The sequence below is a fragment of the Zingiber officinale genome, chromosome 2B (assembly GCF_018446385.1).
Source record: "Zingiber officinale cultivar Zhangliang chromosome 2B, Zo_v1.1, whole genome shotgun sequence".
Classification (NCBI taxonomy): Eukaryota; Viridiplantae; Streptophyta; class Magnoliopsida; order Zingiberales; family Zingiberaceae; genus Zingiber; species Zingiber officinale.
In genome coordinates, this window is record NC_055989.1 from 11,456,665 (window position 1) to 11,528,753 (window position 72,089).

At 38.7% G+C, this 72,089-nt stretch overlaps 3 protein-coding genes and 1 non-coding gene across 6 annotated transcripts; all 4 read right to left on the minus strand.

The window, feature by feature from the left end:
• Positions 1 to 3,547: 3,547 nt before the first annotated feature.
• Positions 3,548 to 10,248, minus strand: LOC122045289 (auxilin-related protein 2-like). 2 transcript variants are annotated; one of them, XM_042605439.1, is made up of 8 exons: positions 9,528 to 10,248; positions 6,733 to 8,539; positions 6,521 to 6,659; positions 6,013 to 6,110; positions 5,865 to 5,930; positions 5,608 to 5,697; positions 4,462 to 4,638; positions 3,548 to 4,070 (listed from the first exon to the last, which is right to left on the minus strand). In XM_042605439.1, the coding sequence occupies exons 1-8, from the start codon at positions 10,112 to 10,114 to the stop codon at positions 4,032 to 4,034; spliced, it is 3,003 nt and encodes a 1,000-aa protein (XP_042461373.1). In that variant the 5' UTR covers positions 10,115 to 10,248; the 3' UTR covers positions 3,548 to 4,031. The 2 variants fall into 2 exon arrangements, 1 of the variants encoding a protein (XP_042461373.1); XR_006129962.1 differs by lacking the exon at positions 3,548 to 4,070 and having other exon boundaries at positions 4,582 to 4,638; positions 5,857 to 5,930.
• A 1,090-nt stretch (positions 10,249 to 11,338) lies between these two features.
• TRNAG-UCC lies at positions 11,339 to 11,410 on the minus strand. Its single transcript has one exon. It is a non-coding gene; the product is annotated as a tRNA-Gly (tRNA).
• A 385-nt stretch (positions 11,411 to 11,795) lies between these two features.
• On the minus strand, positions 11,796 to 19,527 carry LOC122045290 (biotin carboxyl carrier protein of acetyl-CoA carboxylase-like). The gene is made up of 9 exons (XM_042605441.1): positions 19,306 to 19,527; positions 17,522 to 17,713; positions 16,651 to 16,727; positions 15,001 to 15,054; positions 12,819 to 13,091; positions 12,677 to 12,739; positions 12,501 to 12,569; positions 12,226 to 12,271; positions 11,796 to 12,100 (listed from the first exon to the last, which is right to left on the minus strand). Exons 1-9 carry the CDS (start codon positions 19,325 to 19,327, stop codon positions 12,039 to 12,041), a joined length of 858 nt encoding a protein of 285 aa, XP_042461375.1. The 5' UTR covers positions 19,328 to 19,527; the 3' UTR covers positions 11,796 to 12,038.
• Positions 19,528 to 56,567: 37,040 nt separating this feature from the next.
• On the minus strand, positions 56,568 to 58,677 carry LOC122045291 (myb family transcription factor IPN2-like). Of its 2 annotated transcripts, none has more exons than XM_042605443.1 (6): positions 58,109 to 58,677; positions 57,954 to 58,030; positions 57,821 to 57,881; positions 57,660 to 57,720; positions 57,520 to 57,589; positions 56,568 to 57,324 (listed from the first exon to the last, which is right to left on the minus strand). In XM_042605443.1, exons 1-6 carry the CDS (start codon positions 58,296 to 58,298, stop codon positions 56,776 to 56,778), a joined length of 1,008 nt encoding a protein of 335 aa, XP_042461377.1. In that variant the 5' UTR covers positions 58,299 to 58,677; the 3' UTR covers positions 56,568 to 56,775. The 2 variants fall into 2 exon arrangements, with proteins under 2 accessions (XP_042461377.1, XP_042461376.1); XM_042605442.1 differs by having other exon boundaries at positions 57,660 to 57,723.
• Positions 58,678 to 72,089: the final 13,412 nt, after the last annotated feature.

Genomic DNA, 72,089 nt, shown 5'->3' on the forward strand with positions numbered 1-72,089 from the left:
AAAGAAATTAGAGAATCACTTGACAAAATTAAAGCATCTAAAAGCAAACAAACCGAATTGTTACGAGAGATTGGTGAAGGTCCCCGGAGATGACTATGAGTATGTAATCATCAAAAATTGGAAGTGTAGGGGGAAATTCAATTAGATGTTCTGGTAGTGGTGAATCAAAAGGTAAAGGTACCCTTCATGGGTTTGTTAGTTCCGAACCTCGACAAACAACCCTAAATTCGACATACAAAAAAGATTTGCTGGTTGATGTGAAGCGTAGAGTTGGTCATTTTATTTACTCTGTCGCACTTCCGTTTAATGTTGTGAATGATCCTTATTGGTTGCCTATGGTTGAGGGCATTGCGGAATATGGAAGAGGGTTCAAGCCTCCTTCAATGCATGAGTTAAGAACTTGGATACTTAAAGCTGAGGTTGATGGCATCAACATAATATATGAGGAGCATAAAAAGGCAAGGAAAAAATATGGATGCACTATTATGTTCGATGGTTGGACGGATGGAAAGAATAGAAGTTTGATCAATTTTTTGGTAAATAGTACCGTCGGCACTTTCTTTTTGAAATCTATTGATGTATCAACTTCTATTAAAATTGGGAAATTGCTCTCTAAATATCTTGATGATGTTGTTGATGAGGTGGGAGAGGAAAATGTAATTCAAATTGTCACGGATAATGTTTCGAATTACATTAAGCCGGGGAAAAAATAATGGATACTAGACATAGAATTTGGTGGACACCTTGTGCGGCGCATTACATTGATCTAATGTTAGAGGATATTGCAAAGTTGAAGATTTTTTCTGACACAATTGAGCATGCTAAGATGGTTGTGAAGTTCCTTTATGGTCATGGACTATACTTTCTTTGATGAGAAAGTATACAAACGGTAAAAAAATTCTCCGTCCTGCTGTTACTCACTTTGCTATTTCATTTCTCACTTTTCAGAGTATGTATAAGGTTAAAAGGTCACTTGAACAAATGTTTGCTTCCAAAGATTGGGTTAGTTCACCACTATCTCAAACAACTCAGGGGAAGGTCATGAAGAGAATTATTATTAATGATCCCAACTTTTGGCCACATGTTGCATTTTGTGTTAAGAGTGTTGTTCCTCTTGTAAGTGTGTTAAGGGAAGTTGATTCGGAGGAGAGATCGGCTATGAGATATATTTATGAACTTATGGATAAGGCAAAAGAGATAATAAAATTTAATTATGGGAGAGTTGATAGAAAATACAAGCTCATTTGGGAAAAAATTGATTCATGATGGACTCCATAACTCCATCATCCTCTACATGCGGCTGGGTACAATTTGAACCCGCAATTACGTTATGAAGAAAGATTTTCTTATTGTGATGAAATTAGAGATGGATTGTATACTTGCATGGATAGGATGTTGTCTTCTGATGATCGTCTTAAAGCAGACATCCAATTGGACTTGTATAATAAAGCTGAAGGAGAATTTGGAACTCCAATAGCAAAACGAACAAGAATGTTGCGAACACCGGGTAAAGTTTTCTTCTTGTAACCGTTCTTGTAAAATTATACTAGCATTCATATTTTAAAATTATATACATTCTTGTAATTTTTTTTAATGTTATTATTTATTAGTCTCGTAGTGGGAACGTTTTCAAAGTAAGATACCCGAACTTACTACATTTGCAATTCGAGTGCTTAGTCTCACTTGTAGTACTTCGGGATGTAAAAGAAATTGGAGCACTTTTGAATCGGTGAGTATTCTAAGTTTCTAACTCTACTTGAATTTTAATTGTTTTATAATTTTCATATCATTATTTATTTTTAATTTATATATATAATTTTTCTTCTTTGTAATTTTATATTCATACAAAAAAAGAGAAATATGTTTGAACATGTAAAATTGAATGCGTTGGTGTTTGTGAAATATAACTTCAAGCTTAGGGAGAGAAGCATTAGGAGGAAAGACAAGATTGATCCCATTGTAGTTGATGAAATTAATTCGGATGATGAATGGATAACTAAGAAAGAAGGTCCAGTTCTCCCCGTAACTACTAAATGGCTTGAAGATGATGAATTATTTGAAAATGATCCTATTGTGAGTGTGCCGTCGGCTACCTTTGAAAGTCTTTTCGACTCAGATAAGCGAGTCAAAGATGTTGAGGATATAATTGAAGTTCCTCCTACGGATTCAAAAAAAAAAAAAAGTTGTTGAAAATTTAAGTAAGCACTAAGCATATGCACATTATTTATTTATATCCACTTCACCTATAATTGATTCTTAAATGTAGTATCTCTTATATAATATGTGGAAGCAAAGACAAACAAGCAAGGTTGAGTCTTGTTGATGTGGAAAATAATCATCTTGATGCTGAAAATTATGGAGGAGTAATTCCAATAACTTTTGATAGTGGAAATTTTCCAACCATAGACACTATTGATGATGATAGTGATATAGAGTTGAATGATACTGATTATTTTTAGGTTATGTTGTTTTAATTATAAGACTTTTTAAATTAGTGTTATGAGATATTTTGACATATAATGAATTATTATGATTAATTTTAGATTATGTTATTTTTATTTTACTTATATAAGTATATTTTGTTTTTTCAAATTTAAACATTAACGTGCACGAAAAACTTGCACTATACGCTTCGCTATTTACGCTATGCGATGACAAGACAAAAACGCTATGAACCAACGCAAAAACACTGATTGCGCACCTCCACCGATGTTTGGACCCCCCTTTATATAGAACTTCTATAGCGCATGTGCACACTCCCCAAGGTGAGCATGCTTCCCTAAGTTTTTTCTAAAAAGACTTGTTAGTAAAATGTTTCTGACACAGTACCTTAACAGGTCGAGCATATCTCTAAAGTGACAGTGGAAGCTTCCGTCGTACGATCTTCTGGTTGTTCATGCCCGGAGTCGGCGACACTAACTCTCAAAGAGATGTCAATGGATACCAGAGAGAATATGCTGCTAGGCTGAGTGGGTTGGACGCTCGGCCGGAACTTCGATGTTCGTGTGTCTCGTCTGCTCGACCGGAACTCCACTGTGTATGTGTCCTGTCCGCTCGGCCAAAACTCTACTATGTTTGTATCGCATCCGCTCGGCCAGAGTTCCACTTTGCCTGTCAAATCTCGCTGCTTGGCTGAGCGAGATCGTCGCTCGACCGAAGTTCCGCTCCACCAATGTCGAGACCTATTGCCCGACCAAACGGGGTAACCACTCGGCCGAAGTTCCGCTCTGCCAATGCCAAACTGGTCGTTTGAGCGTTGGTCATTTGACAACTTCTCGTGTCGAAAGCGGGATCAGACCGGGGCCTTCTCCCCTCGGTCAAGGCATGCTCGCCTGATCGGCTGATGCTATCTGCGCGTTGACCGTCTTGACTTTGACCTCCACCGTGATGACTATCCTCCGTGAGATAGGGCCCTCATCACCGCATCAGATTATTTTGGAAGGATCCTATAAAAAATTAAGCGGTAAATATTTTTTATAAATGTAAAATACATTACTTATTCTAATAATAACACATTAACAGCTAAAGACACCTGATAAATGATAATAAATATAATGAATAATCATAATTTCTCATTCCTTTCAAGAAAACTGTCATACAATGTAAATGGAAACTTTAGTCATTCTTCTTCAAACAATACTAGACACTGTAGGAAGAGACAAGTGAAGGGTGGTAAAATAAACAAAACACTATCGAGAAAACAGAATCTGGGACGCACTGCACAAATAGAAGAAAAAAAAAACACTTTCTGGATATGCAAGATGGCTAGAAGGCAAGCTGTGGCGTAATACTGCAGAGTGATAACTCAATCACATTCTCATATTTACTCTGATGACTTACTCTGATGACTGGTGGTAAATTGTCGTGGAACCGGACCGATTACTTTCAGAATTAAAAAAAAAAAAAGACTAGAAGGTAGCAATGATCAACTCAAGCTAGAATGAACGACTAAACATTAAAATAGAAAGAAGAAACAAACTGTTAACACTTCAATATGCAGCCAGCAAGTCATGCTTCACCTTGAGGACTGGTTAAAAGAGCTCTTCCGAGTTGAACTTGTTCCAAGCCTCCTGTTTCACAGCACTAACCATTGAGAAAGGAAAGGCCAAAGAAATTATTGCTAATGTAGGTTTTTTCAGTCACTTTTCTTTCACCAAAACAGGGAGGAAAAAAAAATTGAAACAAAATAAATTTTTTGTACTTTAACAATGTCCAGCTAACAAGATAATTGGACTATAGGTAGCATGCTATGATCGACTCTTCAAGTTCAATATTAATGTTTAAAATTATCAAAAGACACTTGAACTATGATGTTTTGACTAGTGACTACCAATTTTCATTGTGTAGCATCTGAAGTCATATTTGTAGCGTGATTATGGAGAACAAACCATACACAGTGAAAGATGACCATGATTTCAAATAAAAGTGCTCAAACAAGGATTAAATGCATGGAATACCGACCTTGAGGAGATCAAAAACCTTCTCAGCTATGTACTTCTGTTGAAGAGTAGCACCTTTTTGTTGCACTTTATCAGGATGGATGGACAGAGTTGCTTTCCTATAAGCTTTTTTCACCGCCGCGCCAATAATAAGATCTGTTAAAGATACAGGTTGCCAGCCACACTCGGGCCAAAGAACCTATGTGCATATTTCAAAATAAGAAGATTGGTAAAAAAAAAAAAGAACTAAATTTTTTTCAACTGTACTACTTCCATCTGTTTCAAAACGCATGTGTTAAGCAGTTTATGTTGAAGGATTACTTCTGCCCTCGCTTCAACAAATTTAGCATACCAAAACATTGAAATCTACCTCAATCTGCTAATTACAAGCCAATGTTAGTTGAAATGAGGCAACGCTTTGACATGGATTTTGATGAGAAGCCACTTGATATAATAGTAGGTTTGGTCAAAGTTGTAGGGCAACATATTTAACAAACTAGTAGAGATAGATGGCAAGAGTTATAGATTCAACAAAGACTATGATGATGCAAGTTTTTTGTTTCAGGAGGATGATGATCATATTATCTAGATTTCAAGGTCATGATTGTCAAAATCGGAAATGATATAAGGATTGCATAATCCGAAAGTCCAAATATTAGTGATATTTTATTGGTAGGATATGAGAAATAAAAATAGTTAAGAAAAAAAAAAAGAACCATAGAAGAGATTCATACATATCATGTCCAATGATATCCAATTATAAAAATATTTATATTATTTTAGGCAAAAAGATCAAAAAGGTTCCCTGAAAGGCATCCCTGTTTTGATTATTAATAGAGGGGCTACTCCATTCATTAGTTGAATAATCAAGCGAGGACAACATATTAAAACCACAATCACTACCTGCTATACACCGAATAGAGGAGCTGCTTATTCTTTTCAAGAATTTACTAGTGTTCATCAAGAACATATGGGAGGCATATGTCTATATTTTGTTCTTTGTCCATATGGTTCATTAGCTTCTAGTTTCTTTAAAAACATTGACCACAACATATGGGAGAACAGAAACACTTATAATCACTCCACAGAATAGCTTTACAACTTTTCATGCAGCATTCTATCTGAGCAACGTAGGCAAGAAATTCAACCACAGAGAATGAAAACTCACATAGTGTAGCGTTGAGAGTAATGCCCGTAAATTGCCTTCTTTTCCAGCAGCCCAACGTTTTATCTCCATATCTAGTGATTCAGAAATCCTCTGAAATAATCATGTAGTATATATTATCATACAATAAATATGCAACATGGACCTGTAAAAGGCTTCCAAAAAATTGATAATAAAACCAAGGTCTAGTGAGAATAAAAAAAGGTAGAAAAGTTTCCAACCAAGTTTAGTTTGGTGAACTTGGTAGCTTACTAGCTTACATGTCTTTCTGCCTGCTCTCTCAGGACTTGCAAATCACGCTCATTTTTCTCAGCCAGAGCTTTCGCCTGTGAATGAATTCCAATAAGACTAACTGCCTAAATTTAGATTAATTCAATTTTATTGGCATAACAAAGTCATAAACATTACTGCACGCTCTTGTGTTCTTTGATGGCGCTCGAGTCTGGCTCTTCTTCGTTCTTCACTCTCACCTTCAATATCTTGAAATTCTCCCGATGATGCTGGCACTTTTAGAGTAAAAATATTATTAGTTGAAATATGCTATTTAGATCACTAGCTTCGAACAATTACAAGAACTAAGGGTATCCACAGTGGGGATATTTGGAGGAGACATTTCTCCAAATATCCCCCAATCTCAAATATCAAGTTATGTCAAGTGATTTATCTTTCTCTTTGTTTTTTAAAGAAAAAAAATTTATATACATATATATATATATATATAATGGTGGAATTTGAGATATTTGAGGGTGAGATATTTGATAGGTAGGCCCCATAAATATTTGATTTGTGAGATAATTGATTGTGAGATTTAAAATATTTAATTGATAATGTGGATGTAGATACCACAATTATTTAGAAGAAATATTCAATCTTATTTGGATGCTCTAAAAGAAAACTGCAATAGAAATAACACTACCTCCAAAAATGGAACTAAGGTCATCCACAATATTAGCATTAGAAGGTGCCTTTCTAGAGGTAGATGAAGAACTTGAGGACGTTCTCCGTGATCCATCAGCACTCTTTGTACTCTGAACTTTAACTTCAAACATCGTTTCCTGAAAACATAAACAAAGCGTTAACATGCACAAATGACATGGCATTGAACCCATAATGAATTTTGTTTCTTACTGAAGAGGTGGCTCTTTTTGTCTCTGCACTACTTGCTCGAGAGCCCATGCCAAAAATTGACTCAAGATCATTTTCTTCCTTCTTCTGTTCTTCTCTTGCAGCAGCAGCAGCAGCTGCTGCCTTTTCTCGAGCTGCAGCAGCAGCCCTTTCCCGAGCTTCTGCAGTTGCTCTTTCTACTGCAGCTCTCTGGGCTCTTTGTCGTGCTTCTGCTGCAGCTCTCTCCACAGAAGCCCTTTCTCTAGCTGCATTCGCCTTTTCCCTTGATTCTACATTTGCCTGTTCAGCTCTTTCTCTTGCCTCTGTTGCAGCTCTTTCTCTTGCGTCCAGGGCAGCCTTCTCCCTTGCCTTCTCCCTTGCTTCTGCGGCAGCTCTCTCCACAGCAGCCCTCTCCCTAGCTGCATTCTCCTTTTCCCTTGCTTCTGCAGCTGCCTTTTCAGCTCTTTCTCTTGCCTCTGCTGCGTCTCTTTCTCTTGCGTCCAGGGCGGCTTTTTCCCTTGCCTTCTCCCTTGCCTCTGCTGCAGCTCTCTCCACGGCAGCCCTTTCCCTAGCTGCATTCGCCTTCTCCCTTGCTTCTGCTGCTGCCTTTTCTCTTGCATATGCTGCGGCTCTTTCTCTTGCGTCAAGGGCAGCCTTTTCCCTTGCCTCTATAGCAGCCTTCTCCCTTGCCTCTGCAGTTGCCTTTTCAGCTCTATCTCTTGCCAATGCTGCAGCTCTTTCGCGTGCCTCAGCCGCCGCCCTCTGAACTGCTGCTCTCTCAGCCCGTCGGCGTGCTTCAGCAACAGCCCTATCTGCTTTTTGTCGAGCTTCAGCAGCTGCTCTGTCCCTTGCCTCTCTCATAGCTCTCTCTGCAATTTGTCTGGCCTTTTCTATTTCCTTCTTTATTTCATCCTCTCTCTCATTTTGTAATCTATTTGCCTCCTCTCTATCCTCTCTTTCCTTTAGCAATCGTTCCTGTTCTAATCTTTCTGCTCCCTCTAAATCTTCCAAATTCTTTCCTTCGAAATTTAGTTTTTCATTTCTTTCTTGCGGCACATATTCATTGTTCCTAAAAATTGAGTCATATTCTCTCTTCCTTACTTCCTCATCGAGTTTGAACTTTGCCTCACCTCCATCCTCCATAGCAGCTGCTGCAGGAAATTTTTTATTCAATTTTTCACTATTGAAAATGTCTTCATTATGCATAACATGTGCTTTAGATTTGCTCATAGCAAAATCTTCAAGGTCATCTAATGGAACACTCTTTATCGAACTTTTATTGGTGAACTGTTGAAGACGCTCATTGTCATTTGCTTTTACATCGACAAGTGGAGGTGGTAGCCTTGAAGGAGGTGGAGCGTTTGTAGGTTGAGTGAGAAGGGGAACTTCTGAAACAGTTAGCCAGATATCATCTCTGGTTTCGGCATGTTCGTAGAATGTGGGAGATTGATTTCCTGTTGTATTTCTTCCATGTGACATGCTGTCGTCAAATACAAAAATGGAAGAATGGTGAAGTGATTCCTTTCCTAATTCATCATAACTAGAGTTTTTAGTCTGGAAATCATCTGAAAAACTCTTCTTGCGACTCTGATCCATTTCTTCCGCAGATGAAGTTACTGAATTTGAGATTCCATCAAAAGCATTGCTATCAGCAAAGACCCTCTTGCTAGAAGAATGCATGCTCATCGAATTTATAGGCCTCCCAATGTTTTCTAAAGGGTCAGAAGATAGATCAGACGAAGAAAAAACAGCAAATGGATCTTCTGCCTTATTTGCAGTTGGTTCAGCTGCTGAGACATTTGGCTTCGGGTGTATAGCCTCTGGAGCTTCCCTGCAACAGAAGAATATATTATGAAAATATGATGATAGCAAGAATGAAAAATTGAGATAAATAGAAAACTCAACGAAAAAGTAAAAAAGACTATATAATCAATAGAGACTTGGCATAAAAGCAAAAAAGACTCAGAGAGGACATACTTCCAGAAATTCAATAATGTGGTAGAATCTTAGGAACAGCTTCCAATTTGTTTTCTAATAGAGAGCCATCATCTTATCCCTGTGATTTCTGTATATGGACACTATGGAGCACCACAACAGGTCGTACTAGACAAGATGTAGACACACTCATTCAAATGTCAATTTTTGTATCTCAGGCAAGTCCATTTGGTTGCTAGTAGCTTCACCTCATCCTAAAGAATGCCACAGGGCACCTTAATCTAATATTGTCAATGGCTGGAAAGAATTTCTTAGGCCCTTCCAATCACCATGAGGACAACAAAGTTCAAGCCCACTGATTTCCTAGCCAAATGAGCTCACTAGAATACCTTTATTTGAGAAGCAATAAGCACCTGATTCAATTGACAAGGAAAATTCATATCCCACTAGTGTGTGTAGCAAGTTAACTCAGTTGGCTCCATGAACATCTCCTCATATAGCCAACTTTAAAAACAAAACCAGAGCACGTCAATGGAGCACATATATCAAAGCAAAGGTCAACAAGAAGGGGAACCTAAAGAGAATCCTTCTCCTAATTTCCGTAAAGAGAATCCTTCTCCTTTCTTTTGGATAATCAAGTTTATCTTTAAGGACACGAAGGTAGCATATAAGATGGATAATTTTTTCTTTCTGATAGACCGATAACATCTTTGTCTCCATTTTCAACTAGAAGATATGACTCACAAAATTCAGTTATAGTGGTGTATCACAGATCTAAAAGGAAATAAAAAATAAGAAAATTGAACACACACAACACATTACCATCCTGAATTTCTGTTGATTCAAGCAAAAAATCAAGATCACCTATTGATCAGACACCATACCTGTCTTTCAACGAGCTGCTGCTACCGAATCCTGGAATCAGCTCATCGAACTCTGATATGTTTTTCTCCTCCTCCTCCAAAGACCTCCCATCACTCCCACCCTTCGATTCTGGTATTTGCTTCCGAAAGTTATCAAGAAGGTCCTCAAACGGTGGTGCGGAAACATGATTGGATCCTGAAAAAACGGAAGGAAAAGCATCCTCATACTTCACCGATGGCATGCCGGGAACCCTGTCGAATACATCGTCATCATATATCGGCCTATCATACACAGGCAAAGCCGACGAGGTTTTTGTAGTGGAATCCGCAAGGACATCAAACATGGTGTCCAAAGATGACGGATTCGATAATTCCGAGGCACCGACGAAGACATAATCATCGGAGATGCCAACTCCGCGGTCGCTGACGAAGGGGTCGTTCGTCGAGGTTGGATGCCGGCCGGATCTTTCCGTGATCCAGGAGGAGGTCGAAGAGTAGGATCCTTTTCGAGGTCCCACCGCCGCGGCTTTGGAGGTGACCATGGGAGCGGGCTTGCCCTGCGGCCGGAGCCCGAAGTCCCGAACGAAGATACCAGACAGCTCGTCCATGGAAGAGGCCAATACCAATCGGATCGAAAGAAGGGTTTCCTCTGGTGGAGGCCTCCGTCTGCCGGAGCGGCGACGATCGAGGGAAGCGGAGGAGGAGAGAGCACGGCGACGGGTTGGGATTTAGAAGAAGAAAAAAAATGGCGAACTCTGACTCGGCCGGAACTAAATAAACCAGGCTGGGAGTACGGAACCGGGTCCCGCTAGGGACTGATGATTTTAATTCGTTGGAGACTATGTTTGCTGGCTGAAACTGAGCAGCCAATAGATCTTATTGGGACACTCGCAATCAGCCAATCAGGACTGTGGATTGGATCAGTCGCGCAGAGTGGACATTGACCTATTTGTGTGTCCGGTTCAACAATTTTCCGGTCGAATCAGTCTGATTGGCTTTAATTCGCTTAGGGCTGTAAACGATTTGGTTTGGTGGCGACGGTATCCTCTGATTCCGTCTGTCCTGATGTTTTATTTCTAGATCAGAGATCAGAGATAGTGATTGAAATAATTAAATAATCTTCATCTATTTAATAGATGGAAATCATTAAATCCCTTTAATTATTATAGTGGATTAAGATCTAGTCCGCTAAATATGGACTTGAGTATCCTACTTGATTTGTTGGGGTGTGATATTTTTAATATACAATGAATAAGTTTGATTTAATTTATTTAATTAAATAAATAAATTTAAATATATGTATTAGTTCATTAATATTCATAATATATTTATGAATAATATCCGTGAATAATATTTGAATCATATTTATCAATAAAATTCTCATCAAATTATTAAATAAATAAATAAATTTATATTATCAAGTTTAATAACTAATTAAAGAAGTTAAAAAAATTTAAATAATCAAATAACTTTAAATTGACATTTTGATAATATCTAAATAAATCATGTCAAATACAAATCATACTCAAGCTAATAAAAACAAATTAAATCAAAATGAAATAATTATTTTAATAGTTTAACTCGTTTTATATTGGATTCGGCTCAATTTTAATCGAATATTTTATCAAATAAATTTGAATTCCATAAAATCGGGCTCGACTTAATTTGTTACCGCCTAAGTATTGTGTCTCTTTATAAATAAATATATACATTGATGTAATTATAAGAAATCAACTCATTGTTAATAATCCAGTTAGTTGAATTAATCATCAACATAGACATTAAAAAAAACAAATAATTGATTTAATTATTAAAGTTAAAGCAAAATATCGTGCGTTTGCCGGGAGTCGAACCCGGGTCTATTGCTTGGAAGGCAATTATCCTAACCGTTGGACTACAAACGCGCTGTACTGACGTTGACAACAGTAGGTTTGAAGTAATTATGTTAACTTTATAAACATGCAACCTAGTTTAATTTATGGAATACGATTTAAAAATTTCTGCGGTAGTTATATACAAATAATCTTATAAAAAAAAAGAAATGTTATGACAAAATTTTTTTAAATTATTTAGGTTTTTAAAAAAAATCCTATGCGTAAAAACAATTGAAAACTTAATAATTTTTTTTGAAAAAAAATCCAAAAATAACTTTTCTTTCTATCGTAGCTAATTTATAAGAAAGGTACTTCCAATTTTTTCATAAAATATTTTCAAAAATAATATTTTTTTTAATGAAGTCGTCAACTTAACATCTCCTCCGAAATGACGTATCATCAAAATACAGTCATCTTGTCCAAGGAAAATCATTTACTCAATGATTTAGTGGTCCCTGTGTTTAAAACAAAGCACAGTTTTTCCTTAACCACTCCTCACACATTTAACTTTACACCAAAAATAAAGCAAATTTGAAATGTTCAGTTCCTCAATCAATTTAAATTCAAAGGTAAAATGCAACAGATGAACCTCATCAGCATTCATCGGGTATATTTGAATCACTGGAGATCAGAACCGCGGCGAGAAGTTACGATAGACTCAGTTTATAGCGTGGAATGAAGGCAGAACAGCAACAAGCGGATCGCCATACCCAACAGCTTCTGCAAAGTGAAAAAGTTGGTGACATACAACAAGACTCAGTTTAGACAGTCTTGTGAAGAACGATATTGTATATGAGCAATGATCTATCATGCACGGGCTTTGCATTTTAGGTCTTGAATGATACCTCCATCTTCGTAGAGAATCTTTAATACTTCTCCATCTACATCCGACTGCAAGGGAAAATAATGGTAGCTGAGATACATTGTAAAGCAATTCTAATAAGAATCTTAGCAGTATATATCGAAACAAGTAATTTTTTTAGCACGGAAATTTGGTTAAAGACAAAAGCATCAGAATAACTGAGAAAAGAAAACTCAATCTAACAGGAATTTGTTTACGCACTAAACAATGAAGTTCAAGATGAAAAAGATAAGAAAGAATTTGACTAAGAAAACACACTCTGATAGGAAGTTCATTTCCACATTGGCCCAAGAAGCCAATGATTTGCCCCTCTTTGATAACAGCCCCCTAATATTTCAGACTAAAAAAATGTTAGATATACTCTGTTATTAAGGATTTTCTTTTAATCTTTTTTGATAAAAACAGTGTAAAAAATATATTTTTCCTTGAGCAACCTCTTTGCAGCTAGGAGGCAGTCTTTTGCCTTTTATTGTTCTTCCTCTCTGAAATGTACCTACCTAAGGAGGGTAAAGAAAGGTCTTGGTGAAAAAAAAATATCATCTTACAATAAGCATGCAAGATCATATTCAAGCATACCAATGGCGATGCTACAATAACAAATGCATCGTGACCAGAAGCTTCCAAAGATGCCAGCTTTAATGTCTTTGCTGCAGAAATGTTGACAAATGGGCTAGAAGTTTCTTCAGTAGAGACCTGTTCCAGGACAGGAGTGGGAGAAGTAGCTGTTTCCTCCATTGGCTCACTCGGGATTGGCGGTGCTGTAATTGGAGATTCAACAGGCGCATAAACTGGACTTGGAGCAGATGAAATCCCTATATCTCTTTTCAGGAACATTTCAAAATCACCAATCTAGAGAAATTCCAGAGCAATGATTAGATGAAATTGAAAATTTGACTGGCTAAATGATTGTGCTATTTATCTCCAAGATTCAATGATCAGCCAACACCTTAGGTGTCAGTATTTGGTTGATACACATTCCAATAGCATAACTATGATGTTACAATTGCTTTCATTGAACTGAATTTGTGAAGTGACTTCAAGTGGGAATTCATGTCATCACATAGACTTCAGCATGATACAAAAGTGCAAGAGACATTCAATTGATGAAACACTTCTTAATCTCACATCATATAAACCATTGATTAGTCTCAATTAAACACCATAATTATGCTAATACCTGATTTCACTTAAGCAAGCACCACTAAGTCTTGCATAATTAACTAGCACCTCAATCTCAATCAGAAATTTAGAACATGGAAAATTTAAGCTAAAATCTTAACCTCTTCCCATGCATTAAATTTTTGGCCACACAATCAACCAAAACCTTCCCAAATTAACTATTCATATGAACTAATTGTTTCCATAGACTTAAACACCTAGGTTATAATCAGATGTTGGCCACACAATGGAGAAAAGCACAATCAGCTATTTAACCCATTTAAGCTTCCATTTCTCTCTGGAATCCAAGTAAGAAGTTGCCATTTTCCTTTAGAGGGCTTCATAGGCTACTATTTACTTATTCTTTTTCTCCTATTGGTTTTCTTTGAAGGATTTATTTTCTCTCTCATCCAAGTGGGAACTGTGAGCTTCACTGAGGTATCAATTATAATTCTGAAGAACCGTCAAGGACTCAAGCATCCTGATTGATCAAGAACATGTATTTAGTCAGTTCATTCATTTAGGTCATAAGGAATTATGAAGAATTTAGCAATTATGACTCTGGAATAAGATCAGTACCATTTCAAATGTTTATCAAAGAGGTAAGCCATTATTTGACTTGTTGGGACTACGCAATTATTATCTAAAATAAGAACAGTAGCATGCTGTTCCTCCCATATTTTTCCAAATAGGCCAATATGATCCAGGTTGGTCATATCAGCTAGTTTGACCCGTCTAACCTGCTCACATCAATCAGACAGTCCTATCCTAGACCAACTGGCTTGTCCACCAATTAGATTGTTTGGCCCACTCTAACCGTGAAGCCCAATCAACGTGTTCAGATTGATCGGAATGCTTTGCCGAATCATCACACTCGACCTAACCGCTCAACCAATCATTCAGTCAAGTTGCTTGACCAGCTGCAATGGCCGTTTTCAGCCCACTGGACTAGCTAGACCATTTTACCTGCCTAGAAATTGTTTAGCCTGTTCAACTCATCTGCACTAATTGGCTAGCTCAGCCCAACTTGACAGGCTCATTGTACCTATTCAGCTCGACTAACCAAGTTTGATATCATGCATTCAATGTTAGGACTTAAGGATGTGATCGGTGCTTGTGACAGTGGCTAGGTTTTCTTTATTGTAGATGGGTATTATTTCACAAGGAATCACAAATAAATATTGTTTGACAAGGAATTACAGATGACCTTTTGGCAAAGATGAAGGATTTGGTTTCTGCTCAATTTGGGCAGAACCAAAATGGTAGACGAGAGGCATCTCTCATCCATTCAACTTTTCCATCTTCTCTAAGTATCTATTCAAGTAAACAATAGTAAAGTGGGTAGAACCAAAATGGTGGACAAGAAGGATCTGTCTATCTAATCTATTCAAGTAAACGATAGCAAGGATGGAGCATTTTGCAAATCCACCCTCTCTATCATCCGTCAGCTTAGTTTTCCATCCCAGTAAAGATCCTCTAAAAGAGAGCAATGGAAATTGATTAGAATTTATGGTGCATTGGTGAAGCAGCACATTAGCTTGCTTGGATGTATGATGCATTGGTGAAGCATCACATTTACTTGTTTAGATGACCAAGGTACCTTGAGTTTCAGTTCTGCAATTTGAGTCTGCTCACAAACATCCTCAACAAGTGCCTGCAAAGGAAAAACAATTTGGATCACATTACTAGTTCTGAAACAATATCCTTAGTCACTCAGCAACGTTATTGTATTTTACTAGCCTTTTAAAACACTCTGAGAATAGAAAAATGAGCCTCAAGTGAACTATGTCCAAATTTCACCTTTAACTTGAATAAAATTCACATAGGATGTATCCAAAAAGAGAGAGGAGTAAATTTTTATTTTGTAAAATCAGTAGATATGTCCATGAGGTTTTAACAAAGATAACTGTGCAAAATGTCAAATTGTCCATTGCAGGCATCTAATGGATGCCCAACCCTGTCAATTTGCATAAGCATACCTCTCTTATGAAAGCTCCTTATCATGAAAATGATGGTAGTCCAGTTTCACATGATTGTAAGAGAGAAATTCAAAGTTAAAGGGATCTAAAACAAAAGGAGGTGTGGTTGTGTTGATTCTGTTGAATTAGGCTGATGGGACACCAGTAATGAAGCAAAAGCAGGTATCATGCAATCAATCATTTTCCTCTTTAGTCGTCTCATTCAGTATTAAATATTTTCATGTTTTCTTCCTTTTCTACCTGATATGCCTGAAGAGATTTCAAGCCTTTCATGCTCATAAAAGGGATATTTAATTGTATCTTCAAGGGTCTTGGTGATTTCATGCTTTTATGTTAGTTTAATGTACAGCTGCTCAACAAAAAATCTCACATATATTAGAGGAACTTTACAGTTTGAACAAGATCAGGTAATGACTAGGAACTAGGAAGACATCTAAATTACAATTGTTTCATTGTCCACCCAAGATTCTGTACTTTGTAGCTGCAAATGGAGTAAGTAGCCTCATAGTCATTGCTCAAACATAGTGGTACCTTTGTCATTGTATCTTATACATATTTTGCTAAAGGCTATAGTGCCAAAAAATAACACCATGTATCACTGAGAGAAATCAAGATCTCCCTTACAAGTAATTTCCAATTTCTATGGGGAATATTTAATATAGATTTGGTCTATGAATATGACAAAACAAAGACAAGCAAAAGCATTACAAGATTGCAAGTAGGAAACAAAAGGCTGAGGTTCAAAGGGAACTCTCATGAATTATGAACAGTAAACATTGAAATACCAAACAGTGAATAATATTAGTAACTAATTCTTCTAAAATGTGAGTTGCCTTTTCTCATTTGGGCATCAAAGCATCAAAGAAGTATTATATCCTGAATGCCATATGAAAAAAAAAAACGATCTTTATTTGTGATCAATCAGCAACAACAAGAGAAAACAAAGCCGCCACAAGTAAGAAATGGTGAAAAATGGCAACATTTGAGATCAAGCAAACTAAGACACTTTACCTGACAATAATAACAAGTAAATCATAAAGAATAAGGTTTTTGGTCAGTTTCAGACTACATTATATCTTACAGTGGCATTAGATCTAAAAGCAACAAAGTGCAGTAATTACTTCAACTGCAAATAACTTAAAGAGAGAGAGACACATAAGAAAATTTGCATATAGAAATCACAAATCCTTCTTACATCTATGCTGAATCAAAGTACTATATAGCCATAAAAGCTTTTGATACATCTGGAAACAACTAGACAAAAGTTTGACCTGGAATGCAATGGGAAATGTTGACTGCTGAACATTTTTCTGCAGTGGCCCACTTGAATTCTTATTAGATGTGTCAGCTGCATTAGAAAAACATAACTTGCTATAAAGATGATCCAAGTGACTTATGTCTTAAAGCTCAAATCTTAACGTAACTTTCAAGAGAAGCAAACAAAAAGAGTTTTTATCCTAGTTCATTTAAGAACGCGAAACATTATCCAACCCGGTATGATATTTCCAAATAATCGTTATTCTAGTCTCATAAATAACAGATTTCTTCTATGAAAGCTAATGATTCATGGATTTGCACAAACAGACACATCTTCATGATAGGATAATTACATAAGAACAATTATAGAATACTAAAAGGAGGGAGCCAGAATTTGAACATTAATAACATGTTAAAACTCTTATGGTTTATCCTTCTTTGTCTTCCATTATGGATCAGTATATGCCAAACCTATGAGTCTTTGGCTAGCACTTTTTGTATAACAATCTGCCCAAATGATAGAATTGATGCAGCAACTTGTTATAGGCCCAAAAGATATCATCCCAAATTAATGAAGCCCTATAAACCCTCTTTACAAGACCATGACTTCCCATGTGTGGCTAAAATGGGATGTTACACAGTTCAAGTTTAGTTCAACCACACAAAAGGGAAGGATAGATCCTAAATCTATAAGTTGAGTTCTTTCCTAATATATTGAGCATTCAAAACAAGGAATGGGTTAACATATACAAATGCATCAATTAACAACACAAGTCATTTTCATAAACTTGGAATTAATTTCCAGCATAGAACAAGCTGATTGTTGACAGAAACCAAATAAACTATCTTTCTATTATAGGAGCCACAAACTTGCACATGACTAACCACTAGTAGCCACTGAAGTATTCTGTGAAGCCATCACATGTAATGGTTGTTTTTGAAACCCTATAGTGGAGATGAATCTCTGTCGATCAACTGGAACTCTCCAAAATAAAGATTTTGAAATAACATTTGAAGCAAGGGGGGAAGTAGGCTTCTCATGAGAAGGATCCGCTTTTGGAATCGACATAGGAGCACCTAAAAGGTAAAAGATGCAATTTTTTTTTATAAAACATCAAGCGGTGGGTTAAAAAAACAATACAACTGCAAAAAATGCAATAAACAACTAGAAAGAACACCTAGTTGCAAACTGAAATGAAATAGTTCTAGCATCTTCATACAATGCAAAGAAATACCTACCAAAAATATTTAGTCTAGCAAAATGGTTTCAATATCATAGAAGTGCAGTAATCTGGCTTAGATTTATTATGATCCCAGCCCAGGGTCTGATTGAACAGTTAAGCAAAAGGCACCTTCAGTAGCCTACTTGGTAACAATATGGTGGAGTTATGACCAATTAGAAGTTGGTGGAAATTGGATGCAATCGAATTAGAATTGGAGTGATCAACTATTTCCTTCTGAAGATGGCAAAGATCTTGATGATTCTTCCAGATATATCTAGGTGAGGAAGAGGAGTGAATGGGCAACGAGGAACCAATTGCTCTAATGAATGGTGGGTGTCTTGGAAATTCCAATGAGAAAAGGTCAGTTGACAACGAAGAGGTCATGAGGCTTCCTGAGAAGAGGGAGCTGGGGTCCCAAGTTTTCCAAAGAAGTGAAGGAAGAGGTGCATTATTATGTTGAGAAAATTTCACTTTGCTCCCCACCATTCGCTAACACACTAGTAATTGATAAAAATGGAATTTGATTACCAATTTCTAATAATACTATACTTATATTTATTATTATGAAAAAGAATTACTTCTATGTTATTTAGTTTTTTAAAGCATCTTCTGTTACAATATCTAAAAGGTTTCCAATATAACAACTAACCAATATCTAAAAGGATTCCAATATCTTTTTTAACCATCTTCTGTTACAATTATGAAAGACAGTAGTTAAAGAACATGCATATCTAAATGTTTCCAATATAACAACTAACCGGATGATCCTTTCTCATTAGATGCTATGGAATTCCATAATCCAAATTTCAAACAGGTATTCATCCTTAACAAAGCAAATAAGGGTTAGGAGATTTTACTAGAGAAACTTCTATTGTAGCTTTCATAGCAAGTGATGATCCTAAATAGTCTGGATGAAAAACAGCTGATTAAGAAAAGCAACATAAACCAGATTATTGAAAGCCTAGTCAAAAGCAAGCTCATTTTCTCCCCACATGGTGCATACTTTTCACCATTGTACCACTGAGAATGCTCCAACTTTATAATGGGGTCGGAAATTGAGGCAAAGAAATCAAAAGCTTCATCTTTTTTAATCCTTTCGCCACAGGATGCATAAAATTTTAGCTTGGATCGTTCTGGATTTCCCTGACTCTCTCCATTCCATGACAATTAAGTCAGTCAATCGCAACCAACACTAGTCTCTCTACAACTTCAACTACAACTGGACACATAATTTAGTGCATCAAAGTATAAGTTAGCGAAGCTTCGCCCGCTGCTTCTGTAACCATCACCGACCAATAAAAAAAAAATCAAACAAGCGCTCAAGAGTGGCGTTTGATTGCGCACAGAATTACAGATCCAGTAAACGAACTTTAAAGAACAAAAAAGCTTGCGCCCAGGGCACCGAAGATGTAGAATGGTAAGGAGGACACGGGATCAAGAGATCACCACGGAACAATTGAAGAGCCATGGCAAGTTCTCCCAAGGAAAGCTGGATCTGGGAAGATTGAAGACAAAAATGGAATATGCGCACAACGGGAAGCTCGCCAGATTTTATCGGAGTACAGCAGCAACAATAACTGGAGCAGCCTCGACATCTCCGCCCTTCCTCTCCCTGTCTTCTCCGCCCGCCCCGCTGATGGGACACGAATTCGGGAAACGTGAGGGCATCAAGGAGCCCACGCGGCCACGCGACTAGACTCTGGTGTTGCTCAGTTACGACTCGAGTCACGAAGCGAATAACCATTGACTTTGGTTGTTGCAATCGGATCCGGGTCGGGCATAGACAAAACAGGTTGGCTTGATAGGTAGTAGAGGCTTGATCATCCCTCTGTTTTTTAAAAGAATAAATTTTTTTTATATAATAATTACTGTTGTACGAAGAGTTCCCTTTGATAAAATATTTTTATAAAGATAAAAATTAGAGGATACCCTTTATTTTTAAAATTATACCGTTTATTTTTTTACTTAAAAAAGTATCTATTCCTATGAATAATTATTCAACCATCCTCTACTATATTATTCTCATTATTATCTTTAATTTATATTTTTCACTTAAATCCTAAATTGAAACGTGTTATAATAGCTACGGGTTCATAGTTATTACACTATTATAACAGTTATGATTTTGTAACTACTATAACTAAGTTGACACATAATTATAGCAACTATAATTTTATAACTGCTACAATAATACAGTAGCTACAAAACTATAGCTGTTACAATGTAAATGTTAGATAAGTTTTGAAAGGTCATTGATCTTGTCTGAAAGCTAGAGAAATGGTGCGCTGGTGATGATTACTGAATAGTTTGTTGGTCTCTTGTGGTCGGTAAGAGGGAATGAATTGCCCTGCACGATAAAAATAAAATTTATCTTTCTCGATCTTATAGTTTGATTAAAATAAACACTTATAAAAAAAAGAATTAAGAAGTTAATTAATAAAAAGAAAAAGACACAGAGATATACTTAGTTTGCAATCAGAGGATTACTAATCCAAGACATTGAAAGTTCACTATCAAATCTCCTTCTAGCGGAGAAGCCTCTTACAACAATTAAAGCACTATATTCCAAAGTTAAACAGAAAGAAGATCGTTTACAAGTGTTGTGTTTAGTTACTGAGATCAGAGCTGTATTTATTATTGGTACCCCAAGGTAGTTTTGATGTGATCAAACAAGCTAAGTTAGGTCCTATTATGTTTAATCCTGTATCTAAGTGTGCGTTTATTGCTATAAGAGACTTCTCCGCCGGAAGGAAATTCTTAGTGTGCTTCAACTTCCTTGGATTAACAATCTCCCCAGTTGTAATCAAGTAAATCTGCTGAGCCTAATCTTTTTAGTTTCTTTATTATTCTTATGCAAGTGTTTATTTAAGCTAGAAGTCGAGGAAGGTTCTTTTTGTTTTGATTTGTGCAAGGGCTATTCACCACCCCCCTCTAGCCAGCCGCCAAGGGTTCCGGGCGCCTGGAAGGGTTCCGGGCGCTTGGACGTGGATAAAACTTTATCCACGTCTCAATGGATCACATCGTAATGAATCTGGATAAAATCTATGGTCCGGGCGTCCGGACCGCCTTCACATAGGGGCCCCTTGCCAAGGCGCCCCGGCTCGACTAAGTCGGTCCAAGCGCTTGGAATGGCTTCGGGCGCTCGGACTCCAATCAACTCCACATTGGTCCGGATCTTCCACTCCGGCTCCACTCGTTTAGGTGATTTCAGCCATCCGAACTAGGGCTCACCTGAATCCATTTTTCAGTCTTCTCGAGTAACCTTATGCTCTGGCTCCTCGTCCCTCGGAAATGTCGCGCGCTTCCTTCTCATCTGCCAACGTACTCTTTCACAGCGCCTCGTCCCTCGGACGCACCAAGCCCGTCAACTCTCTCTCATGCCGCCCTTCTCGTTAGCTGTGTCTTTCGCTCGACTTTCTGTGCTCCTAAGTTCCTGCACACTTAGACACAAGACATTAAAAAGACAACATGACCTAACTCCAACTTGGTTGATCACATCAAAACTACCACAGGGTACTTACAATCTCTCCCTTTTTATGTGAACAATCCAAGTTAAGTTAGGATAAACTTAAACAATTAACAGTAAAGTAATTAGTATAAAAGTATAAAATTTTACAATTAAAAAATATATAAAAAAATAAAGATGTACCCTCTCCCTAGAGTTCTACTTCTCCCCCTTTGATCACATTAAAAATGGGACAATAATCGAAATAAAATCATAACAGAGTCTAAGAGATAAAAATACAGTAACTATCATCCAGAAAAATCATAAACTTTATATTTTGAAAATATAGATTTTTATAAATTATAAACCATTTTTGGAAAAATAAATTGAATACTATTTTTAATTATGGGAAAATTATGAAAAAAATTATAACGGTTAAACAGACATAGTAAAGTAGAGATAAAATTTTCATTAAAAATTGAAATTGATCTAAGTAGTAATAAATTCTTTTCTATAAAAAACATATTTTTGAAAAAAATTCTTAAAAATAGTTTTTAAGTTCAAAATTTTTTTAAAAAAATTCTAAGTATGCAATATAGCAAGTAGCTTTACAATTTTTTTTTTTTTTTTAAAATTAACATTTGAGAATTTTTAATATTAAAATATAGTATTTGGATAAATAATTCATACAAAATGCAATAACGGTCAACAAGATTTTGAAAATATTTTCTTGAATAAGGAACATGATAACTTTTCAAAGAAAAATGAAGTTTGCAAAAATTACTCTACGAATTATTTTAAAATTGGAAAAATATAGTTTTTGCTAAAAAAATTCATAAAAAATAATGAAACGATCAAAAATTTTTTTGAAAATTTTCCTATAGATAAGTGATAAAACTCTCTTTCTCATAAAAATTAAAGAAAAATTAATCTCTAACAAAAAATTATATGAAACAATTTAGATAATTCTAAAAAAACAAAAAAATTAAATCAATTTAAAAATACGACATGCATATAAATTTAATTTAAGTACGATTTTAGAACTCAATATAGATTTCTATCAACTAGATTAATCAAGAATTTTCTAGGAACATATTTTCTTAATAATTTTCTAATTTGACCCTTATGGTATCTAAATTACTAATTTAATCCTCGATACTTTTTGAAATTTGAAATAGTAACATTCGAACATGCAGAATTCTTTAAATTCTCTATTTCTACTTTTAATTTTTTATTTTCAATTTTTAGTTTGTAAAAATCTTCTAATCGACAAGATGTTGCTAAAGTTCCTTTTAATTCATTATTTTTTTAATAATTTTTTATTATCATTTTCTAATTGACAAGAATAATTTAAATAACTAGTCAGGAGGTAGAGATCGTACCTGACTTACCTCGTCGATCCCTTGATCTAAAGCTCCCCTTGTAGTGCTGCTTCCTTCTAACGTTGCTCCCCTTCATTGATGCTCTCGATACTCATTGTGGATGAACTTGCTTCATCTTCTTCTTCTTGGTGACTTGCCATCGGGCAAGTCCGGTGTGTGCTTCGATCTCCGACTCTGACGACGTTTTGTCCCACGTCGCTTTTAGGTTTTTATACTTTGTCTGGATCAAATTCTTATTCTTCTCCTCTTGTTCTTCTCCTTGTCCTTTAATTTTGAGCAGTTGTCTTTGATGTGTCATTCTTCATTGTAGTGATAGCATCTTACCTTTCTTTTCTTTTTTTTTTACCCTGCACTTGATTAAACTTATTAGTTTTAAAAAAACTTTTGAACTTCATTACCATGAATGTCATTTCGTCATCATCGAGAGAAGTTTCAGATTCTGGTTCATCGATTTTTACCTTTAGAGCAATATTCTGCTTCATCTTCACTTTTAGATCTGCATATCTAGATTTGTGAATTTCTAATGTCAAAAATAATTCCTCTAAATTACTTACCTCTAAGTCCCAAGAGATGAAATATGCATCTACTAGGGTTGACCATTCAAGAGTCCTAGGAAATTCGTTAAGCGTGTACCTTAGCAAATCTCGGTTGGTTACCTTTTCTCTGAGATTCGTGAGTCTGGTGATGAGTTCTTTGATCCTTGAGTGGAGATGTGAGACAATTTCACCTTATTCTAACTAGAGGTTGTTGATTTGGTTCCGGAGCAGGTCCCGTCTCAAGAGTTTTACCTCCGAGGTTCCTTTATGTAGTTCCAGAAATTTCTCTCAGAGCTCATTCGCTGACTCATGGGCTCTGATCCGGTTGACTTCTTGTGGAGGTAAAATGCTCAACAGATGGAATTTTGTCTTACCGTTTGCCATGAAGTTAGCTTGCTCCTTTTTCATCCATTGATGTTCTTCTTTGTCCTTCCCTTGCTGATCCTTTAGTCCTACAAAACCATATTTCATTATTATTAATAATTCAAAGTTAGTTTTGAAAAATACCTCTATCTTCTTTTTCCAAATTGCAAACTCCCCCTCGAACTTAGGCGGGTAGATGCTCGGTCTGGCCATCGTCTTATGTGCTTCAGTCTACAGTTAGTCTTTCTGAAGCGATTGGGATCTGATACCACTTATTAGTCCCTTGCGGCCGGCAAGAGGGGGGTGAATTGCACTACAAGATAAAAACAAGAAATACCTTTCTCAATCTTATAGCTCGATTAAAATAAATACTTGTACAAAAAGAATTAAGAAGCTAATTAACAAAAAGAAAGAAGCACAGAGATTTACTTGGTTTGCAATCATGAGATTACTAATCCAAGACGTTGAAAGTTCACTATCAAATCTCCTTCTGGTGGAGAAGCCTCTTACAGCAGTTAAAGCACTATATTACAAAGCCAAACAGAAAGAAGATCGTTTACAAGTATTATGTTTAACTACTGAGATCAGGGCTATATTTATAGTCCTAATCCGGGTGCCTGGAAGGGTTTCGGGCACCTGGACATGGATAAAACTTTATCCACATTGTAATGGATTGCATCGCAACGGATTTGGATAAAATCTCTGGTCCGGGCACCTAGAACAGCTCTGAGCGCTTGGACCACCTTCGTACAGGGGCACCTCGCCAAGGTGCCACGGCTGGACCAAGTCGATCCGGGCGCCCGAAATAGCTCTGGGCACCTGGACTCTGAGCGCCCGAAATGGCTCCGAGAGCCCGAGCTCTAGTCAACTTCACATTGACTTTCCGTTCGGGTCTTCCACTCTGACTCCGCTTGCTTGGGTAATTTCGGCCTTCTAAAATAAGGCTCACCCGAACCCATTTTCTGATCTTCTCGAGCAACCTTCCGCTCCAACTTCTTATCCCTTGGAAATGTTGCGCGCTTCCTTCTCGTTCGCCCGCGTACTCTTCTGCAGCGCCTCGTCCCTCTGATGCACCAAGCACGTCGACTCTCTCCTATGTCGTCCTTTTCGTTAGCTATGTTTTTTGCTCGAATTTTTATGCTCCTAAGTTCCTGCACACTTGGACACAATGCATCAAAAACACAACAGGAAAAAAGGGGATAAATATCGCTCGTTCAAAACTCTTTCTTTTCGTATCGATTCATAAAATGATTATCAAAGTAGTAGCGGAAAAATAATACATAATACTCAGGTGGTTACTTGGTTCGTAGGCTATGTCGACTCCTACTCTAAAATCCGTAATGCTTGATCACACGAGTGGGCAATTCATTATAACTCTTCTTTCTGAAACCTTCAGAAAGAAGCAATTCGTACAATGAAGTTTTAAGATAGTAACAACCTACTATCTTATATGAGATTAAGTACAGTGCAAGCTAATTATAAATATACTGAAAAGAATAGTGATGAAGATCGTCGGCACTTGGTCGGAGCAGTAGCTTGCTTGATGATGAGTAGCAGAGCAGTAGCACGAATAGAGCTTTTGCACATAGGTGAACAGAAAACTTGATTACTGCCTCAGACCTCGAGCTCCCCTTTTATAAGCATGATTCGGTCGACTAATAAACCCATGGGTCGACTGATCTGTTTAGTCGACTGAACCTCCTATCAGTCGACTAAACCTTGTGCTTTTCTTCTTTGCTGAGATCCGTTCCTTGCGCATTTATAAGATTTAATGGTTCGATCGACTGATCACCTTGTTCGATCAACTAAACAGTGTACTTTCCCTGTTCACCAAGATTCGCACTTAATTTATCATTAATAAGGTGATCGTTCGATCGACCAATCTCGGGGTTTGGTTGACCAATCAACCTAGCTTCCTTCTTCGCTTCGGCTTGATCTGATCTGCGCTTAGTGTCATATAATCAATGTTCAGTCTACCAATCAGGTTTCTGACCCTTTAGTTTGATCTCTTATCTGAGTTAACCTGGCTCAGTCGACTGATCTCTGGGTTCTATCGACCGATCAGGTAGGTTCCTATAAAACAGAGTTAAACAAAATATGTTCTTGCAAAACAAAGGTTAACATAGTATAATGTATGAGTGGTAAGATGCATAAATATTATTTGATAGTAGAACTATCTTAATCTCAACTTGAAAACCTTCCCAGTTTCTTTAGTTAGATCAGCGACCTAGAGTTTATTCCCTTCTGGAGCACGACCTCACCGTCACTCCTCTCCAATTACTTACCTCAACTTATCTGCCAAACATTTGGTCCTCCAGACCTATTTAGACTTTCTCTGCTCAATGTCTGATCACCTAATCCACTAAGATTTTTCCTACAATACCACATTAGCTAGCAGCAATAATAATAATACAGAACAGTATGATAAAACTAAACTTAGATTTACCAAGATTCACTGGTCTGGTAGACCGCGCGTGGTCAACCAGAAACCATCCGATCAACCTGTTGGTCCCTTGGTGGCCAGTAAGAGGGGAGGGGTGAATTGCCCTGTACAAATAAACTCAACCCTTTCTCGACTTTATATCTTAATTAAGAACACTTGTAATAAAAAAAAGAGACTAATTAAAAGGGAAGAAACACAAGGAGAATTACTTGATTTGCAATCAGGGGATTGCTAATCCAAGGAAAATGAAGCGCACTTTTCTGAAGATCTTCTTCAGGCGGAATAGCCTCTTACAACGTTAATAACTCGCACATAATAGTAAAACAGAAAGAAAAGAATTCTAAGTTGTTGTTGTTAGGACCTTCGGATAGCGGCTAGAGAGGGGGGGTGTGAATAGCCGACCCCAAATTCTCGTTTCTTCCTACAATTTGAGTTAGCGCAGCGGAAATAAAAAGTAGAAACGAAAATGAAGAAGATCAAACCTCAAACGCGATGATATAACGAGGTTCAGAGATGATACTCCTACTCCTCGGCTTGTACGTAAGGTGGACGAATCTTATCAATCCGTCGGTGGATGAGACCTCGGAGAACCGGCTAATAAAAACTCCTTCTGGGTGGAGAAACCTCACCACAATTCCTTTTGCAACAGCAATAATGGAGTACAAAGAATTGAGCAAGAAACAATGGACAATATGAATGTAAAAACACCCTACCCAGTTTTCTTGTCTTCTCGTTGTCGACTGGAGTCCGTTGATGAAGCAGCAACTTCACGGATCCAACAATAGCAGCTAGAAAACCAGCCGACGGAAGCTCACACGAAGCTTCAGAAATGAAGAGCTCAGCAAAGCTCAGATCGCAGTCTTGAGGAAGAAGAAGATCTTCAAGAGAGTTGTTTCCACCTTCACTGTAGAGGCTTATAAACTGCACTGCGAAGAAGACAAAGAAGAATCCAGAAATCTAGCCGTTGAGTCACAACGGCTAAGCCTGGACCGATCAGGCTTCATCCTGATCTGTCCAGGAGGTCCCTGATCGGTCCACAGACCGATCAGGCATCGGTCCTGTATCCCTGATCGGTCTGTGGACCGATCAGGATATATGTGGATCGGTCCACAGACCGATCCCCCCTTCTCTGAATCCCCTCGCTTCCTCAGATAACATTGCTTCCTGATCGTTCTACGGACCGATCAGATAACTCATAGAAAGCTTCTGTTGGGTTACTGATCGGTCACCAGACCGATCAGATAACTAAGGTATCACTGGATCGGTCAACAGACCGATCCAATTTCCCAGCCTTAAACCTAAAGCCTTCCCGGTCTAGAGAACGAGCTACTGAGCCCTCTCTGACCTAGTCCAGAGAACGAGCTACCGAGCCCTCTCCGACTTCCACGTCCGGTCCAGAGAACGAGCTACCGAGCCCTCTCCAACTTCCACGTCCGGTCCAGAGAACGAGCTACCGAGCCCTCTCTGACCTAGTCCGGAGAACGAGCTACCGAGCCCTCTCTGACTTCCTCATCCGGTCCAGAGAATGAGCTACCGAGCCCTCTCTGACCTAGTCCGGAGAACAAGCTACCGAGCCCTATCCAACTCTGTCTGGTCCAGAGAACGAGCTCCCGAGCCCTCTCTGACCTAGTCCGGAGAACGAGCTGCCGAGCCCTCTCCAACTCTGTCTGGTCCAGAGAACGAGCTCCCGAGCCTTCTCTGATCTAGTTCGGAGAACGAGCTACCGAGCCCTCTCCGACCTCCCATGCCAAGCTTCCATACTTGGACTTTTCCCCGTGCTAAGCTCCCTGCTTGGACCTTTCCCGTGCTAAGCTCCCTGCTTGGACTTTTTCCGTGCCAAGCTCCCTGCTTGGACTTTTCCGTGCCAAGTCTCCATACTTGGACTTTTCTCGAATCAGGTCAACTCAAGTCGGGTCAACCAGATCATCCTTGACCAAAGGTTGCACCTGCAATCCCCCAAGTTCCTATTCTTGTCAAACATCAAAATATAACTTCTCCATTCTTGTCAAACATCAAAATATACCTCGAGTCAGGTCAACTCGAGTCGGGTCACCCAGGTCAACCTTGACATAAAGTTGCATCAACAATCTCCCCCTTTTTGATGTTTGACAAAAACCATAATCAGGTTAGGTTAACCCTATAACCTAACTTAGGTTTTCCAATAGTTCTCCAATGTTCTTCCTTGAACATTCTCTGAACATTCTCCCCAAACTCCAATGTTCTTCCTTGAACATTCTCTAGACATTCTCCCCCTTTTTGACACACATCAAAAAGAGTGAATCAAGGTCAAGAGTTTCTTCCTAATGAAAGTCTCATACCTTTCATTGAAACCCTTAATTTCCCCCTTGATACTAAAGTCAACAATCAATTTAGTGATAATCTCATATCACTCATCGAAATCTTGACGAGTAAAAACTCCCCCTAAAAGTCAACTCCCCCTTGACCAATAGGTAAAACTCCTCCTTGACCATTGCACCAACAATGTCTTGGAGAGTTTCAACCCTTCAGAAATCTAAAACACCAACTTTCACAACTGAAATTTCATACAACAGTCGAAAATCAGCATTTTGGAACGCTCTGATCGGTCACCAGACCGATCAGGCCTCCACTGGATCGGTCACCAGACCGATCCACACTGCCCTGGATCAGTCCAGTGACCGATCCAGTCTTCCCTGGACCGATCAGGATCTCCTCTGATCGGTCCACGGCTCTCTGATAAGATTTCTGTTTTTTTTTCTCCCGAAATTCAGAAATCCCTAAAAAATTACAGAAAATTCCAAAAATTTTAAGATTTTGAGGATACATTCCTCATAACATATATTATCATGGAAAAATAGTTTTCTATGAAAATAACTTCCATTTTTTAATCTTCATACAAAGTTCGAAAAACTTTGAAATAGCTCAAGGTTAATCCATCTTTGTATCAACTTGCTCAATGATGAATGCTATCACTAGAAAAGCTTCATCAAGGTTTTTCAAATCAATTTTGAAATGATTTTAGACTATTCAATTTAGGACCACAATCTTAGGGCTAAATGTACATGACTTGTACACAAGTTTTCCCTATGATCCTCAAATTCGAATTAGGCTCATCTAGGTACAAGAACTATGCACCTTGATCCTAACTCATAATCCTAATATCTCACACACATCTAAGGTGTATCAAACACATCCAAGTCAATTTTGATGTGAGATATGAGTTTATGTCATCTTAAGCTAAGTTCTCATGCATTTTCTAAACAACAATTAGATCTCCATATCAAATTATGTTTCTATCCTTAAATCAAATTAATTGATCATAAATGCAAGATATGATGACATGACATAAAATAATATCATAAGTGGAAACATGTGCCAATGTCATGATGTCATGGCATAAAATATGAAACTTAAATAGGCATGACATATAACTAACCTAAGCATTATCATGACATTTCAAATGATAATAAGTTAAATATGATGTCATGACATGGCATATGACAAACAATGTATGGAAAATAACATATAAAGGTATAGAAAATACCTAATTCTAGTCTTAGTTGTCATTTTTGATAATTTTGATCATTTTACCATAAATTCTATATTCCTAAGTGTAATAGACCTAAAATCATATACTAAATATTTTGAGATCACTATGTGCCAATTAGATTGATCATAGAAAACTCCTCAAATGTAGTTGGCACATCCTAATCACCTTAGGAATAATTCTTAATTTCATTTTCAAGGCTTGATTATACCTTAAGAATTCCTAAAATGCCACCTTTTGCCATGAGTAGGTTAACTACCTATCCAATGAAGGTTGGCACACCCTAAACCATCTAGCGTGAAGGAATCACGCTCCTAGGAACCCAATACCTATTTGAGCTCATTTGGTTCACTAAATATTCACTAGGGATGACTTCCCTAGCAACCCTCCTAATGACCCTCCTAGGCTTTAAAACCTTGGTCATTTGGGACTCATCAAGATCAACTCTAGGGGTGACTCCCCTTGTGACCTTGGTGATGGTCTTTTTAGCCCTAGGTTTTGTTCCATAATCGAATGGAACATTATGATAAGCGAGCTTGACCACTTGAGACTTAGGTTTGTGACCCAAACCTCTCATGTCTTTGGGCTTTGATTTTTGACCCTTAGACCCTAGAGTTGACTTCTTCAAATTCTTAAGAGCCTTTTCTAAAGTGTCAAGTCTTGATCTCAAGACTTGATTTTCCTTCTCTAATACCACAAGCTTTAATTTGTCATTTTTCTTTGAGGTATTCCTAGGCATATGTCTAGTTGTTTTGGGATTCCTATCTAGGTTTTCCTTAACCTTAGATGAGTTAACTCTAGGGTTGGCATTTCTAGCATTGTCCTTATCTAGGCTAACATGTTTGGCACCTAAGCACATGTATCCGTTTCTATGGTTATCATGTTTATCATTATTGACAATTGCAATAAAACTACTAGTATGTGCCTTATTAGAATTGCAAGAATGTGCCTTAAAAGATACCTTAGGGTTTGCCTTAGCTCCCCCCATAGATGTGCTTGGTATCTTGTCCTTGTGAGATTGCCTCCCCCTTGGACATTGACTCATATAATGTCCCCTTTGCTTGCATTGGAAGCACACCACGTGCTCCTTGCCCTTGCGTATCGGGACTCCGGCTTCCTTGACTTTTGGTGCCGGTGGAGTCTTCCTAATCCTCTTTGGACATTTACTTTTGTAATGCCCATATTCCCTACACTCAAAGCACATTATATGTAATTTACTTGAAATTAAGTTGCTTGAGTTACCTAGGGTTGAGGATGGATATAAGCTCTCTCCTTCATCCCTTCCGGAGGTAGAGGCTTCTTCTTCTTGCTCCAATCTTGAAGAAGAACTCTCCTCCTCTTCTTCCTTAGATGTTGAGTAGCCCTCAACTTCTAATTCCATACCTCCATGATGTGAGCTACTTGACTCACTTGACTCCTCTTCATAACTTGAATTGGAGCTCTCCTCATGAAACTTAGCCAAGTTGTTCCACAACTCCTTGGCATTGTTGTATCTACCTATCTTACACAAGATATCATTAGGTAATGAAAATTCAAAGATTTTTGTTACCTCGTCGTTGATTATGGATTGGTGGATTTGTTCCTTCGTCCACTTCTTCTTCTCGAGAGATTCTCCTTCTTTATCCACCGGAGGAATAAAACCTACTTGTACACAATTCCAATTTACTAGGTTAGTCATAAGAAAATACTTCATTCTTACCTTCCAATACGCGAAGTCGTCGCGATCGTAGAAGGGTGGAATCGTGATGTCTTCTCCAAGTTGATCCATTCTCTAGCTCGTGCCCCGGGTGTTAATCGGACGAAGAGCGACCTCGCTCTGATACCACTTGTTAGGACCTTCGGATAGCGGCTAGAGAGGGGGGTGTGAATAGCCGACCCCAAATTCTCGTTTCTTCCTACAATTTGAGTTAGCGCAGCGGAAATAAAAAGTAGAAACGAAAATGGAGAAGATCAAACCTCAAACGCGATGATATAACGAGGTTCGGAGATGATACTCCTACTCCTCGGCTTGTCCGTAAGGTGGACGAATCCTATCAATCCGTCGGTGGATGAGACCCCGGAGAACCGGCTAATAAAAACTCCTTCTGGGTGGAGAAACCTCACCACAATTCCTTTTGCAACAGCAATAATGGAGTACAAAGAATTGAGCAAGAAACAATGGACAATATGAATGTAAAAACACCCTACCCAGTTTTCTTGTCTTCTCGTTGTCGACTGGAGTCCGTTGATGAAGCAGCAACTTCACGGATCCAACAATAGCAGCTAGAAAACCAGCCGACGGAAGCTCACACGAAGCTTCAGAAATGAAGAGCTCAGCAAAGCTCAGATCGCAGTCTTGAGGAAGAAGAAGATCTTCAAGAGAGTGGTTTCCACCTTCACTGTAGAGGCTTATAAACTGCACTGCGAAGAAGACAAAGAAGAATCCAGAAATCTAGCCGTTGAGTCACAACGGCTAAGCCTGGACCGATCAGGCTTCATCCTAATCGGTCCAGGAGGTCCCTGATTGGTCCACAGACCGATCAGGCATCGGTTCTGTATCCCTGATCGGTCTGTGGACCGATCAAGATATATGTGGATCGGTCCACAGACCGATCCCCCCTTCTCTGAATCCCCTCGCTTCCTCAGATAACATTGCTTCCTGATCATTCTACGGACCGATCAGATAACCCACAGAAAGCTTCGGTTGGGTTACTGATCGGTCACCAGACCGATCAGATAACTAAGGTATCACTGGATCGGTCAACAGACCGATCCAATTTCCCAACCTTAAACCTAAAGCCTTCCCGGTCTAGAGAACGAGCTACCGAGCCCTCTCCAACTTCCACGTCCGGTGCAGAGAACGAGCTACCGAGCCCTCTCTGACCTAGTCCGGAGAACGAGCTATCGAGCCCTCTCTGACTTCCTCATCCGGTCCAGAGAACGAGCTACCGAGCCCTCTCTGACCTAGTCCAGAGAACGAGCTACCGAGCCCTCTCCAACTCTGTCTGGTCCAGAGAACGAGCTCCCGAGCCCTCTCTGACCTAGCCCGGAGAATGAGCTACCGAGCCCTCTCCAACTCTGTCTGGTCCAGAGAACGAGCTCCCGAGCCCTCTCTGACCTAGTCCGGAGAACGAGCTACCGAGCCCTCTCCAACTCTGTCTGGTCCAGAGAACGAGCTCCCGAGCCTTCTCTGATCTAGTCCGGAGAACGAGCTACCGAGCCCTCTCTGACCTCCCATGCCAAGCTTCCATACTTGGACTTTTCCCCGTGCCAAGCTCCCTGCTTGGACCTTTCCCGTGCCAAGCTCCCTGCTTGGACTTTTTCCGTGCCAAGCTCCCTGCTTGGACTTTTCCGTGCCAAGTCTCCATACTTGGACTTTTCCCGAATCAGGTCAACTCAAGTCGGGTCAACCAGATCATCCTTGACCAAAGGTTGCACCCACAATCCCCCAAGTTCCTATTCTTGTCAAACATCAAAATATAACTTCTCCATTCTTGTCAAACATCAAAATATACCTCGAGTCAGGTCAACTCGAGTCGGGTCACCCAGGTCAACCTTGACCTAAGGTTGCACCAACAGTTGTATGAACTACTGAAAACAAAGCTATATTTATAGCACTGTTCCGGATGCTTGGAAGGGTTCCGGACGCCTGGAGTGGGATAGAATTCTATCCCCGACGCGTCAATCAACGGACATGTCGAATATGATAAGATTGAGATTTCGGGCGCCCGGACCCATAAAAGTCAACATAGTTGACTTTTTTTATCCAGACCCTCTACTCCGGTTTTGCTCGCCTCGGTCTGGGTCTTCCACTCCGGTTCCGGTCGTTTGGGTGATCTCGGCCATCCGGAATAGGGCTCACCCTAACCCAATTTCTGGCCTTCTCCTCGAGCAGCCTTCCTCCCCGGCTTCTCGTCCCTCGAACGTCGCGTACATTCTTCTCGTCCACCGGTGTACTCTTTCGCAGCACTTCGTCCCTCGGATGCACCGAGCCCGTCGACTCTCTCCCGTGTCGTCCTTCTCGCTAGCCACGTCTTCCGCTCAACTTCCTGTGCTCCTAAGCTCCTACACACTTAGACACAGGAGTTAAACCAAATAGGACATAACTTAACTTGTTTGATCACATCAAAATAACTTTGAGGTTCCAACAATTTCCCTCTTTTTGATGTGAGCAACCCAAGTTAATCAAGGGTAAACAAATAAAGTTAAAGCAAAAATAAATTTTGCAATAAAGCACAAAAAGTAGGAAAATTTAATTTTAAGCTACCTCCCCTTAGACTTAATCTTTTTCTTCTCTCCCTTTGATCACATAAAAAATGGGGTACAATAAAAAATCTAAGGGCAACTTTTTTTTTAAAAAACCTTGAATTTCCAAAAAGATTTTTCAAGTAAGAAAAAATTTCTAAGTTTAACAATGTAATAATTTCAGAAACATTTTCTAAAAAGAATTCTAAAAAATATCAAGAATTAATTTTTGTAGACATGTTAAAAAAAAATTTAAGTAAAAAAAAAATTCAAAAAATTTTTTAGGTTTAATAACTTAAAAAAAATTAAGTTAGACAAAAAAATAATTTAAATGAATTTTGCAAAGACAAATTTCTAAGTGAAATTTGAAAAAGTTTTTAAGTGAAGTTTGTAATTTAATTTTTTTAACAAATGTTAACCCTTTGACAAATATTGAAAGCATTTAAATTAATTAACTATTTCATACTTATCAGTTTGTCAATTAAATATTCAATTCAGAAATTGACTTCCAGGTTGTGGCGAGACACTATGCCTTCTTGGTTATTGGATCATCAACCACTTCTAGACAAAGTCTTTTAATGAATTCAAATATTTAATTTTCTACCTGAAAGCTCTAAGTCTAATTTCTCTCTTTAATTTAAATAAGTTTTTGGAACCTAATATAGGTTCCTTCCTATAGGGTTAATCAGGTATTTTCTAGGGATATAAGATTTTGTTACTTTTTTGATCTGACCATTGTGAAATATATAGTACCAGTTTAATCCTCTATAATTTCTAAAAATAGAAATATTTGAACATGCAACATTTTCAAGTTTTCTATTTCTTCTTTTAATTTAATATTTTCAAGTTTTACTTTTTCAAAATCTTCTATCAGACATGATTTTGCTAAACTTCTTTTTATTTCTAAGTTTTCAATTTTTAATTTATCATTTTTAATTTTTAATTTGTACATAGATTTTGCCATAGACTTAATACCAAAATAGAGTTGATCAGGAGGTAAGAGACATACCCCACTTACCATATCAGACTTGAAGCCTGACTCTCCCCCTGCTTCGCTGCATTCATTTGAAGTCGCTCCCCCTTCATCGATGTCGGCTTCTGAGGTGCTTTGCTCTTCATGGCTCGCCATCAGTGCTAGTCCGTCATATTCTTTTATTTTTGATTCTGATGATGAGGTGTCATCCCAAGTAGTAGTTAGAGTCTTGTGCTTGTTCTGCTTGGGCATCTTGCCTTTTTTCCTTTTTGAGTTCTGGGCAGTCCTCTTTTAAGTGTCTTTCTTTTTGACACTGGTAGCATCGAACCCTTCTTCTATTTCTTTGATTTTTCCCACTCTATATTTCTTTAAATTTTTTAGATCTAAAGAATTTTCTAAAATTTCTTACCATGTAAGCTTCTTGATCTTCTTCTGAGTCTAACTCGGGTTCATCCTTCTTGATTGCTTTTAGTGTCATAATCTGGCCTGTTTCTTTTGTTGTACATGCACATCTGGTTTCATGTAATTCTAGAGTAGAAAAGAGTTCCTCTAGGGTACTTACCTCCAGGTCATTTGAGATGTAGTAGGTGTCGATTATCGAGGACCATTCTGGAGTCCCGAGAAAGACATTAAGTGCGTAGCGTATCGAGTCCCTGTTGGTTACCGTTTCACCGAGATTTTCAAGTCCGGTGATTAGTTTTTTGACCTTTGCGTGTAGATTGACTACCTTCTCACCTTTTTTCAGACGGATATTCGTCAGCTTGTTCTGAAGTATGTCTCGTCTTGTGAGCTTGGCTTCGGATGTGCCTTCATGGAGTTCCAGGAATTTTTCCCAGAGTTCTTTGGTCGATGAGTAACTCCCGATGTGGTTGACTTCTTAAGGCGACAGCACGCTCAGCAAGTGATATTCCGCTTAATTATTTACTACTGAATCATTTTGTTCTTTCTTCGTCCAAAGACTCTCTTCCTTCTCCTCTCCGTTTTGATTCATAGGAGCTACAAAGCCATATTTGATTATTAAACGAATCTCAAAGTCAGTTTTTAGAAATATCTCCATTCGACGTTTCCAGTGTGTGAAGTCTCCCTCGAATTTTAGTGGAACGATGCTTGGTCCGGCAATTGGTTCCTTTGCTTCGGTCGACGATTAGTCCTTCTAAAGCATCCTTCCTCTGATACCACTTGTTGGTCCCTTGGTGGCCAACAAGAGGGGAGTGGTGAATTGCCCTACAAAAATAAACTCAACTCTTTCTTGACTTTATAGCTTAATTAAGAACACTTGTAATAAAAAAAGAGACTAATTAAAAGGATAGAAACACAAGGAGAATTACTTGATTTGCAATCAAGAGATTGCTAATCCAAGGAAAATGAAGCGCACTTTTCAGAAGATCTCCTTCGGGCGGAGTAGCCTCTTACAACGTTAATAGCTCGCACACAATAGTAGAATAGAAAGAAAAAATTACAAGTTGTTGTCTGAACTACTGAAAGCAGAGCTATATTTATAACATTGTTCTGGGCGCTTGGAAGGGTTCCGGGCGTCTGGAGTGGGATAGAATTCTATCCCTGAGTCAGTCAACGGACACGTCGAATCTGATAAGATTGAGGTTTCGGGCGCTCGGACCCATAAAAGTCAACATAGTTGATTTTTTCGGTCCAGGCCCTCTGCTCCGGTTCTGCTCGCCTCGGTCCGGGTCTTCCACTCCGGTTCCGCTCGCTTGGGTGATCTTGGCCATCCGAAATAGGGTTCACCCGAACCTAATTTTCGTCCTTCTCCTCGAGCAGACTTCCTCTCCGGCTTCTCGAACGTCGTGTATGTTCTTCTCGTCTACTGGTGTACTCTTCCGCGGTACCTCGTCCCTTGGACGCACCGAGCCCGTCGGCTCTCTCCCGTGCCGTCCTTCTTGCTAGCCATGTCTTCCGCTTGACTTTCTATGCTCCTAAGTTCTTGCACATTTAGACACAAGGGTTAAAATAAACAAGACCTAACTTAACTTGTTTGATCACATCAAAATAACCTTGGGGGTTCCAACACAACCTTGCTTGAGTTCACTCCTCCAAGACTTCTCGTTACCTAAGGTTATCTCCCCTTAGGATTTTTTCCATCTGACTTCACTCACTAGAACCTAGAGTTACCTCTCTTTAAGGTTTTCTTCACCTGCCTTAACTCACCAAGACTCAGCGTTGGATCAGCTCACCAGGGATTCGATATCGGATCCTCTAGACCTACTGGATCCTTCTACCTAGCTTCCATGATCTACTGAGATTTCCCTTGCCTAGCCTCAACTAGGACTTTCTTTACTTAACCGCAGTTAAGACTAGTCACTTGATTGACTTTCACCCTTACCTAGCCACGACTAGGACTTCTTTTGATCAAAATCCATTAAATATTTGTCAGACATTAAACCTTGGAGGTTTATTGCACCAACAGACTTAACTCTGACTTGGTTGATCACATCAAAACTAACACGGGGTACTTACATAGTTGACTGGAGCAAGACTTTTCCCTTCTTGGAGAGGTCTCCTTGTGATCCTGTGCACACGCCGACAATCCAACAGAGGGTTAGTGACCAAAAACCAAGGAAGGGGATCCCTGGAAAGACCCTCCGATGCTCAAGTTAATACGGTTCTAGATGAAGGAAAAGCAGAGAAAAGTGTTCACGTGAAGATAAGACTCAGATGATAAATTGCGTACCTTGCTAACGAAGAGGACCCCCCTCCTTTATATGCCACCTCTCATAACCTCCGTGATCATGAGGTGTCATCGTGTGTAGGAGTTTGTTAGTTTATTTTGTAATGAGTATCCGATGAATCTTTTATCTACCCACAGATGTACCTCTTTTGTCGTTTATGACTTAGGCCTTTGATGAAGCAGTTATAGGAATATGCTGTCATAAATGGTCTCCTAATGGGAAACAAGATAACCTCCAAAGGAGGTCCCAAAGGAATATTTCCTGATAATTCTGACAGGTTGTTAAAATGTTGTCTGTTGCTTGTCTGCTGAATATATTTTGGCCAGTTAATAAGGCTGATCACCTTTATGTCTATCTTTGCATTAAGCTACTTTGTTATGTATTGAATGCTATCATAAACTCAGTTAGAGATTTATATGATACATTGAGTTTGCTAGAAATTCATTTAAACAACCCTCCAAAAAACTGTGTACTAAAGATCCATTTGGAAGTAAGTATGCAACTAAGTTTCTTAATTTCGGTCAGCTTCATGGTCGACCATATATGAAGAGCTTTATGAAGTTGACTACCTTGGACCCGACCGACCTTTCATCTGGCCAGACATATGTAGAAAGATTTATAAGGTCAAGTGCTTCAAGCCCGGTTGGGCTGTCATTTGGCTAAGTGCACATAGACAGTTATGAGGTTAAGTGCTTTAGGTCCAGCCGGTCTTTCATCCGACTGGGCGTACATAGAGAGTTATGAGGTTAAGTGATTTAGGCACGGCCGACCTATCATCCGACTGAGTGCACATAGAGAGTTATGAGGTTAAATGTTTTAGGCCCGATCGATCTATTATCCGACCGGGCGCACATAAAGATTAATAAGGATAAGTGATTTAGGCCCGGATGGTATGTCATCTGACCAAGCGCACATATAGAGGTGTGAGGTCAAGTGCTTTAGGTCTAGTCGGTATTTCATCCAGCTGGGCACATATAGAGATTTATGAGGTTAAGTGCTTTAAACTCGACCGATATGTAATCCGGATTGGTGCACACGGAAAGTCATGAGACTGAGTGCTTTAGACCCAGTAGATATATACTCCGGATGGGTTTACATGGAGAGTTATGGGACTAAGTGTTTTAAGCCCGACCGACCTTTATTCTAACTGATTGACCCTTTCCCGTATGACTTGTTATTCAATCGAGCTAGACCCGAGAGCCTTGATGTCTGAGCAAACCACCAAGCTAATTGGGAAGTATACTCCTATCCTGACTTTGATTGTCACATCACCTTGATTTTAACTGTTATGCCACATTAATTTTGATTGCTAGGTCATTTCTTGGGTCCGCTCATTACACACCGTATTAGTCATAATTTTTTACTCGGGTTGAATAATGAGACGTATAATATATCAAATCGAAACTTATTCAGATATCTATATTGTAATTAGATGTAACTCGTAACAACTCAGTATTAGGTAAAAATGTTGTTTAAAGTCTTTTCGGAGACTTTAAAAAATTTTAATTCTCTTTATTAAATTTATTTTTCATGTTGTAGTAGCTACGAAATCATAATTTTTACGATTATAAGCTACAATTATTGTAATTGTAGCAGCTACGGAACCGTAACCGCTACTACATGAGTAGTAGTTACAGTTTCATAACTACTATAACATGTCAGCTCAGGATTTAGATAGAAAATATAGGTGGGATAATAATAGGAACAATATCGTTGGGTATTTGTTTCAATTTATAAGGGTTGAAGCGTCATTTTGATAAAAAAAATTAAAATGGACATTTAATAATGTAGAAAAAAATAGAGCGCTCATTTTGTTTTTACCCTTTAATTAATATTCTTTAATTTTATTTTTTATTCTTCTTATTTAAATAATAATACCAGTATGCTGATAAACACTTTAAAAGTAATAAAAGAATCCGAATTTAAATTTCAAATGAAATAAATATTATAAAGATAAACTTCATGAATATGTATAAATTGTACTATGAATTTATTCGATAATTAAGAAGAAGACTGAATACCTTTGAGATTAATCATATTATTCAATATTAATACTAATTTGTAAAGTCTTCCATTACTAAAACATCATAAGCTCCCTTAATTGTGAGCATTGCTGTCTATACATTTCACAGAGTTACTTATAAGCCACTAATCCCCAGCCAAGTAGGAGCAATTTCACACTTTGAATAAGAGAATTCATGTGTGGCTCCATGGCCCTAAGAAGATCAGTCTCCTAATGGGGTCTTCTGAGTTCTTAGCACGCTCCCAGTTTTTCTTCTGTGCCAGTTTCTCCACCAAGGCCATGGAGATCACTGCTGCAAGGTAAGACTTCTTTCTCACCTCATCTCCCACACCTTCATGGCCCCATGAGCCCCCCTCCCCTACCACATGTGCTGCCTTCATGGCCCTTGCCCTCCACTGCCCCTGCCCAGTCTTCTTCTTCTTCTTCTTCCAAAACCCCAAAAGGGTTATTTATAGAGCCACACCAACTAGCTTATCCTTGGGGTGCAGATTCATAATAGCATGGTGGCATGGAAGGGTAGGGAATTCATTCTCCCACTGTGGATATGAAATTAAGGGTCGGGCATCTAACTTGTGTACTGAATGAAGAATCTGATCATGTCTTATCGAATTGTTGGTAGTGGGGTGGAATATGTTCTTCCATGGTGAAGTTGATGGAGTTGGGCATCTACTTGTGCAATGAGTGTCCTTGATGCCTTTGGAAATGAAGAAATTAGAGTTGGGCATCTATTTAATTAATGGGAACTGCAAGCCTCTTGTAATTAGCTAGTTTGAAGTAGAATGCTTTTCACTATTTTTCATATTACATCTAAGCCATAAAAGGCATGCACCATAATTTTTAATTATGTATCAACTTTTAAACCCTTGTTCTGATATCTAAATTTCAAAAGTTGTCATATGTATTTTCTTTTGACTACTCTATAAAATTATTATGTGTTTCTTTTTCAATTTTAAACCCGTTAAGTTTATGTAATCATTTTGGACAAAATTACTATGTGGATCGAATTGATCTAAATTCATAAATAAACACTCCTATCCATTTTTTTAAAAAAATCTTATGAAGTCATTATATGCATTCTTTTTTTTTTCAATTTTAAACATTTTAAAATCATAAAATAATTTTAAACAACACTTAAACAAATCTGAGTTATGCGGGAATGTTTTTTACAAGATTGCATAATATATATAGTTACTCCTAATGTCAATGATTTACTTGGTATCCATTTTACATAATCCAAAGATTTGACTGTCTCTTATATATCCACTATCAAATAAATTCTTTCTCGGCAACAACCGGAGGTGGAGAAACCTCATACAAGTTCTCTCGCAAAGAAATACAAGAGGAGAAAAATACAAGCTAATACAAAATAAAATCTTACAAGATTACAATCAATGAAACCCTAACTTGCTCCTTCTTCTTGTTTGAAGCGTCTCTTGACCTTAGAAGTGCAGCAACACTTGTCTCCAAGAAGCTTCAAGAATTGACGGTGATTACCTGAGAGAATCATAAGAAGAGGAAAAGAGTGATTCAAAGATAATCCATGCTAACGCCTTTTATCGGGCTGATAATGGCTAGTTTTTCGAGCTTAATCGATTGCTGTAATCGATTAAGCCTTCCTAATCGATTACCGTAATCGATTAGGATACTTTCTGTTCGCGAGATAAACCCCGTAAGTGATTAAGCCCTCCTTAATTGCTTACCGCACTCTCTGTGCATTTCGCGAAAATAGCTTTAATCGATCACCCTGATCGATTAAGTTATGGTAATCGACTAACCTAGTCGATTACCAAACCCTAACTTCCCTACCCGAAGTCTAGGATTCTTTACCCAACATCTGGTCAACCTTGACCTGTTAGGACTCCTCATTGCCTGACTTCTGGTCAACCTTGACCTACTAGGACTTCTTTACCAAGTGTTCGGTCAATCATTTGACACACTTGGACTTTTCTCCTTATGTCAAGTATCCGATCAAACCTTTGACCTAATTGGACTTCCAATCACTAGGTGTCCGGTCAACCTTAGCCCACCTCGATTTTCACATGTTTGGCTTCACTCATTAGGACTTTGACCTGATTTCATTCACCAGGATTTTCAACTGCCTGGCTTCACTCATCAGGACTTTCACTTAGCTTCACTCACTAGGATTTTTCTTCTGCGTAGCTTCACTCACTAGGCTTTTCAACTACCTGGCTTCACTCACTAGGACTTTCACTTAGCTTCACTCACTAAGATTTTCCTTTTGCCTAGTTTCACTCACTAGGACTTTTCACACCAAGTGTCCGGTCAATAGTAACCCACTTGGATTTTCTTCTTCTGCCAACCTTCTTATTGGACTTGCCCTTACCTAACCTCTAGTTAGGACTTTCCAGCCAAGTATCTGGTCAACCTTGACCTACTTGACTTTTCTTCACACAAAACTGGTTAAATCTTGACCAATGGAGAATTGCATTAACAATCTCCCCAGATGGACAATTGCACCTACAATCTCCATATATTATCAAATATCAAAACTCAAACATCAAGACTCAAGCTTGAGCCAACTCAAGCTTAGTCAAACTGGTCAACCTTGACCTAGAGAAATTGCACCAATAATCCCCCTTTTTGATGTTTGACAATATGTTTAAGTTAGGTTAATCCTATAGCGTCAACTTCTTCTTCATGCCAAAACATGAATGAGAGTTTTCTTCATTTTCTTCCTTTCCAAGAGGGCAAACTTCCCCTTTGGTTAATGAAGGCCTAACTTAAACCCTACATTCTCCCTCTTTGGCACACATAAAAAACTCTCCCTCTGAAGAGTTATCTATATGTTGTTCACAACATCACAATAAAGGTTTCATACCCTTCATTATGCCTAAATGCTCATCTTAGACCATGCAAAAACACGAAGGTTGAAAAACCTTCTATTTGGTTGTAAAAACAATTATGTCTTTAAGGAGTAACTCCCTCTCAAAACATGGTCTAAACTTCTGTCATTGCACCAACAATGATTTAGAAATCCTAAACCTTTAGGAAACCCAAAATTTTAGGTTATGAGGTTCAACATTCAACTTTAAAACTAAACCTCATCCTAAACTCCAACTTAGTCTTCTTTAACCAATCCTTTCTTGTTTCAACAATAAAACTACCCTTAAATTCTTATCTAATCACTTCCTAGAGTTTGGAATGGTTAGCACGACTAATCATGGCTTATTCAACTTAAATAAACTTATTTAAGCTGAAATCAGGTTCTTAAGCACTTAAAGAAAGCTCTTAATCGCTTAAGACCAACCGGAATCGACTGAAGTTGGGATTCAATCGATTCCCAGGTGTTAATTGATTGTTGTAATCGATTAAGACCTTTAATCGATTACTCTAATCAATTCCGTGAGCTACTGTGCTCATGGGAACTCACCCTAATTGATTACCTTAATCGATTCAGATGGGTAATCGATTGTGCTAATCGATTACCATTTCTGATTTTTGAAATAGAATTCTGTCCAAATTTCATAAATGTTCTAAAAATTCTATAAAATTCTAAAAATTATGAAAATTCTTGTAGACATTATTTAAGGCGTACACTTTCATGGAAAAATAGTTTTCTAAAAAAATATATTTTATTTTCAAAGATTGGCAAAAAATTAGAAACTTTTGAAAACTTCAATGTTACTTCCAACTTTGTGTTTAACTTTCCAATGCTGATTACTATCAACAAATAGTCTTCACCAAGGTTTTTCAAAAGCATTTTGAAATTATTTTCAAAACTAATTTCGAACCATGTTCTTTGGGCTAAGTGCACATGACTTGTACATTAGCTTTCCCAATGATTGAATAACACATAACTATGTGTTTTGATGAAGCTAAAACTCAAATAGATGCACTAAATCAACATCTTGAGTCTTGTTCATTATCTTAACATCTCACTTGTATCTAATGTGTACTAAAATATATACAAGTCACCTTATGGTCTTTGTAAGATGTAAATTTTGGTTTTGCTCTAATCTAAGGGATCGTTCATATCTATCTAGGCATTGTTAAGTTGATCATCCAACTAGGATGTTACTTGTTGATAAATGTCATTGTCCTTAATTATTAGGAATTTAAAATAATGTATGATGATTTATGACATACATCACAATGAATATTTTTTTCAAAAGAAAAACTATTTTAGCCACATGATGTATGTATGACATGACATGACGTTTTTATATCTTTCATATTAAGAATGAATGTAAAATATGATGTCATGGTATAGGATGGGCAAACAATCATGGTAATTTAGCATAAATAAATATACCTACATTATTTATCTAAGTATCTCTAGATCTTTGCTAACTAAAAATTAATCCTAGATTGCCCTTATCTTTCTAAGAAAATGTCAAAATCCCAACTTAGCATTTCTTGACTCTTTCCTATTTGTGCAATTTAAATTAAGTCTAATTCCTTAAAGTTTGACACATTTTACTCTTTTAAAGAGTAATCATTTAATCCTTTTTATTATCAAGATGTAACTGTTAGGACCTTCGGATAGCGGCTAGAGAGGGGGGGGTGTGAATAGCCTACCCCAAATTTTCGTTTCTTCCTACAATTTAGGTTAGCGCAGCGGAAATACAATGTAGAAACGAAAGTGGAGAAGATCAAACCTCAAACACGATGATGTAACGAGGTTCGGAGATGATACTCCTACTCCTCGGTGTGTCCGTAAGGTGGACGAAGCCTATCAATCCATCGGTGGATGAGACCCCGGAAAATCGGCTAATAGAAACTCCTTCTGGGTGGAGAAACCTCGCCACAAACTTCTTGCAACAGCAAGATAGGAGTACAAAGATACAGCACAATACAAAGGCAGTAAGAATGTAAAAACACAGCTTGCCTTCTCGTCGACTGGATGAAGCAGCAACTTCACGAAACACCTACAACAGCAGGAACCAGCCGAAGGAAGCTTCCACGAAGCTTCAGGAAAATGAGAGCTCAGCAAAGCTCTGATTGCAGTAAGATCAGAAAGGAAAGAGAGGCAACTACAAATCCTGTAGCCCTCGACCTGTTATATAACCTGCGAAGAAGAAGACACATAAACTAGCCGTTGTGTCGCAACGGCTAGGGCCTGGACCGATCAGGCTCCACCCTGATCGGTCCAGACCTATGCTGATCGGTCCCCAGACCGATCAACACGCTTCACAGAGAGTTGCCCAACTCTCTGATCGGTCTGTGGACCGATCAAGACTCAGGTGGATCGGTCCACAGACCGATCCCCCTCTTTCTTCTCCTAATCTTCTTCGCTTCTGTATGATTACTGATCGGTCACCAGATCGATCAGGTAATTCATAGAAACACACTGTTTGGTTACTGATCGGTCACCAGACCGATCAGTCAACCAGCGTATCACTGGATCGATCCAGGTTTAGAGCTCCCAGCCCTAAACCCTACCGGTCCGAGAACGAGCTACCGAGCCCTCTCGGACCTAGTCCGGAGAACGAGTTGCCGAGCCCTCCTGGTCCAGAGAACGAGCTATCGAGCCCTCTCTGACCTAGTCCGGAGAACGAGCTGCCGAGCCCTCTCCGACTTCGTCCGGTCCAGAGAACGAGCTACCGAGCCCTCTTTGACTTAGTCCGGAGAACGAGCTATCGAGCCCTCTCCGACTTCATCCGGTCCAGAGAACGAGTTCCCGAGCCCTCTCTGACCTAGTCCGGAGAACGAGCTACCGAGCCCTCTCCGACTTCCACGTCCGGTCCAGAGAACGAGCTCCCGAGCCCTCTCTGACCTAGTCCGGAGAACGAGCTACCAAGCCCTCTCCGACTTCTCATGCCAAGTCTCCATACTTGGACTTTTCCCGTGCTAAGCTCCCTGCTTGGACTTTTCCGTGCCAAGTCTCCATACTTGGACTTTTCTCGTGCCAAGCTCCCTGCTTGGACTTTTCACCAGATGTCTGGTCAACCTTGACCTATCTGGATTTCCCTTGCCTGGCTTCACTCACCAGGACTTTCACCTGGCTTCACTCACCAGGATTTCCCGAATCAGGTCGACTCACCTTGGGTCAACTAGGTCAACCTTGACCAAAGATTGCACCCACAATCTCCCAAGTTTGTATTCTGTCAAACATCAGAATACAACTTTTCTACTCTCGTCAAACATCAGAATAGAACTTTTCTATTCTCGTCAAACATCAAAATACAACTCGAGTCAGGTCAACTCGAGTCAGGTCAACCAGGTCAACCTTGACCTAAGGTTGCACCAACAATCTCCCCCTTTTTGATGTTTGACAAAAACCATAATCAAGTTAGGTTAACCCGATAACCTAACTTAGGTTTTCCAATGTTCTTCCTTGAACATTCTCCCCAAACTCTAATGTTCTTCCTTGAACATTCTTTGGACATTCTCCCATTCTCCCCCTTTTTGACACACATCAAAAAGAGTGAATCAAGGTCAAGAGTTTCTTCCTAATGAAAGTCCTATACCTTTCATTGAAACCCTTAAATTCCCCCTTGATACTAAAGTCAACAATCAACTTAGTGATAATCCCATATCACTCAAGTCTTTAGAGTAAAAACTCCCCCTAAAAGTCAACTCCCCCTTGACTAATAGGTAAAACTCCCCCTAAAGGTCAACTCCCCCTTGACCATTGCACCAACAATGTCTTGGAGAGTTTCAAACCTTTAGAAATCTAAAATACCAACTTCCAGCTGAAATTTCAGAAATTTCAGACAGAATTTGGCACGCCCGATCGGTCACCAGACCGATCAGGATCTCCCTGGATCGGTCCAGTGACCGATCCAGCATCCCCTGGACCGATCAGGGAACCTCCTGATCGGTCACACATGTCTGATTTCTGATTTCTGAATTTATTCCTCCCGAAATTCAGAAACCCCTACAAAATTATAGAAAATTCCAAAAATTATAAAATTTTGAGGATACATTCCTCATAACATATACTATCATGGAAAAATAGTTTTATATGAAAATAACTTCCATTTTCAAATCTTGATACAAAGTTTAAAAACTTTGAAATAGTTCAAGTTTACCTCAACTTTGTATCAACTTGCTCAATAATGAATGCTATCACTATAAAAGCTTCATCAAGGTTTTTCAAATCAATTTTAAAATGATTTTAAACCATTCAATTTAGAACCATAATCTTAGGGCTAAATGTACATGACTTGTACACAAGCTTTCGCTATGATCCTCCATTTTGAATTAGGCTCATCTAGGTACAAGAACTATGCACCTTGATCCTAACTCATGATCCTAATATCTCACACATATCTAAGGTGTATCAAACACATCCAAGTCAATTTTGATGTGAGATATGGTTTAGGTCATCTTAATCTAAGTCCTCATGCATTTTCTAAACAACAATTTGATTTCCATATCAAATTGTGTTTTTGTCCTTAAATCAAATTAATTGATTATAAATACAAAAGATGATGACATGGCATAAAATAATATCATAAGTGAAAACATGTGCCAATGTCATGATGTCATGTCATAAAGTAATGAAACTTAAATAAGGCATGACATATAACTAACCTAAGCATTATCATGACATTTCAAATGATAGTAAATTAGATATGATGTCATGACATGACATATGACAAACAATATATGACAAATAACATATAAAGGTATATAAAATACCTAATTCTAGCTTTAGTTGTCATTTTTGATAATTTTGATCATTTTGCCATAAATTCTATATTCATAAGTGTAATAGATCTAAAATCATATGCTAAAGATTTTTAGATCACTATGTGCCAATTAGATTGACCCTAGAAAATTCCTCAAATGTGGTTGGCACATCCTAATCACCTTAGGAATAATTTTTAATTTCATTTTCAAGGCTTGATTACACCTTGAATATTCCTAAAATGACACCTTTTGCCATGAGTAGGTTAACTACCTATCCAATTAATGTTGGCACACCCTAAACCATCTAGCGTGAAGGAATCACGCTCCTAGGAACCCAATATCTATTTGAGCTCATTGAGTTCACTAAATATTCACTAGGGATGACTTCCCTAGCAACCCTCCTAATGACCCTCCTAGGCTTTAAACCCTTGGTCATTTGGGACTCATCAAGATCAACTCTAGGGGTGACTCCCCTTGTGACCTTGGTGATGGTCTTCCTAGCCCTAGATCTTGTTCCATAATCAAATGGAACATTATGATAAGTGGGCTTGACCACTTGAGACTTAGGTTTGTGACTCAAACCTCTCATGTCCTTGGACTTTTGCTTTTGACCCTTAGACCCTAGAGTTGACTTCTCCAAATTCTTAAGAGTCTTTTCTAAGGTGTCAAGTCTTGACCTCAAGACTTGATTTTCCTTCTCTAATACCTCAAGCTTTAATTTTCCATTTTTCTTTGAGGTATTCCTAGGCATATGTCTAGTTGTTTTGGGATTCCTACCTAGGTTTTCCTTAACCTTAGATGAGTTAATTCTAGGATTGGCATTTCTAGTATCATCCTTACCTAGACTAACATGTTTGGCACCTAAGCACATGTATCGGTTTCTATAGTTATCATGCTTATCATTATTGACAATTGCAATGAGGCTACTAGCATGTGTCTTAGTAGAATTGCAAGAATGTGCCTTAAGGGATACCTTAGGGTTTGCCTTAGCTCCCCCCATAGATGTGCTTGATCTCTTGTCCTTGTGAGGTTGCCTCCCCCTCGGACATTGGCTCCTATAATGTCCCCTTCGCTTGCATTGGAAGCACACCACGTGCTCCTTGCCCTTGCGTATCGGGACTCCAGCTTCCTTGACTTTTGGTGCCGGTGGAGTCTTCCTAATCCTCTTTGGACATTTACTCTTGTAATGCCCATATTCCCTACACTCAAAGCACATTATATGTAATTTACTTGAAATTAAGTTGCTTGAGTTACCTAGTGTTGAGGGTGGATATGAGCTTTCTCCTTCATCCCTTCCGGAGGTAGAAGCTTCTTCTTCTTGCTCCAATCTTGAAGAAGAACTCTCCTCCTCTTCTTCCTTAGATGTTGAGTAGCCCTCAACTTCTAATTCCTTACCTCCATGAAGTGAGCTACTTGACTCACTTGACTCCTCTTCATGACTTGAATTGGAGCTTCCCTCATGGAACTTGGCCAAGTTGTTCCACAATTCCTTGGCATTGTTGTAACCACCTATCTTACACAAGATATCGTTAGGTAATGAGAATTCAAAAATTTTCATTACCTCGTCGTTGATTACGGATTGGTGGATTTGTTCCTTCGTCCACTTCTTCTTCTCGAGAGGTTCTCCTCCTTTATCCATCGGAGGAATAAAACCTACTTGTACACAATTCCAATTTTCTAGGTTAGTCATAAGAAAATACTTCATTCTTACCTTCCAATACGCGAAGTCGTCGCGATCGTAGAAGGGTGGAATCGTGATGTCTTCTCCAAGTTGATCCATTCTCTAGCTCGTGCTCCCCCGGATGTTAATCCGACGAAGAGCGACATCGCTCTGATACCACTTGTTAGGACCTTCGGATAGCGGCTAGAGAGGGGGGGTGTGAATAGCCGACCCCAAATTTTCGTTTCTTCCTACAATTTAGGTTAGCGCAGCGGAAATACAATGTAGAAACGAAAGTGGAGAAGATCAAACCTCAAACACGATGATGTAACGAGGTTCGGAGATGATACTCCTACTCCTCGGCGTGTCCGTAAGGTGGACGAAGCCTATCAATCCGTCGGTGGATGAGACCTCGGAAAACCGGCTAATAGAAACTCCTTCTGGGTGGAGAAACCTCGCCACAAACTTCTTGCAATAGCAAGATAGGAGTACAAAGATACAGCACAATACAAAGGCAGTAAGAATGTAAAAACACAGCTTGCCTTCTCGTCGACTGGATGAAGCAGCAACTTCACGAAACACCTACAACAGCAGGAACCAGCCGAAGGAAGCTTCCACGAAGCTTCAGGAAAATGAGAGCTCAGCAAAGCTCTGATTGCAGTAAGATTAGAAAGGAAAGAGAGGCAACTACAAATCCTGTAGCCCTCGACTTGTTATATAACCTGCGAAGAAGAAGACACATAAACTAGCCGTTGTGTCGCAACGGCTAGGGCCTGGACCGATCAGGCTCCACCCTGATCGGTCCAGACCTTCTCTGATCGGTCTTGGGACCGATCAGGACCTATGCTGATCGGTCCCCAGACCGATCAGCACGCTTCACAGAGAGTTGCCCAACTCTCTGATCGGTCTGTGGACCGATCAGGACTCAGGTGGATCGGTCCACAGACCGATCCCCCTCTTTCTTCTCCTGATCTTCTTCGCTTCTGTATGATTACTGATCGGTCACCAGACCGATCAGTCAACCAGCGTATCACTGGATCGGTCACCAGACCGATCCAGGTTTAGAGCTCCCAGCCCTAAACCCTACCTGGTCCTGAGAACGAGCTACCGAGCCCTCTCTGACCTAGTCCGGAGAACGAGCTGCCGAGCCCTCTCCGACTTCGTCCGGTCCAGAGAACGAGCTACCGAGCCCTCTCTGACCTAGTCCGGAGAACGAGCTGCCGAGCCCTCTCCGACTTCGTCCAGTCCAGAGAACGAGCTACCGAGCCCTCTTTGACTTAGTCCGGAGAACGAGCTACCGAGCCCTCTCCGACTTCATCCGGTCCAGAGAACGAGCTCCCGAGCCCTCTCTGACCTAGTCCGGAGAATGAGCTACCAAGCCCTCTCCGACTTTCCATGCCAAGTCTCCATACTTGGACTTTTCCCGTGCCAAGCTCCCTGCTTGGACTTTTCCGTGCCAAGTCTCCATACTTGGACTTTTCCGTGCCAAGTCTCCATACTTGGACTTTTCCCGTGCCAAGCTCCCTGCTTGGACTTTTCCGTGCCAAGTCTCCATACTTGGACTTTTCTCGTGCCAAGCTCCCTGCTTGGACTTTTCACCAGATGTCTGGTCAACCTTGACCTATCTGGATTTCCCTTGTCTGGCTTCACTCACTAGGACTTTCACCTGACTTCACTCACCAGGATTTCCCGAATCAGGTCGACTCACCTTGGGTCAACTAGGTCAACTTTGAACAAAGATTGCACCCACAATCTCCCAAGTTTGTATTCTGTCAAACATCATAATACAACTTTTCTACTCTCGTCAAACATCAGAATAGAACTTTTCTATTCTCGTCAAACATCAAAATACAACTCGAGTCAGGTCAACTCGAGTCAGGTCAACCAGGTCAACCTTGACCTAAGGTTGCACCAACAGTAACAATACCTTGAAAATGACTTCCAAGTATCAACTTTTTCAAGGTTAGGTTAACTATCCTTCCAATTAAAGTTGACACTCTCTAAACTCATATAGGGTGTAGAGAATATACTCATAGGAACCCAAAATCTATTTGTGTTTCTTGAGTGATCTAGGTATTCACTAGGAATAACTTCCCTAGTTACCTTTCAATGACCTTCCTAGGCTTCTTAGAAGCTTTGGTCATGCTCCTCTCCTCTAGGCCAACCCTAGGGATAGCTTCTCTTGTGACATTCTTAGTGACTTTCTTAGGCTTCTTAGAAGCCTTAGTCACATTGGTCTTCTCAAGGTTAGTTCTAGGGATGCCTTCCCTTGTAATCTTGGCTTGACTCCTAGACGTAGGGTTAGTTCTATAACTATATGGAACTCTATGATAAGAAGACACATCCTTCTTGGTTTTAAATTTGTATCCCAAATCTCTATGGCCATAGGATGCCTCTTGCATTCCTAAACCTAGGTTGTACTTATTTTGTCCCTTAAAGATATTTTCCATTCTTTTTAGGGTATTTTCTAATTTATCAATCCTTGACCTCAAGGCTTGATTTTCCATCCTTAAATCCTTAGATTTTGATTTTTCATTAGGTCCTTGAGCATTTCTATTTCTATGTTTATATCTAAAATCCATAGAATTTTTACCTAGATTGTTATTTACCTTCCTCACCTTAGGTGTTATGGTCCTGGCATGAAAAACTACATTTTTTTTTTAATCCTATCATGCTTCTTATTTTCATGATAAATAGCATTAAAATAATATAAACTAGACCTATCGTGCTTTTTTATCATGAGTCAAAGGAGTTGGTTCAATAAATGATACATTGAGTTTCTCCTTAGAAGCTCCCTTTTGACTTGAGTTTCCTCCTTGACTTTGATCAGATTCTTCCCCTTTGGACATTAACTTCGGTAATGTCTATTTTGTTTACACAAGAAGCGCACAATATGTTCCTTTCCCTTGCGTACCATGCGGTCGGCATTCTTAGGCTTCTTCTTGCCCTTTGGTGTCATTTTGCCCCTTTTTTTTTTATCAACTTGGGACACTTGCTCTTATAACATCCATGTTCTCTACACTCAAAGTAAATGATATGATTTTTATTATTACTAGTTAAAATTTCTATACCTTTGCTTGTAGGGATGATACATGTTCCTCCATTTGATTTTGCTTGACTTGTGGAGGTGGCACAATCTTCTTCTCCATTTGACCCGGAAGTAGAAGCTTCTTCTTGCTCCGGTGTCAATGAATAATACTCCCCCTCAATCCTAGAGGTGGAGGCCTCTTCATCTTCATCCTCTTGCACATGAAACAAAGAGTATGCTCCCTCTTTGTCTTCTTCATTTCACTCTATTGAGGATGAAGCTTCTTGATCTTCTTCTTTCGATGTTGAGCATCTCTCAACTTCGGACTCCCCTTCTCCTTTGATCCAAAGAGTTGCCTTCTTTTGATTTGTCTTGATTTGGTGTAGTGGAGGGGGTCTCATGAATCTTTGTCAACTTGCTCCAAAGCTTCTTGGTATCTTCAAATTCTCCTATCTTGTTCAAGATATTAATAGGCAATAAATTGACCAAACTCTTGACTCCATTTGATCCTTTTGACGCTTTTGCCCTTGTCGTTTGTTAGAGCTTGAAATCCTTCCATTAGAGAAAATCATTGCTCTATCTCTATCATAAAGAAGTTTTCGATTCTTGATTTCCAAGGATCAAAGCTCGTTGATGTGAATGGTCGACACACCCTTGTGTCGAATCCGAGTCCATCTCAGAATTCCGTTTTGAAGTTGAGCTCCTCTTGATGAAGTCTTTGACTTGTCAGAATTTGGACTTCAACTTCTTCTTCCTCTACCTTGTTGCCCTTCCGGCGATGAGTTCGGTGAAGAGCGGCTTCGCTCTGCTACTACTTGTTGGGTCACTTCGAAGCTAGAGGGGGACGGGGGTGAATAGCTTGTTGTGCTTCGATGATGATGATTTGCAATGGAATAGACTCGAAGCAAGCTCCTAATGTTAACACCAATGATTTACTTGGTATTCATCTCATACAAGGTGACTAATCCAAGAATCCAGTCCTCTCTCACACATCCACTATCAAATAAACTCCTTCTCGGCAACAACCGGAGGTGGAGAAACCTCGTACAAGTTCTCTCACAAAGAAATACATGAGGAGGAAAATACAAGCTAATCCTGTTGCATTTTCTTGATTTCTCCCACATTTGTATTTATTTGTATTGAGTATTTTACAATGAAATTTTTAAAGAGTGACTTTTTTTTCTTATTCTGCACAAAAGAACCTTACCTTTCCTGATTCACTAATTCGGGGGGAGATACTGAACTTTTGGATTGAAAAAATGTTTTAGAAGGTATCTCTGAAGTAGATGCGGATTTATAGAGCAATTCTTGATCATAATTTCCAGTATGAATACTACGCCGAACATAAAACTTATGATTGGTAGTAAAACATCGATTTTCCTGTTGAGACACAGTTCTATCTTCAAGGATTTCTCTAGATATCTTCTTACGAAGTTTCGTTATAGCATCTATAATAGCCTCTGGTTTAGGTGGGCAGCCCGGCAAATAGACATCGACAGGAATTAGCTTATCGACTCCACGAACAGTACTATAAGAATCAGTACTGAACATACCTCCTGTAATAGTACAGGCTCCCATAGAAATGACATATTTTGGTTTAGGCATTTGCTCATATAATCTTACTAAAGAAGGAGCCATTTTCATTGTTACTGTGTCGGCTGTTAAAATTAGGTCTGCTTGCCTAGGACTCGATCTTGGTACCAATCCATAACGATCAAAGTCGAATCGCGAGCCTATTAATGAAGCAAATTCAATGAAACAACAACTGGTACCATAGAGAAGTGGCCATAAACCGGAAAGTCTTGACCAATTCGAAAGATCATATAATACAAAATGAAATCTTACAAGATTATAATCAATGAAACCCTAGCTTACTCCTTTTTGTTTGAAGTGCCTCTTGACCTTAGAAGTGCAGCAACACTTGTCTCCAAGAAATCTCAAGAACTGGTGGTATCACCTGAGAGAATCGTAAGAAAAGGAAAAGAGCGACTCAAAGAGAATCCACGCGAACACCTTTTATCGGGCTGATAACGGCTAGTTTTTCGAGCTTAATTGATTACCGTAATCGATTAAGCCTTCTTAATCGATTACCATAATCGATTAGGAAGTTTTCTGTTTGCGCGATAAACCCCGTAAGCGATTAAGCCTTCCTTCTTAATTGCTTACCGCACTCTTTGTGCATTTCGCGAAAACATCTTTAATCGATCATCCTAATCGATTAAGCTATGGTAATCGACTAACCTAGTTGATTACTAAACCCTAACTTCCCTAACCGAAGTTTAGGGTTCTTTACCCAACATCCGACAAACCTTGACCTATTGGGACTCCTCATTGCCTGGCTTCTGGTCAGCCTTGACCTACTAGGACTTCTTCACCAAGTGTCCGATCAATCCTTGGCGCACTTAGACTTTTCTCCTTATGCCAAATATCTAGTCAAACCTTTGACCTACTTGGACTTCCAATCATCAGGTGTCTGACCAACCTTGACCCACCTGAATTTCCACATGCCTGGGTTCACTCACCAGGACTTTTACTTGGTTTCACTCACCAAGATTTTCAACTGTCTGGCTTCACTCACCAGGACTTTCAACTATCTGGCTTCACTCACCAGGACTTTCAACTGCCTGGCTTCACTCACCAAGAATTTCACTTAGCTTCACTCACTATGATTTTTCTTTTGCCTAGTTTCACTCACTAGGGCTTTTAACTGCCTGGTTTCACTCACCAAGACTTTCACCTAGCTTCACTCACTAGGATTTTCCTTTTTCCTAGTTTCACTCACCAGGACTTTCCACACTAAGTGTCCAGTTAACAGTGATCCACTTGAATTTTCTTCTTCTACCAACCTTCTTATTGGACTTGCTCTTACCTAACCTCTAGTTAGGACTTTCTAGCTAAGTATCTACTCAACCTTGATGTACTTGACTTTTCTTCATACAAAACTGGTCAAACCTTGACCAATGGGCCGGGGGATTGCATCAATAATCTCCCCATACGAACAATTGCACATGTAATCTCCATATATTGTCAAATATTAAGACTCAAGCTTAGTCAAACTGGTTAACCTTGACATAGGAAAATTACACCAACACCGACCCCATGGATATGAAGGGAGGTAAATGCAGGTACACAAATGTTAGGTGTATGGTAGGGTAAATCCCAGGTCATCAGTTCTTGAGAATCGACCCTTGCCATTACGCTAGAGATGTCATGCGCCCACCGTCTGTGTTACGCCATGGGAGCTGCATAATCTATTTAGAATTTGTATGTTGGTGTGGTTGGCTAAAACCGTGTTGTTGATGTAGGATAAATTCAAGAAGACCTCTCAAATTTTAAAAGGTCATGACTTTTAACTCTGATATTAGAACCAGATGTTGTTTCACTTGAATTGAAACTCATTCAAAAATCTAAAATTGTTACTGGGTGGAATTTGTAACGGTCAAATTTTAGATTCGAAAAATAACTTTTAGGATTTTTTGGAGGTTTCAAACATTTATTTTACTATTTTTGATATTTTTTTTTATTAGGGTATTTTTGATAATTTCATCTATTATGAGTCCGAATTTATCTATATAAGCTATTTGAGAGATTATCCTATGCTATTCAACAATTTTTTTTCCGAAACAAACTTGAAGATGACACTTTTTTTTTTTTTCTCTAAAATCCTCCCTTTTATCAGTCCGTAAAATAATAATTATTCTTCATGTGTGTTGTCTATACAACCAGAAGCGGTATGTTTTCTTGCTGTTATTTTCTGATAGTTGTGATCCTTGCTGGTGATTATGGTGATCATTTCTGAACTAAACTCGGGAAGTCTCTATGAATTTGCTAGGTTCATAAATTTTTCAAGAGTATTACTTTCTTTCAGCAAGTGCACTATTGAAGAATCTACAATAACTATGACTTTATTCAAAAAAGGTTGCCTTTAATGTACTGACTTTACCCTTTGAGTAACAACACTTTAAGTAAATTTCAAAACTATATATGTTATTTAATTTCTAAAGTGCTTTGGTTTGGCCATAGGCTGCAGTAGGAGATGAAGAAACTAGATATGATCGGGATCAAAGTCTGGGTGGAAAAAAAAACAGCTCTCTCCAGCAGCTGAATAAATGATGACAATGATGTGATAAAGTTGAGTTAGATACAGAGAAAGAGATGAACCTCTCCACTTCTCTTCTTTTTTATCCCGTTACGATGCACTAGAAGGGCATCTATTTATACATAGTTTAATTTTTAATTACGGTTCATTTAAGATTTTTTTTTTTTTAAATGAGACTCATAATTGATGCTAGACTTCTAAGTCGTCCATTATGAACCCTATAAAAACTTCAATAGAACTAAATTTATTATCTTAGATTCAAGATTTCCTAACCTAATTAACCATTCTCTTCTTACAGCATCAGGAGCATTAATTGGCCACTTTAATTCAACAATATCCAGAACAAAAGGCAGAAGCATAAATGCACCTCGGATACTGCAACTGCTCCACACCCACAAGAAACATTGCAAGGAAGCTTCGCTGCTTTTCTTTTGATGCAGGATGAGTTATTTGGGATTCCAAATTAGACTCTTTTAATTTATACTCGTGTGGTAAAAAAGCGAAATCGCTCGCCCCCAGCGTCCCCGTCGCACCCGACCCAAGGTCATCACGAGGGAAGTAAATCACAGCATCCTGAGCGAGCATGTAGCAAGTGAGATGAGTTGCACAGGGACCGGAGATTTACGCCCCACTACCCTGAGTTTCGACCCCACGATCTCATGTGACAAGCATCCCACCACATACCAACTCGGATGACCTGTGAGGTGCATCTTACCCTAATGAAGTGAAGCAAATATACATTCATATATGTTACAGTACTGGAAGCTAATTAAGCTTGCTTCTACTCATACATCCTCTTAAAACTCTTGCTCTCAAAAGAAATTAACATAACACCGAATTAATTAATATAATGTCCTTGTACGATATTTAATTAAGATCAGAAATTGTAATGATATTTAGGAATCACTATATCTCTGGACAAAGTTAATTACCTCCTATTATTAATTAACATGCCGTTGATGGCTTCCACGGAAAGAGGATGATTAAGCACTCGCAATGGCGATGGTCTATCCATCTTCGCCGTTCCCTCGAGCACTAACTTGTCGTCGTCGGCATTTGGGATCGTTGGCTTTGCCTCGTAGCCGCCGTCGATCACTCCCGGTGCAACATCAATGCCAATGTTGTGAAGCTGGCTGTCGTCGTCGTCCTCGGCCTCATCGTCCCAAATGAACGGGCTCTTCTCGCCGGCCATGATCATCTTCTTGCCAATTAGGGCAGGGCTAGCAGTCAGGTACAGACCATGATCAGGAGGCTGTAGATGGTGAATGCTTCCCAAGTGCAGTTGGTGCGAGTTATCGAGCTGCAGGTCTCCGGTACCACCAAAAAGTTGCAGGTCTGCCATGTCGTGGACGAACCCTAGTTGCTCCCCTGCCGCTTCCGTGCCTTGACCTGCTGCAAGCGTTTGATACGCTTTCTCCAGTATGCTTTGCATGTACTTTCCTTGGGCTTCGATCCTGATCTGTAGATGTTTCTGAACCTGCAAAAAAACTCATTCAAAATTATTAAATAACTCAATATTAATTCCTCTCATTGCGAGGGTAATTCCCGATCTTTGTCGGGATTTAATTCTTATTCAATTCTATAAATCTATCATGTGATAACTAACTCGGCTATAACTTGAAACACATGATTCTGTAAAAAACAGGAGCAAGAGAAAGTATATAAACATTGCCTCTAATTGTTCATGAAATCTCCTATGGACTTCCAGCTGCATCCTGTGAGCTTCTGTGCCATGCAAAACCCTGATATATATGCAATCCATTATTCTTCTATATTATATTATAGAATAAATAACACATGTATACAACTCACTCATTCATGGATCGACCCATTATTCGGGATGAAGAGGCAGTATTTCTTTGCAGATCCATTGCTGCTTTAATTTAATCAAAAATTTGTTTGTAAATTAATTAACAAGAAATTTATATGTATATATATAATAAGTAGATAGTAACTATGCTTAATTATATTACCTTCCTTGAATGAATAATGATCGTTGAATTCTCTGTGTGGTTGCTTGCCAAGCCTGAATTTCTGCATCAAAATTAAAATTTTGAAATTAGTTTTTGACGGATCGTGTCGAGATATTGATGATTAGTTAGCTACCTGAAGGTGGCTCTTGAGATGATAGAGAGTGAGACCTTTGACACCCATCACCCTCATGATCGTCTTGGGCGTGGCCTCTATAGGGAGAGTAATCGTAAGAATTGAGGAAATTATAAACACTCTGTAATTAGAGAAATCTGAGAATTAATTAGTACTGTCTGGGCCGCCGAGCTGGTTGACGGCGTCGACGAAGCGGTCGTGGAGCTCAGCCGTCCACCGGAGGCGCGGCTTGGGGTCGGTGGTGAGGACGAGGCCGGAGTCGCCTTGGACGCACATGGGAGCCCTCTCGTGCGAAGAGGAATTCATAGGGGTGGACGGAGGCTTCCTGGAAGCTGCGGGGAACATTCCCTTCTTGCTACTTCTCTTTGCTCCTTTCCCTCTCTCTCTCTCTCTCTCTCTCTCTCTCTGGTTCTCCTAGCTCCTTCAGCTGCCGCGGCTGGGGAATTCTTGGAAGAGATTCAAGAACAAATCAAAAGTAGGAATAGGGTTCGATTTCTGAGGAGATCATGAAAGAGCTCTCATGGAAAGAAGCCATGCATGGTTGTCTCATGATTAAAAGCCTTTAATTATATTCATGGATCATGAGCGCGCGCTCTCTCTCTCCCCCTCCAACTCTTTGGCCAGCCAGCCAGCCCTTAGTCTTCTTCTTGATCTTCTTGATGCTCTCAATCATCTTTTGGAAAAACAACCAGGTTTTTTTGAGAATTAGATTTTTTTTCTTTAAAAGGACAGTCCTATACATGAAACTCTCGTTAATACATATCCAAATGAAGAATCTATTATACACCATCTCACTTTGTATTACAAAAGACGGTTTGTGCAACCCGAATATATGTAACCATCAAAATCATACGCAATTTTATCAATATGCCAAGGGTCCCTTAGGATTTTTTTTCCTTTATGCAAAAAAAAAGAAATAGTACTGTGTTAGTACATCCATATTAATTACCCTATCTAAAAATTTTACTCTAAATTTTAAATAGAATAGCTAAAAAGTCTTTGCATCAGTTACCCTATCTATTTCCTATTGACATGCATCAATTATACATGCAAACCCTATTGTTTCTAACGCATGTTATAACTTTTAATGTGGGATGAATTTCAAGATGTATTAGGCGCCAAATCGAACAAGTTTAAAGATCTATGATTGGTTACCGATGAAATCTGTAACAATCTAGTTTTAGGTAAAAAAAAGAAGATTGTTTAAGATTTTTTCGGAGGTTCGAAAGACTTTTGCTCTTTATTATTATTATTATTTTTCGGATTTAGTATTTAGGGGTATTTTCATCTCTCACAAGTTATTTTTAAAATAGTTTTGAATCAATAATAATTTGGTCATGTCATTCTTTTCCCAAATGACGAATTTGATTGTCTATTTCTTAGTATTTTACGAGATCAACAAGATTTAGTAAATCATATTCAGTATACATAATCGAATCAACGAGATAAATAGATTTTGAGAACGAGGTCAATAGATTTTGTTGCATCATTCTCCGGTCAATGTAAATATATGTGGTTATGTAGCTTTAATGGAACAAAACATGCATATATTAAAATATTCCTTTGTAATTTAATTAGTGAAAGTGACTGCTTTGAGTCTTTGACAGCAAGAGGGGGGCCCAAATAAAGGGAAGGAAAGAAACGAGATGAGCAAGAACAATATAAAGCTCTCTTCGTGGAGGGAAATCTATGCGATTTGTTCTAATATTCCACCGGGGGAATTAGATGCTTTCTTGTTTGTCAGTTCACTGTAGATTCTTCTTCATATTTTGATTAGATTAATCTTTGTTTTTTCTTTTAAAAAGTAAATCAGTACGAGGGTTTCCTGGGATAAAGAGTTTTATATTTTATTAATATTTGATCAATAGAGTTGTAAGTAAACACTAAAAAATACGGTCATTTTTAGGTATGAATTTTGTAACGAATTGTTTAAAAACATCATTGAGTTTACAATGAAATTTGTGGGAAAAAAAATCGTTGCAAATAAGGTGTTGCTAAATTTGGCGACGAAAAATTAGAAATTCATTGCAAATTCGGCAATGAATATCATATTCATTGTAAAATTCGTTGACAATTTTACGACGAAAACAAATATTCGTCACAAACTTTGATGCTCAAGATCTAGAATAAAAAACAAAATTCATCATAAATTTAGGGACGAAAAACACATTCATCATAGATTTGCGACGAATGATGATTAGTTGTAAAAACTGTGACAAAAAAGTATTCGTTGCAACCCGTGTGGAAAAATAGATTCCCCTACTAAAATTCAATTTCTACGACGAAAAAACAAGTTCATCGCACTTTGCAACAAAAATCATATTTGTTGTAAATCTACGATGAATATTTAAATTTGTCGCAGATTTACAACTAAAACCTATATTTGTTGTTGCAAATTTGTAATAAAATTTAAAATTCGTTACAAATTTATAATGAATATAAAAAAAGTCATCATAAATTTCCAACGAAAATGAAAATTCATTATAAATTTTCAACAAAAATCAAAATTTGTTGCAAAGTTTCGATAAAAATAGTATACTACGATGGATTTATGATGAACTCTTTTTTTTACAAATTCTGTTGAATTTTGTTTTAAATTCAAAAGCATTTTTAGTCCCACATTGCTAAGTGGAGAAGCTTGGAAGGGCTTATATAGAAAGCCCTTCCATCCTTGCTTAGCAATGATAAGAGGACCTACACGCATGCGCGGGCCAAGCCCAAATCGAGTGGATTTGGGGGGTTCGAGCCGGAAATCCATAAACCGGGCGTCACGTGCGCGATTAACGCGCGCAGGGGGGGGGGGTGCAAATCCCTAGCCCGTGGGCCTTGCGCTCACGGGCGGCCCGGTCTGTTTTTGCTGGTTTGGTTCAGTCTGAAACAAAACCAGAGTTTGGTTCCGCGTGTGAGGAAGGGACGCGGACTTCGGTTTTTGGTACGCGTGGAAGCGAAGCAGCGCTTCGGTTCTGTCCGCATCGCGTGAGGATGCGAAACAACGCATCCACGCGTGAGTGTCCGTCCCTTCCTCTGCACTGCTTCAAGTGAATAAATACACTTCCTCACTTCCTTCTCAACTCACTCCAGAAAGCAAAGCATTCCTTCTCCCTTGCTTTCTACTTCTTCTTCCTTCTTTCTGAGTTCTGAGTTCTGAGTTCTGAGGCTTGGTTCGCGATCTGAGGTTGAGTCCGAGTGCGCCGCTCATTTTGGAGTGCACCTATGAGCGACGCGAGCGGTTGTCAGATCTTGGGAGGATTTTGCCGGAGAGCCTCTGCACCGTGGGCGGCAATCAATTCTCTAAAGACAGTCGGCACGTCCGACGCTTCGACCGGAGATACACAATTTCTTAACCCTTACTGTTATTAACGTTTATTACATGCTCGTCATTTATTGGTGCAATTATAGATTACTGCATTAGTGTAATTAGTTCTATTACAATTACTACAATTTTAGAGAATTGATTGTACCATCAATAAACATGATGAACGATAGGGTAACGGGGTCTGATGAGGCTAGCGCCCGACCCGAAAGATTTTTTGGGCAAAACTTCAGACGTTGGCAACAACGAATGAAATTTTGGCTTACTACGCTAGGGCTATTCTCCGTTATAGAAACAGACCCTCCTTCACCCAATGAAGAGGAACCTGCCCGTAATGCTACCTTAGAGAGGTTTAAGCAAAGGGATTATCTCTGCCATGGGAGAATCCTATCTGCCCTCTCAGACGCACTATTTGATGTGTACTGTTCAACCGCTTCAGCTAAAGAGCTGTGGAAATCTTTGGATAAAAAATACAACTCTGAAGATTCTGGTTTAGAAAAGTACACTGTGGCAAAATTCCTAAACTTCAAAATGGTTGAAGGCAAATCTGTGATAGAGCAGACACATGAATTCCAAGTCCAAATTCATGGTCTTGCTGAAGGAGATATGTCATTACCTGAAAAATTTCAGGTCTTGTCAATCATCAAAAAATTACCTCCGAGTTGGGAAGATTTTGGCATGACTCTTAAACATTGGAGAGGTAAAATCTCTCTCGAAGATTTGATGATTGCCTTAAATATCGAAGAAGAACATCGGAAGCAACATAAAAATGATGATACAAGAATGCCTATGGATTTTATTCCAAAGGCGAATGTAGTAGTCTCATCTGACAAGAAGAAATTCAAAAATCAGAAAATGAAGAACAAGATGAAACCCAACCCAAAGGTTCAAAAGAAAACTGGAACTAAACCTAAGCCTTGCTGGGCATGTGGACAGGTTGGACATTATGCCAAATTCTGCCCTAAGCGAAAGGACAAGAACCAAAGCAATACGTCCAACACCAAGGCACAAGTAAATGTCGTGACTGCTAGTGACGACACCAGCGATAGGTTTGTTACCTTCAAACCTGAACTAAACTTGATCTATCAACCCAATGAATGGTTAGTTGATACAGGTGCTAATGTACACTGTTGTGCTGATCGATCTGCCTTCCTTACTTATCAGGTAATTGAAGGCACTTCCGTGACCATGGGGAACCATTCTGCAGCCAGGGTGTTTGGGATAGGACAAGTTGACCTGAGGTTCACCTCTGGAAAAGTCCTGTCACTACATGAGGTGCATCATGTTCCAGCGGTCCGTCGGAATTTGATTAGCGGATCAAAGTTAGTTCGTGCTGGTTATGAGTTGAACTTCAAATGTAATAAAGTTGTAATATTACATTTAGGAACCTTTATTGGAAAAGGTTACCTTAATGAAGGTTTATTTAAACTCAATGTAGAAAATGCTACTTTAAATAAAACTTCTAATATTGGTTGTTCATATAACATTGAGTCTTATGATATGTGGCATGACAGATTAGGACATGTCAATTTTAATACCGTAAAAAGGATGATGAATCTTGACATGATCCCTAAGCATGCTATAAATGATAAGAAAAAATGTGAAATTTGTGTGCAATATAAACAACCCCGTAAACCTTTCAAATCAGTTGATAGGAATTTTGATATTTTAGAATTGATTCATACTGAGTTTAACGGTGTAATAACGAGAGACCATAAAAGGTATTTCATTACCTTCATTGATGACCACTCTCGTTATTGTTATGTTTATTTGCTAAAACCAAGGATGAAGCTTTAGATAAATTTATGATTTTTAAATCTGAAGCTGAGAATCAAACCGATAAAACTATTAAGAGGTTAAGGTCTGATAGGGGTGGAGAATTTACCTCGAACCTGTTTCAAAATTTTTGTCAAGATACAGGTATAATCCATGAGGTAACTGCTCCATATAGTCCTCAATCCAACGGTATAGCAGAATGAAAAAATCGAACCCTTGAAGATATGATTAATTCCATGTTAGGCAGTTCTGGGTTACCCAACTTTATGTGGGGGGAGGCTCTATACACTGCATGCCATGTGCTAAATAGAGTCCCAATGAAGTCAAGGGATAAAACCCCATATGAGCTTTGGAAAGGCCGAAGGACAAGTTTGAAATACCTTAAAGTGTGGGGGTGCCTGGCAAAGGTACTTGTACCTGAACACAGAAGGAAAAAACTTGGTCCAAAGACCGTAGATGGTATCTTTTTAGGTTATGCTCAAAATAGTATTGCATATAGGTTCCTGATTATTAAATCAGAAATTCCTGGAATAGATGCAAATACTATTGTAGAACTTCGCGATGCTACATTTTTTGAGGATATATTTCCTATGAAGACGAGAACACCTCAATCTAGTATTCCTACTAGAAATGAGCCTTCTTCCGTAGAGGTCCCACTATCCGTAGTAGGTACACCTTCCTCAAGCCACTCTAGACTAGATGAATCTAGTGAGTATACAGAACCAAGAAGGAGCAAGAGGCAACGTGTGTCTACGGATTTAGGCCAGGACTTTATCACCTATAATATAGAAGGTGATCCTGTGACATATAGAGATGCTATGGCTTCTCCTGAAGCTAAACACTGGAAAGAGGCCATTAAAAGTGAAATGGACTCTATTATCTCTAATGCCACTTGGGAGTTGGTAAATTTACCTCCTGGGTGTAACACTATAGGATGTAAATGGGTGTTTAAAAGAAAACTAAAACCTGATGGGTCAGTAGATAAATTTAAAGCCCGCCTAGTTGCTAAGGGATTCAAACAGAAAGAAGGAATTGACTATTTTGACACTTATTCACCTGTTACCAGAATTACTACAATCCGAGTGTTAATAGCATTGGCGTCCATATATCATCTTGAGGTCCATCAAATGGATGTCAAAATGACATTCCTTAATGGAGATCTTGAAGAAGAGATATCTATGGATCAACCTGAGGGATATGTAGTTTCTGGAAATGAGAACAAAGTCTGTAGGTTAGTCAAATCTCTTTATGGTTTGAAGCAAGCCCCAAAGCAGTGGCACGAAAAATTTGATAGAGTTATATTATCATTTGGCTTTGAAATGAATGACTCTGATAAATGTGTGTATGCTAAAATGAAAGGTGATAATTGTATTATCTTATGTTTGTATGTAGATGATATTCTACTGTTTGGTTCTAACATTTCTATTATTAATGAGACTAAGGCCCTCTTAAGTGGTAAGTTTGATATGAAGGATATAGGTTGTGCTGATATGATTTTAGGGCTAAAGTTGACTCGTTCAACTGATGGAATAGCAATTTCTCAATCACTCTATATTGAGAGAGTATTAGAGAAATATGGCTATAGCCAAGTTAAATCTGTAGTCACACCCTATGATCCTTCAAAAACTCTCCACAAGAATAAGAGTGGTGTGGCAGTGTCTCAATTAAGATACTCACAAATAATAGGTAGTCTAATGTATTTAGCAAATTGTTCTAGACTTGATATTTCTTTTGCTATATCGAAATTGAGCAGGTTTACCAGCTGTCCGGACAGAACGCATTGGGATGCATTAGATAGAGTACTCAGATATCTGAAAGGCACTATATCCTTGGGCTTGTGGTATGGGAGATTCCCTGCAGTCCTGGAGGGATATAGTGATGTTAGTTGGATAGCTGACACTGCTGAGTGTAAAGGCGTTACTGGTTATGTCTTTACACTTGGAGGCGGTGCAGTTGCTTGGAGGTCTGTTAAACAGACGATTATAACCCGTTCTACATCTGAGGCAGAATTGTGTGCTTTGGATACCACAGTAACTGAAGCTGATTGGCTTAAGGGTCCTCTTTCTGAAATTCCCTTAATGATGAAGCCAATACCTTCTATTTCAGTGCACTGTGATAATCAAACAACAATAGCTCAGATTAGAAGCTCCAAGTATAACCAGAAATAGAAGAGACATGTACGAATAAGATTGAAATCTATTCGTGAGCTAGTATCTCTTGGAGTGGTGTCATTGGACTTTGTAAGTTCAAAAGACAATATTGTTGATCCACTCACTAAAGGACTTGATTCTGAGAAAATCAAGAGATCCAGTAAGGGAATGGGACTGAGGCCTGTCCTGGTTTCATCTATAGCGGCAACCCAACCTATCTGATTGGAGATCCCAAAAAGTAGGTTCAATGTAGTACAAACAAGCTATAAGGGTGAAACGTAAGCATCAAATTGATTGAGATGTAATCTCATAGTCTCTTCCCTGGATAGATGCTTGACTGCTAGTAAGGATGAGCTTACGAGCTCTTAATGAGTTCAAGGTCTTAATGACAGGATGCTTGCAGTACATCCTTGGAGAACTCACCTATGTAAGTATAACTGTGAGGCCACAGTGTGGGAGGTCTAGGCAACTCTCCGTAGTACTTATGAAACAAGATTCGGTGGCATGGCCGTAATGCACCAACCCAGAAGGATTCAACCGTTGCCAGTGATGAGTTGTTACCAATTGATCTTCACATATAAAAGGTTTAAGATCAAGACTCTGTTCTCTTCAAACCTATGTGAATAAGATTGGTGTACTTAGGTGAAAATTCAAACCGGAAGGTATTTTCACTGAAAGCTCATTGCAACCAAGCCTCAGAACATATCTTTGTTTTTGACTAAAAATGATTTGAATTTGTGGGGGATTGTTGAATTTTGTTTTAAATTCAAAAGCATTTTTAGTCCCACATTGCTAAGTGGAGAAGCTTGGAAGGGCTTATATAGGAAGCTCTTCCATCCTTGCTTAGCAATGATAAGAGGACCTACACGCATGCGCGGGCCAAGCCCAAATCGAGTGGATTTTGGGGGGTTCGAGCCGGAAATCCATAAACCGGGCGTCACGTGCGCGTTAATCGCGCGCAGGGGGGTGCAAATCCCCAGCCCGTGGGCCTTGCGCTCACGGGCGGCCCGGTCTGTTTTTGCTGGTTTGGTTCAGTCTGAACCAAACCAGTTTGGTTTCCGGTTCTGGTTCGATCTGAACCAAAACCAAACCAGAGTTTGGTTCCGCGTGTGAGGAAGGGACGCGGACTTCGGTTTTTGGACCTCGAAGCAGTTCTGTCCGCATCGCGTGAGGATACGAAACAACGCATCCACGCGTGAATGTGCGTCCCTTCCTCTGCACTACTTCAAGTGTATAAATACACTTCCTCACTTCCTTCTCAACTCACTCCAGAAAGCAAAGCATTCCTTCTCCCTTGCTTTCTACTTCTTCTTCCTTCTTTCTGAGTTCTGAGTTCTGAGGCTTGGTTCGCGATCTGAGGTTGAGTCCGAGTGCGCCGCTCGTTTTGGAATGCACCTACGAGTGACGCGAGCGGTTGTCGGATCTTGGGAGGATTTTGCCGGAGAGCCTCTGCACCGTGGGCGGCAATCAATTCTCTAAAGACAGTTGGCACGTCCGACGCTTCGACCGGAGATACACAATTTCTTAACCTTTACTGTTATTAACGTTTATTGCATGCTCGTCATTTATTGGTGCAATTATAGATTACTGCATTAGTGTAATTAGTTCTATTACAATTACTACAAATTCAACGTAAAAGTAAAAGAAAAAATTTCCAGTACCTTCCCATTTCGATATTTTTATTGTATATATAAATTTTTCCCAAAACTTGTTCAATATACAATAGACACACTAAATATAATACACACAATACAATAAAACTGAATACAATACCCACAATACAATAAAACTGAATACAATACACACAAATATAATAAAAATAAATACAATAATAATAATATAAACCAAATATATTCATCGTCAACAATATCCAAACATATTCCATATCCAAATACAACTAACAACATATACTTACAATACAACTAACAATAAAAATAAATACAATAAAGTTAGAAACCAAGTTACAACAAACATGTTTCTTAGTTATGATATATCCAAATTACAATCTCATACCAAAATATCTCAAAATGTGAGAAAGATAGAATAGAAGATAGTATGGTCCTCGAGAGATTTTTCTTATTCTAATCTTCTTATTCTTCTTCTTATTCTACTTGCATCAGAAACTAAACAAATAAAAAGTAAGAAAATCCTATAAACTAACACAAAAATAAATATGTAAAGATTTACTTAGTCTTATGTGGATTTCCAATCATCATCATTCTTGGCCTTACTAACCCTGTTTAAAATAAAAATAATAGTACTAATAAAAAATAAAAAAATGAAGGATTTACAAACTCAATAAATTTTTTTTTTCAAAAATACTAATTACAAACATTCATGTATCATTGTCGGTGTCGTCGACATCATCACTAACATCGGGAGGAATCTGACTTGGACCGAAACTAAACTACTAAAAGTGTTAAATAATAAATTCTTGTTGTCTGCGCATTTCTAGCATTTCCTGATCCCCTTGTGTCATTTGTAAATGTATATATGTAATTTGCTGATCCCTTTGATATATTATGTCCTTCAAATTGCTAATCTTTTCAGTTAAGCCATGGATCCATGTTGTTACTGCTAGTTGGGTAGAAGAAGAAAAAGATCTACAAGCAACATTATGAATTATACTCATAGGACCCATATCTAATATCCTTCCCCCTTTGACTCCTCCAATCATCTCTAGGTATAAATCCAAATTATTACTAATAGACGGCTCAGATCCCTCATTATCATCGCTATCACTTGAACTTCTCTATGAAAATGATAGCTTATCATATCTCTCCTATGGAAAATTAAAATCTTAATTAGAGCAGGTAGATAACTAATAAAATTTAAGTTATAAATTAAGATTAAAGATTAACTCAAACCTTAATTGTTCTTGCACTATCTCCACTCCATTTTCGCTTCAAGTCTTATTTTTTTTAAAAAAATAAAAAGTGTGGACAGAAGTGTCTATAAATTCGTGCTCCTTTCCCAACTACTTAGACTAAAAATAATACAATTGGAAATAATGTAATAGTCTAAAATAAATAAAAAGACTAGTTGTAGAGTTAAACAATTATCAATCTACGTGAATATTCCTCGATATTTATATATCCTCCCACATATATTGCCGATGAGTCTCTAGAATTATAAACTTGATTTATTTTATTAATGTGACAACTTTTTTTTTGCTCTCATTGGTTTACCAAAAATTGGAGATCTTACTCCAATTGTTCGATGTGATGAAGGCAGACTTTTTCCCACTATTATTAGCATGATTCAATACATGCCAAATGTGATCACTATAATTTTTTTATGAAAATTATTTTCATTTCTATCTCTTGATAAGGGTCTCAAGTGAATGATCGCTGAAATGGAAAAAAAAAATTAATTTTATTCACTTAATTGTTTCATATATAAAATTAACCGGTTATACCTTAAACTCACACCACTAGAGTTCTTTTGTGGGTCATGGAGTGCTTGAGTATGACATTGAGTCTCCTCTCCAATAGTTATTCACAATTTGATAAATCTCATGAATAACACCTATAATTTTTAAATCTATTATAAAGTTACAAATAAATAATGTTAAATTATTAAGATAGTTAAAAAATTATAATATTTTTAATACTTATAAGTCTCTAAAGGGATTATATGCTATCGAGTGTTGATAATCTCAACAGATGAGTGTATGGCAGGTATCGACGGCTGAAGTGGCGAAGGTGAATGCGACGGCCCTGCTGGCGACTGGAGTGGGGAAGGTGAATGGGAAGTTCCTGTCGACGACATGGCCATGTGAGGGTCCTGCCAACGACTGGCCATGTGATGGTCCTACTAGTGACTGACCATGTAAAGGTCCCGTGCTAGCAAGTGGTGAATTAGTCTGGGCAGTGCTAGAATGTAGTCGTCTATGGTTACCCATCAAAACTGCCAACAAAAAATCAAAATTAGAATAAAGCAAATAAAAACTGGATGCTTAATAAAGAACATGAAAAAACTTACAATATGCATAATGAAGATATGAGAGTGCGAGAATCTATGACGATAATGTTATGTCTAATGACCTATAAAAAAAAATACACAGCATGCACAAATAAAATATATAAATTTAACAATGAGAGAGTATATAGAAAACTAATTGAGCTACAAATTTTACAAATTTACATATTAAAACTAAATTTAATCATAAAAAAACTTACCCTACATGTCAAAAATCAAAGTTCTCATTATGCTACTACTCCTCCTCCTCCTCCTCCTCATCATCATCATCATCATCATCATCATTCTCATGAGATTCACTGGCATATATATTTATCACTACTTCTCTGGAAGCTCATAATATTAGAATAATATATTCCTCGGTTTGAAATGTATTTGTAACTTCCTCTTGTTGATATGAAATGTCTTCCCAATTGATTCTATCTGAAGGCTATGAGATGGTGTGCTGGCTCCGATGGTTGGTTGAAGAATAATAAGTTTCTCGAGATCTGAAGAAACTTCTCAACGATCCTGCGCATAATCAAATGAGCCAACAAAGTGTTAGTAACCTAAGACCGGGGTGGGAATCCCTGGCTAGGCACTTTGACGCTTAAGTTAATATCCTCTCTTGAAAGTGGAAGAAGAACAGTAGCGAAAGTGCCAAAAAAAAGTAGAACTTCAGATGCAAATGTGAAATGTATGTGTACCTTGCCAACAGAGAGGATTTCTCTTTTTATACCACCTCACATAACCTCCGGTATCACGAGGTAGTCCCTAGTTTGTTAGAGTTTGTCAGGAGATAGAAGAAAGTACAATCTGGGTGTTCCATGATAGTTTTGAGGAATCTTTTTTATACCCATAGATGTACCTCTTTTATCATTTTATGCTCCGCATCATTATTAAAGTTGTTGAAGGAGAACACTGTTGTAACTAACTCATTAATGGGAAACCAATTAGTTTTCAAAGGAGATTTTACGGGAATATTCCTCGACAATTATAACAGGCTGTCAAAATATTGTCTACTGTTTGCCTGCTAAACACATCTTAGCCGCTCCACCAGGCCGGCTACCTCACTTATTGTTGTATTAATCTGCTCAACCATACATTAAATACTATAAAAACTTGTTTAGAAACTAATATATTGCCCTTAGTATGCCATAAGTTCACTTGAGGAGTCATAAAGTATGTATGTTAGAACTATATTTTAGGAGTACTACACCTTCAGATAATTTAAACCAGTCCAACCTTTGATAAGCTAGGCATATACAGAGAGCCATATGTTCAATCTATCCTCATCCAAACGACAGTGTATGTATAAAGAGTTTTATAAGATGAAATGCTATTAAGTCCATCCGAGCCTTGCCCAGTCGGGTGTTCATAGAGAACCTTATATCCGTTCAACCTTTACCTGACTTAACGCATATCGAGAGCTATTTATATAAGGGTAAGTATCGGTGGGTCTGCTCGGGCCGTGCACGGTTGAGTGTTTACAGAGAACTTTATATCCGTTCAACCTTTACCCGACCGAACTCATATCAAGAGCTATATATATAAGGTTAAGTACCTCTGGGTCTGCTTAGGTCTTGCCCGGCTAGGTGTTCACAGAGAACCTTATGTCCTTCAACCTATACCCGGACAAACATAAAGAATCTTATGTTCAATTGGCCTTTTCCTGACTGATTGTATGTTAAGAGTTTTATAGGGTTAATTACCTTTAGGCCTGCCTGGGCTTTGCCCAGTTGAGCGCCCATAGAAAGCCTTACGTTTGATTAACCTTCGCCCAACTGATCACATGTTAAGAGCTTTATATAAAGCTTAAATATATTGAGCCTGAACGACCTTTTATCCACCCGAATTCTTCTAAGTCCGACCGACCATTACTGACCCAACACCCTATTTCTTATTTTCATCATAGGGTCTTAGTGTTCTTATATCTTACCAGGCTTGCAACTAGTCAACCCTATACAAGCGTTCTACTTTGGAATTACATGGACGAGATTTAAGGATTCCGAGGCTAAGCGATCAATAGAACCAAATACTGTATATCACTCTATCTCCACTTTGACCATCATCTCATCTTGATTTGACATCCACGTCAACTCCTAAACCCACTCACCATAACCCGTATCACTAGCCTCCCCTTCAAATCTAGTCGAAGGAGATGTAGGTGACTGACTAGATCTAAGTCTTATTTTCTTCTGCTCGTCCTATTACTAGGGTTATTCCACCATTTGTGCTTAGATTCTGAAAATCATATATTGATAACTGACTATTTTATAAGGAAGAAGTATTAAGGACGGGTAGGAAAAAATATTTGGGATGCACAAAGGCGTCACTTATCACGTCTCTTATAAATGTCCATTTATGGGTAAACACCATGTGACATCATCACTCATTTTCTGCAATCTTTTCTGGCATTCTCCGCTTCATGAACAACAATGGCGTGCTCTGCCTAGCGAATCAATAACACCTTCTTCCATGTAAATTAACGCTCCTCCTCCTTCTTGTTGGATCGAGACCGCACTAGAGGGGGGGTGAATAGCGCTCGTGGCTAAATCGTTCGATTATCGGAATCGTAAAATGTTCGTCGAGTAATTAAAGCAGCGGAATAAAAGAAACAAACACAAGAACACGGTCGTTTACTTCGTTCGGAGCCTAGGTCGACTCCTACTCGAAGGCCCGCGATCCTTGATCGCTTTCCGTGGGCAACAACTATAAGCTCGTATGAATATTACAAACTAATTACAATTTAACTGCAATTAAAATTATACCGACAACAGTAGTAGAGAAGAAATCTGAGCTCCGGGTCGTCGGAATGTTGCAGCAGCATTTCGGAAGTAGTACTTGAGAAGAACACAGCAGAATGGAAGCTTGGAAGTTGATATTTTGAAGTGTTGGTCGAAACCCCCTTATAAAGGGTGTTCAAGGCGCCTTGAA

Excerpts from the sequence above, each read along its gene's own strand:
- LOC122045289 (XM_042605439.1), bottom strand. The coding sequence starts at position 10,114 with ATGGACGAGCTGTCTGGTATCTTCGTTCGGGACTTCGGGCTCCGGCCG. Across the intron at positions 4,639-5,607 it reads TACTCTCAACGCTACACTAT|GTTCTTTGGCCCGAGTGTGG; the intron begins GTGAGTTTTCAT and ends ATATGCACATAG. Across the intron at positions 4,071-4,461 it reads AGGTTTTTGATCTCCTCAAG|GAGGCTTGGAACAAGTTCAA; the intron begins GTCGGTATTCCA and ends GCTGTGAAACAG.
- LOC122045290 (XM_042605441.1), bottom strand. The coding sequence starts at position 19,327 with ATGGCTCTTCAATTGTTCCGTG. Across the intron at positions 16,728-17,521 it reads TACTTCAGTGGCTACTAGTG|CTGACACATCTAATAAGAAT; the intron begins GTTAGTCATGTG and ends TTTCTAATGCAG. Across the intron at positions 13,092-15,000 it reads TTGCAGAACTGAAACTCAAG|ATTGGTGATTTTGAAATGTT; the intron begins GTACCTTGGTCA and ends GAATTTCTCTAG.
- LOC122045291 (XM_042605442.1), bottom strand. The coding sequence starts at position 58,298 with ATGTTCCCCGCAGCTTCCAGGAAGCCTCCGTCCACCCCTATGAATTCC. Across the intron at positions 57,882-57,953 it reads ATCTCAAGAGCCACCTTCAG|AAATTCAGGCTTGGCAAGCA; the intron begins GTAGCTAACTAA and ends ATTTTGATGCAG. Across the intron at positions 57,724-57,820 it reads TCATTATTCATTCAAGGAAG|CAGCAATGGATCTGCAAAGA; the intron begins GTAATATAATTA and ends ATTAAATTAAAG.